This window comes from Abramis brama (genome assembly GCF_963993115.1).
Source record: "Abramis brama genome assembly, chromosome: 8".
NCBI lineage: Eukaryota > Metazoa > Chordata > Actinopteri > Cypriniformes > Leuciscidae > Abramis > Abramis brama.
Window position 1 is genome coordinate 36933938 of NC_139970.1, and position 53163 is coordinate 36987100.

The 53163-nt window shown below is 35.3% G+C and overlaps 2 protein-coding genes and 1 long non-coding RNA gene across 4 annotated transcripts; all 3 read left to right on the forward strand.

The window, feature by feature from the left end:
- The first annotated feature begins 31646 nt into the window (after nt 1-31646).
- LOC311088997 lies at nt 31647-35227 on the forward strand. Its single transcript, XR_014607609.1, has 6 exons — nt 31647-32004; nt 33640-33696; nt 33877-33918; nt 34430-34528; nt 34986-35007; nt 35108-35227. It is a non-coding gene; the product is annotated as an uncharacterized lncRNA (long non-coding RNA).
- Nucleotides 35228-36665: 1438 nt separating this feature from the next.
- Nucleotides 36666-40914, forward strand: LOC311088426 (uncharacterized protein). 2 transcript variants are annotated; one of them, XM_084122504.1, is made up of 6 exons: nt 36666-37263; nt 38894-38950; nt 39131-39172; nt 39684-39782; nt 40240-40261; nt 40362-40914. In XM_084122504.1, coding segments are annotated over exons 1-5 (486 nt in total). In that variant the 5' UTR covers nt 36666-36977; the 3' UTR covers nt 40242-40261; nt 40362-40914. The 2 variants fall into 2 exon arrangements, with proteins under 2 accessions (XP_083978630.1, XP_083978631.1); XM_084122505.1 differs by having other exon boundaries at nt 36707-37263; nt 40240-40272; nt 40362-40499.
- A 1531-nt stretch (nt 40915-42445) lies between these two features.
- Nucleotides 42446-45139, forward strand: LOC311087749 (uncharacterized protein). Its single transcript, XM_084121147.1, has 3 exons — nt 42446-42827; nt 44590-44646; nt 44731-45139. Exons 1-3 carry the CDS (start codon nt 42542-42544, stop codon nt 44970-44972), a joined length of 585 nt encoding a protein of 194 aa, XP_083977273.1. The 5' UTR covers nt 42446-42541; the 3' UTR covers nt 44973-45139.
- The last annotated feature ends 8024 nt before the right edge of the window (nt 45140-53163 follow it).

The following is a 53163-nucleotide window of genomic DNA, read 5'->3' on the forward strand; positions in this document are numbered from 1 at the left end:
TGCATGTTCAGATATTCATACAACAAAATATTCTGGGGGCTGAAAATGATCAAAAATGCTGGTGGGGAAAGAGTTAAATATATGGCCCAGTTACTTGAATTAAGGAGGTGACAGATTAGCCACTGACACATCTTACCCCACTGTTCCCAAGTTAAAGTATTATTTAATTGTGAATGTTTTTTGTGGTTTTTCACACAATGAATGTGTTGACAATTGTTCTGTGATGCAATTCAGTGTTCCCATTCATGTACCCTCAGTCGACCTACATAAGTCCTGCAGTCTCGGTGAGTGGCTGCTTTGTGCCTCACGACAAGCTCTGCAGAAGCTCCAGTTTTTCCACATTTTTTCTTGAATTGATTTATTATTTTGTATGCTAATGTAATGGTTTCAGAACCAAATATTAAATGCTGGACATAGGGATATTTTATTTTCCTTCTTTTATAGCGATGACCAAGGAGAGCAAGTACATAATCACTGCCGAAAAACAAACAAAAAACCCCCATCAGTTAGGCTCTGCCTTGATAATTGGAAACTTGCCCTATTTTTGGCGGAGTTCTATATACTCAAGTGCCTGATCCTGGTACCTCAGCACCAATACACTGTGCATTGGGCATTATTTGGTTTGGTACAGTATCTCTCTGTTGTTCTACAATAATAATAAAATTTAAAAAATCCTTTAATAGTGAGTGTTAAGTAGAACAGTGTCATAGTCAAGTGAAAAATTTGGTGTATTTTAAAGATTTCTCTGATTGATCTTGGATCAATTATGTATGATTAGAAGATATTATGAGATGACATTCAAAATGGATTTTGTCACCTGTGCGTTAAAGTTAAAAGGGCTTGCAGGTTATATTTCATGTAGGCTAATGTGTATTTCTGTCCACATGTATCAGTTTTTCATTGTAATGAGCCTTTCAGCAGTAGTGTGTATATAGAAACAAAAAAATAAAAATGCTATTAGAAGGACTCTGCCTTCTTGCTTAGACTTTTTAATATCTTTGTTGTTGTTTTTAAGTTGCATTCAATTTACTATATGAATGAGCTTTTGTGAACATGTTCAGCAAACAAAAAATCAATAGCTTGGGGTCCTTGATTTTATTTACCTTTGTTTTGTGTGAGTAGGCACAAAACAATGCCTTGCAGACATGTTTTTTTGAACCTTTAGGGATTTCATGAGGGGTCATGCCACTGAGAGTGGATATTATGATTGCTTTCCAGTCCAGGGGTCTAGCCATATGTGAGTCTGTAGCTCTAGATCAATAGCAGATTCATTACAGGGGATGGTTTGGAAAGCTGCTGTGAGCTTTAAAACCAGCTGTTCTGGGACTAGATGACACCCTCAATTCAGTGAGGAAGCCAATGTATAAGTGAAAGTGGCTGTGTTTGTGCTTGTGTCTTCAAAGAAAACACTGAATGGGTGGTCCATCTTAACTTACGGGACAGTTTAATACTCAAGTGCTCCATAAAGATTTACTATTTCTGATTGTAAAGTTAGTATTTATTTACTTATGCAGTAAATCCCCATAGCACTGTTCATGAAACCCTCGTATCCTTGCCAAAGTCTTGATTTGTCCTTTAAAACACATGGGATTTTGAATCATTTGCTATCAGATTCACTGTCAGTTTTCCTCAGCACTGTAAAACTATATAAAATATATTGCATCCTGATTGTCTTCCAGAATGTCATGTACCAACCCATTGTTCGGTTACATGTTATATAAAAAGCCCATTAGTAAATCTCAAATGTGCTTATCTGGAGGCATCAGCAGGATATTAACTTGATTCTTATCACATTTGGGACATGAATGATTTATACAATTTCAGTTATTATTTTTGCAGGGTTGTTGAAAAATGTTATGTTTTAATTATCTCTTAAAATGTGTAAATCATTAATTTATGTCGGGCCAACGTGGGTTTGAAATGGGCTGAAAAATGGCCCCAATATGGGATTGTCTGCGGGTTCCATCATGGCCCCATGCCAATTGGCCAAATGGATTTCAGATTGGACTTGTCAACAGGTGGGACCCAACTGGGCAACATGCACAAGACCCAGTCAAAAATGGTTCTTCAGTGGCGTTCTAAGACCACTTTTTGGAACATTTTAAGGTTATTTTAACACCACACTATCAAAGTGAAATTAATCAATCTCATTTTTCAGCAAGGTTTTGGAACAGAGCCATTTTGATCACCTCAATGAGTTATAACCCTTTTAAATAAAATGCAATAACTCATCATCTTGCTGAATAAGTTGTGGGTGTGGTTGGCAGCTGCACTGTACATGACTGATTCAGTTTTTTTAATACGTTTGATGTGATGGTGTTCTAGCTCTATAAATCGTATGCCTGTGAGGTTAAAGCCTGTACAGAAGGAAAAAGGGTCAAATGACAGAAAAGAGTATCTAAAAGGCTCCAACCACCACAGTTTAGGGTCAGACTACAGCACTGTGAAGTGCATTTGGCTGTCACATTACCACAGAGGGTTACATTTTCCTAAGGAAACATCAGCAACTTTCTAAACGTCATCACTGACCTAGAGAGATTGATGATGTTTGAGCATCTCAGCATGGCTTATCCATCAGTTTCTGACAGCATAGATGACGGATGCTCTTTGTGCCCTAAAATGACATGCAGTCAAGCTGGTCCAAAGACATAGTTGCCTTACTCATCCTTTTTTGCTGGTTTTAAATGCACTATTCTGCATGTTGAAGCTGCTCGCTCTTTGTAAACCAGCCATGTGTTTACTGCCCTTTGTAATGTATTTACCTTGACAGTCCCTCACAGGTCATGCACTAAACAATGTTTTTTTTTTTTGTTTGTTTATTGACGAAAACATCTTTCATGTTCAGCTGACAAAATATTTTGCAGTAAGTTTCGCATTTAATGAGCTCACAGTCTGCTGCATGGTCTAAACATTTTCAGACAAAAAATAAAGAATCCATTTGTTTTTACTTTCTTTTCTGGCCGCCTATTACAATAAGCTAAGACTTCATGAAAGACCGGGCCACAAAAACATATTTGAAATAAATAAGAATACAATATTGACTGGAGACCCATGTGTTCCCGCATAATATTTATATCTTCCTTTTAACAAAATGCCTGTCATTATACCACCTGAATATGAATTGTTTTATTGATTTCAGTTAAGAAGGTATTTTTAAATAGAGTATTTTTATGAACCACCTTTCCTGAGCTATTCATACTAACTGGCAGGAGTGTTTTTCTAATTGGAGCTCTCAGTACTTAGGGCACATTAGAGATTTATTAACATATTTTTCTCCATCTGCTTTAGATTGTCATTTTCTGAAGTGTTATCGTTTCTTAGCCATGTGTCCTCCCACTGGGATTTGTATTTGCTGGTGCTCTTTCACCACAGGGGTAATCTGTGCCATCCAAACAGCATTTTCCTCCTAGATTGGGTGTATTAAGCCTCCGGCATTTCTCTGACATTTGTTAGTAATCATTTTAAAAAGCTCCTGTGGGTATTTGTTTCTATTTACAGATTATGTTACAGTACCAGCCAAAAGTCTGGACACATCTGCTCAGTCTTTTTATAAATATTTTCACCATTTATATAATGACAAATTACCTAAAATTACCTGTCCACACTTTTGACTGGTAATGTTTTTATTTATTTCACTTTTTATTTCATTTTTTATTGCGCAGAATTTACCACATTTCACAGCCTGTTTTTAGTTTTTCTTTTTATTTTTTAGATACTTTTCATTTTCTAGCATAATTTTTTTTACATTGACCTTTTTCAGTGTGTTGAAGGATCTAAGGATTCTCAATAGCAACCGGTGTGTGTTACTTTAAGAGAACAACCATGAATAACCACGCATCTGTGTTGTGTTTTATTTGATTATTATCATTATTATTTGATTTACATCAATTATCATTTTATTATTTCTTTTCAATTGTTGTTTAATCTTATGATTGTGTGGTTGTAAGGGATGTTTGTCTTCACGACTAGGAGATAATAGAATGTTTCCATTTCAAGGGTTCAACATCATTTACATTTAATCAATTAGCAGACGCTTTTATCCAAACAATCAAACCAACAATAGGGCAACAATATGCAGTACACGTACTGTAGCAAGGTTTTTTTTTTTTTTTTTTTTTTAAATAGATATAGAATAGTAAGTGTTAGTATTAATGGGTCAGGTGTTGATGAAAAAAAAATGCATCTTCAGCAGTTTCTTGAAAATGGCTAAAGACTCAGTACTGACGTAGTGAGTTTACTGTAGGTGCAGCACCAGTGGTTGTTCTGTAGGCAAACAACAGGTCCTTGAATTTGATGCAAGTAGCAATTGGCAACCAGAGCAATTTTATGAGGAGAGGCGTGTGACGTGCACTCTCTGAGAAGACTGGAGAAGTTGTGATGAAGTGTTGGGTTGGCTGAGACCACAAGCAGTTCGGTCTTCACAAGGTTGAATTGAAGGTGGTGGTCCTTTATCCTGCAAGAAATGTCTGTCAGGCAGGCTGAGATGCGAGCAGCTACCATCGGATCATCTGGCTGGAATGAGAGGTAGAGTTGTGTGTCATTAGCGTAGCACTGATAGGAAAAGTCATGTTTCTGAATGACAGATCCTAGGGATGACATGTAGATGGATAAGAGAAGTGGTCCAAGAACTGAGCCCTGAGGCACCTCAGGAGCTAGATGTTGCAACTTAGACACCTCACCCCTCCACAACACCCTGAAGGACCTACCTGAGATCATCACAGGACGATGTTATGAAGTAGTAATTTTCCATTGTTTTTCCCTTGGTATAATAACACTTGTTGGATTTGTACTGGTCAGACAAATTCTGAGCACATACACAACCAAGATTATTCAACAAACTCTGCTATTTCTATTATCATCACTTCGTCTCCTGCTTCTGCTCTTCTCTGGCTTTCTCAGTCAAACTCTCAGGCGGATAGAAGATTGTTATTAGAGTTTTTGGGGACAAAACAGATATAGATTTGACATTTCTGACATAGAGATCTGATCTAATAGTGTATACTAATTCTGTGCAATTCTGCTGATATATATATATATTGCTCAATTGATTGCTCAATTGATTTTTAATAAAGTAATATTAAATGTAAAAAAAATCACATAGATTAATTTTTTTTTGGAATATACAGTACATATATATATATATATATATGTACTGTATATTCCAAAAAAAATGTAATCTATGTGATTTTTTTTACATTTAATATTACTTTATTAAAAATCAATTGATTTGAGAATCAATGCTGCTATTTGCTTTAATAGCAGCATGATCATCAGGTGTTGCACACACTTGTAGTTGATGTTGATGTTCTCCATCATGATTTAAAAGGGATCCAAAGAGCATCTTGTGCTTCAATGGAATCAAGAACATCTGACCTTTTGTTCAAAGAAGTTCGCCTACTCTTAATTCTTCAACTACAAAATTCTTCAACTTTGTTTTAAAATTGATCTTGAATCAGAGATTTTCAGTTTAGTCTCGGACATCTGGACGCCACTGCTTTTTCTTTGACTGGTCTGCTGTTGCTTTGCCACATGATCAACTAATGGTACAAATTCAATTTTTGTTTGCACAAAATAATAGCAGCATTTGCTTTCATTCTAATGATCGCAGCACTAACGTCACAGTCTCTTTACTCATTATATTATTACCATAAAACTGCCAAGCCATCCTGTCATTACATGTAATATGTGAAGGAATGTGACCCTCTACCTCAGTCTGTGTTTGGTTGTTCTTTCTGGCCATTAGCCACATGTGCCATCTGTTCATAACAATATAATCACTTCTAGATTAAACCCCCTGCTTCTTCTTCCTGCAGCACACAGACATTTGTCCTTGTTCTGTTTCACTTTCAGGTGTAATGTGTGTGTCGGTTGGAGACACAGTCAGGCATCACCCTTGCTGTGTCCCTCTGACCCCCCCAGAGATATATATATATAGTCAGTCACATGGTTCAATTTTCTGAAATTGAGATTTATACATCATCTGAAAGCTGAATAAATAAGCTTTCCATTGATGTATGGTTTGTTAGGATAGGACAATATGGATAGGACAATATTGGCCGAGAGGGTGCAAAATACGGGGGGGTCTGGGGGGGGCTCGACCCCCCTGATTAACCCATGAGACCCCCTGAAAACCTCAAAAGCAAAATTTGAAGGGGGTCTAAAATTTTACTGACATTTTTTACTAAAAAAAAAACAACACATTACAGACTGTTTGAGCATTCATGCTTACGGTTACCAGATTAAATTTCAAATGCTTTGTAGCCATGCCTAGCCTGGCAAGCCAGACCTACATCAAGATGTTAGGTCTGGCAACTCACCATATCCGAGGGGTGGGATAAACGGCTGTCTTTTAATGTTCTCTCTGCATGCAATAGGACAGCGCTTCAACCAACCAGAGCGTTTTCCCAACAGCGGAGCTAGTTGATAGATTCAACTTTTGCCTTATCTGGCCGGCAAAACTACGAACACATCTTCCTTTTTTTAAGAATGACTTAAGTGCTGTTCTTTGCTCTTTTCTCAAAGAAAAACTTAACTCCAAGTCCTCCAGAGTCGCGGCCAAAGCCGATTCGAAAGACTGTTCTCCAGCAGCCATTCTTTGTTTTCAAGTAGCAGGAACCGTCGCAATTCTGTCATCATTATGTTAAGCCCGCCCCGCCTACTCTATACACGACGTGATTGGCCTGACCCAATTTAGGTTTTTGCAGCTCGAAAGTCAATGGAGAGTTGCTAGACTACCCTGGCTGCAAAATACATTTTGCTGCCGCTAGGGTGCGTCTAGATTTCTAGGCTAAGCCATGCCTTTATTCTTTTAAAACTAGATGTGCTCATCTGAAATTCATGAACAGAGGTCAGGGTTTCTTCATTGTATTATTTGTATGACCCATTTAGAAGGCATGCCAGTAGATGACTTCCATTCAAGTCACTCTCCTGTGTTAATTGGATCTGGAAGTCTGGATTTACAATAACTAGAGGTTCAGTTTTTGTATAAAACTAAATAGGATTTTTTGAATGTGATGTGTGACTTACATGAACAGCTGTAAGAACATATATTGCTTATTATTCCTTAAAAAAAAAAACGGAAATGAGTTTGACAAATTGTTTTCAGCTGGCATCTGATGCAAAACAAATGCATCCACTTGCTCAGAGCCTTATTTTGATGGGAAAAAAATATATTATTTTTTGACTGTGACAATTGCAAGAGATTGTTGTCTTTCATATCTCGTTTAAATCTGTCTTTCTTGGAAAAACAAAGCAACGTCATTTGTGATGCAGTGACCTTTTACGGCATTGATTCTGGCATTTCTGATTTAAATGACAAGCCTATTGTTGTTTTTATTTTTTTTTACCTTTTATTCAGATTCTAGTTATTTTTGCATATGTGTGTCAGTGTGATCCCATTTACCTTGGTTCATGCCTTAATGTGTTGATTAGGCATCTGGCAGGCCTCATTTGTGGTTTTGTGCAGATGCTAACATGAAATGCTGCATAAAATGAACCCTCACTGGTCTAGAGAACATGCGTAAGATCAAAAAGACCCTAATGGAGGATGCATGTGCACTCTTTTGTTTTCTCAAGCCTCTGTTTCATTAATGGAGCTTCTTTCATGTGCTTTCCCATTCACTGCTTCTTCTTTTTTTTTCTCAGAGCGTCGAGAGCTCTCTGTGTTGATTTCCAGTAGAGGCTGAGGAGCTTTTAGTATTCTAGAATTTGAGCCAAAGTTTGAGTGCCCGTTAGATTTATTTGAAGGTATAATGCAGCCAAAAAGGGAGACAAAAATAATTTACTCACCCTCATGTCCAAACCTGTATGGCTTTCTACAGCAGAACACAGAGAGAAATTTCAAAGAATTGTACGGCTACTTCTGGTCATTTTTTCCCTATGCATTTTCAATGAACTGAAGCTTTCAAGCTTCAAAAATGATGCAAAAGCACCATAAAAGTATCATAAAAGTCGTCACGTTTATTTATATAGCGCTTTTTACAATACAGATTGTTTCAAAGCAGCTTTACAGTGATAACAGGAAAATAATGCAACAAAGTTTGTTTCTGCTGTACTGCAGATCGTGAAGAAAATAGTGTCATAGTTTAGCTTAAGTTCAGTGATGGTTCATTTTTGTTGTAAAAAAGTTATTCATGTAGTTTGTTTATATTTATAGTCGCTCTGGAAAAAACAGTGATGTCATCGTCCAGCTCAGTTCAGTTCTTAAAAATGGTGTCAATGCAGGCAGATCAATAATATTGTTGAATATTAAATGTCCCCAACTAAGCAAGCCAAAAGCCAGCAGTGACAGTGGCAAGGAAACAAAACTCCATCAGGTGACAGAATGGAGAAAAAAAAACCTTGGGAGAAACCAGGCTCAGTCGGGGGGCCAGATCTCCTCTGGCCAATGAACGAACAGTGTATGATATGATCCAGGCAGCATTACAGGTCAGAGGTCAGATTGGATCAGAACATTCAGAATATTTATCCAGTTCCATCTGGTTGAAAGTGGTCCTATGCAATATTTTTCAAATCTTCTGGGGCCGGTTGTATAAACTTCAAAATATAGAAAATGCTCTAGATCCTATTCCTTGTAGTTGCATGGAAAAAAAACAACCAGTAAATTTCTCCAATTATGTAATACAGACAGAAGCAAATCATATAGATTGACTTCCGAGTGATCTATTCCGTTAAATGATTAAGTCTATTTCCTTGCACTGATTGAAAGGCTCATCCATTGATGACATCAGTAAATTTAGACTGCATGGAGACTATCTGTGTGATTCAGCATGTCACACCAACCCTCACCCTCTCCCACCACCTCCTCCTCAAACAGGCGGTCAGTCTGTCTTCACATTCACAGTGTGCGTGAGGGGGAGAGTGGGACTTCTATTCAAGGTGTCCACAGAGTATTATATTCTTTAATCTACCTCTGTACCTCAGGGTTGTTTTCTTCGAAGAGGCAGCGCCACCTCAAAGAGATTCAGAAGAGAAGATAAGCGACTGTACACAAATAACAAAACAAATATAATGTAATGTGAAATGAAATGAAATAGTGCATCTGTTACAAGCTGCTCAGAGACAGGTTGAGGATCCAAATGCAGCTGTTTATTAGGGTAATCCAGGCAAAATACAGGCAAACAATCCAGATAACAACAGCGTAGGAAACACGAGCAAACAGGAAAATCCAGAAAACCAGGCAGAAGATCAAAAACCGTGACACAGGAAACCAGCGAGAACGTTCAGAATTGCTGCATGACACTAACAAGACTTTGCAACGAAAGAGTGAAAACACAGGGCTTAAATTGGTAGGACTTAACAAGCAAATGACATAGTTGAACCAAATCACAACATAATGAATCCAGGCAATGGGTTATGGGAATGGAAGTTCATGATGAGATTATGGGCTCTCCAGCTGGCGGATGTGACAGCATCAACACTGTCCACAGTGGATACAGCGTCTCTTTTGCTTCCCTCAAGTACATTGTGTTCTCATTGAAGTCCTAAAGTTTTTTGTAGAGTTATTATACATGTGATATGTGTAGATGTTCTACTCAATAATGTGTATTAGTCTTATTATAAACCTTGTATATTGAATGTTCTTCAGGGCCGTACTGTGATCACTGCATACACTTGAGACATAGCTTTTATCTAATACTGTTACAATGTCTTATGATTTGTCAAATAAAACAAACAAACAAACAAAGCCTCAAAATTGGACTTATTCTCTTATTACTTTTGATTTCTTTCTTTAGATGCATAAATCCTACAACTTCAGTTCTATATTTACGACATTTCATTATCTTAATTTCATTATAGCCTCACAAACGTAAAAAACAAACAAAAAAACAGATATGTTTCAAAAACTAATTATGCTTGTTGTTTCTTTGATTTCACACTCCGCGACCCATTCAAAATGACCCACCTGTTGAGAAACACTGGTGGAAGGTAAATGTTGCTCTGTGTAAACATCAATTTGGAAATCGAAATATAAATTCACATTGCACTAAAAAAATACAAATATAGAGAGGGAACTTTGCCATCTCATTTCAGAAGTCCACCACATGCCACAGCGGTACCTTATACATTCATCTTGTTGCTTCTGGAAGGTACACAGAAACATTCGAAATTCAATCTGTAAAGGTTTTATCGATTTGTTTTGTGTAATAAAGGAACATTATTGCTATTCAAGGGTTGTGTACGTTGTTTGATGCTTGCATTGAAGCCCTAAACTCTCCTGCATGTAAAGGGGATTTAAATAATTTTTATTTTGGGATTTGATGGGAGGCTCTGTTTGCACAGATTCAAGGAACAAAGAAAGTGAATCATTATTAAAGATGTTATTAGTCTGAGATTCAGCAGTAAATCCATTATGTGCCTAACTTGGCAGGGGGAGCTTCATCTAGGGAGATTAATGGCATGCTGTAGGCATAGTGAACGTGTTACACCTCCTTGGCTGTAGATTTCAGAAGCACAAGAATAAATCAATACTGTCCACCCAAAACACTCAGTTTGAAAATGCCCTCTGTCAGACTGGGTTCATCTAATGTTCTGCCTACTGCGTAAAGGAGTCTTCCATCCAATAACGAGACTAACGCACTTTGGAGAAAAGAGTGACTTGCTTTGGTGAAGTGCCAACGTATTAGCGATAAAATCAGCTTTACAATGCCTTGTCTTAGCCGATTATGGTTACAAAACTTAGATGCATGATCTAATTTGCATTTTTTAGTAATGAAAGTGAAATCTCCTGTTGTTCTGTCCCATCTAATTATAACAGGCTCCTATCCATTATTTCCCTACGGCGTAATGCTAGCACTCAGTTACAGTGTAAGACTTATTTACAGTGGTTACAGTGTAAGACTTATTAATTAAGGGAAGGCTCAGGGTTTGACTGGTTCTTATCTGCAGGTATCCCGTTGGTAGATGCATGGCATAGCTATACCATTATAGAGGGAAAAGCATGATTTGTTCATAGGAAGGAAACATAGAAGGCAGAATTTGGGGGATTTTGGACACAGCCAGAGTGATAGAGGGATTGTGGCAGTTATCTGGCATCGCAGAGTGTGTTATAAGCTAACAAAGAGGCTTAATACACATTGTAATGCCTTAAAGAAATATACATTTTGATCTAGACATTATCAAATGTCTTTCTAGAAAACAAAACATTTTTATGACCTTACGTGATTTATCTCACCAAAATTCATCATGTAATATAATCACACCTGGTAACAGGTGCATTATAGATCAAATTAGCACCAATCAACATGGCAAAGCTCAAAACTCACTTTAAAACACCTAAGAGTATTTGTAATAACTATTTACAGCTTTTTATATTAGCTAATAAACCAAAGACTACAGCTCCTTCAGCATTTCTCATATAAGCATTATTTATTCTTATAAAAAATACCCCAAATCACATGAAATATATATAGTTGTAATTGTCTATTTATTAGCTTCATGTTTCATCTGTACAAACATTTCTATCTGTTATCTGTACTGAGACAGAATGCTGAGGTTTACAGGATTTTCGTCATAGAAGGGTGTGAGTTATGACCACTTAGAATTGTGACAGATCAGTAGCAAATCATCTGTCTGGGACTGGGAGTCACCTGACCAGGAACAGAGGCAGAGCTAGTGAGTGCTCATCAGATCCAAAATGACAGTTTTGCATGATTGATGTGTACTCCTGACAGAGAATAAAATTACTGCCACATCATAACATCATAAGCAGAGGTAAATATATAGAGTCCTAAATTCTGCTAATGACTCTATTCTCAAGATGAAATAAGACTGTCTTAGTAATAGCCTGCAGTGGATGTAAACAACAACAACTCGGGCAGCTACAGACCTATCTGGGTTACTGGTTATCTATGCACTTCAGTGTTCTTACATGGTTAATATTATTAGACAATGATGTGTTGCTCTCCATGTCTCTGTCAGACTCACAGCGGTATTGCGTTAAGTGAGAGTGACCAATAGAATGACTCAATGGAATGCAGATTCACTTGATTTCAAAACTTTTCAACATGTAAACAAAGCTTTCAGTCTCGCAAACCATGACAGCAGAACAGAGAGCAAATTTGTCCGTGCGTGATGAAAACTGCACAAGGAAAAACAAATATTTACTTGCACTGCAAATAATCCTTTTTATTTGCAATCTTTTATTGCAATATAGTAATTTTTGCTCTCAAAGCCATTTTGTTTGATTGCATAAAAAAGACTAAAGTTATTTTTATATGAATGAGGCCCATTGTTTGGTGGTAAATACCTTTTATGCGTTTGTTTATCTAAAATAATCCCTTCCGAAGTCTTCTCAACCCCTTGTTATTTTCTCTAAATCCCCAATACCAAGCATCGTCTTTTCAATTAAAACTACTTTCACGGTGGCAAAAAGTAATTTTTTTCAGTAAGGTGACAGTTCAGAAAAACCATGCTGTTATCATTCTTGTATGTTTGATTGCTTCACCCCAAAGTGCATACTGAATTAATTTTTAGACTAGCTCCTGATCAGATGTTTTGTTGAGGTTTGTAGTGTTGTTTTCAAGAGCCTTTGGAACTGTGTATTAATTTCGGTCCATCTGTCATGTTCAATTTTTCATTGTCTTGATGGAGTCTCTGAGGCGTTGTTCGTTTTGAAAAGTGTAGATTACAAATCTAATTGCATCTGCTCTTGGGATTGGCTTACAAGTGAAGTGCTTTGTAGAGTCATTCACTACCTGCGGTTTCAGATGGGCTGTTCAGGGTGCATTAGTTCAGTATACTCTGAATTGGCTTGTGATTGCTGTACTCAAACAGATTAAGGTAGAAAGAAAACTTTGTAGTGTAAAGCTGTGGTTGAGGAAAATATGAGGGAATTCTAAGAATTGATTTTAACATTTACTATTGCACTAAAAAAATTATTGTTCACCCAAAAATGGCCATTTTTATTTATCACCCTCAAGCTGTTCTAATGAGTTTCTTTGTTCTGTTGAACACAAAAGAAAATATTCTGAGGTTGCTGACAATACTATGGAAGTCAATGAGGACCAGAAATTGTCTGGTTACCTACATTCTTTAAAATATCTTATTTTGTGTTCAGCAGAAGACAGAAACTCACAGAGGTTTAGAACAACTTGAGGGTAAGTAAATGATGACAGAATTTTTATTTTTGGGTGAACTTTAACGTTAGTTTTTATTTTTGTATCCCTTTAATGTTAGTAATGAGGTATTTAACTCTGAACATTATGAAGAACGATTATATATGAATATATATTAATACTATGCATATATAGGTGCTCTCCAACATGATTTGGAGTGAGCCTTTAATTATCTTCCTTGAACTATATGGCAGATGCACAAAGAGGTCATAATCCAGGTTCTAAATTATATGCTTTTCAAACTCTTTGTTGACTTTGTGTCTAGATATATAAGGGGGGAGGGGGGGGGGGGGTCAGGGTTATGTGACCTTTTGTATGTAGTACTTAAAACCCTGTTCACGTTTCAGAGTACTATACAACCAATTAAGGATTCTATTTCTGCCAGTTGCTAGAAAATGTTTCAATTATGATGAATAGAGGGAGTTTTATTTAAATGTATCAAATCAAATCATATTGAATCGAATGCACAGGTGCTATTTTTGTCCTTTTTGAGTTTGACAGACACAATGAACTGTTGTTCCACTGAAAATGTAAAAAATTACATTTTATTTTATTATTATTATATTTTTGGGTGAACTAATCATCTATTGAGCTAAAGTCCAACCTTTTTAGACCTAGCATTATTTTTATGGATGGTTTCTGAGCAGAGCCTTCTTTCTTTTCTGTGGTAGTAGAGTGTGAGTGAACAACATCCCTTTGCATCATCTTGATTGTTCTACCGTTCATGACGATCCCCGGTTGAGACAGGCTGTAATAGGTTTAAGTGAGCCAATTTTCAGAGAACAGATGTAATTGGAGCAGTGAAGCTCAGCGGTTAGCGTTTGGCCCTGAGAAGCTGGAAATTCATACAATCAGAGACACTTCGGTAATTTAAATTTAGAAATATCTCCATGATTTTCTGCTCCTTGAGCTAAAGGAAGATGTACTAAATGTCTGAATCATGCTAAAGATGTGTGTCATTATTGTAATGAAAGTCATTGCTATGCACTGTAATAGTCGTATACTGTTAAAAAAACCCTAAAGTTTCCTTGAGATTTTCTGACTCAAGTTATCTGGAGTAGTTATCTGAAAGAGCCTGCTTTTTATTACTTTTTTATCCTTGTATTTGACAAACAAATTCCTTTTGTTTTTCTGAGATACAAAATGTCTATAAACAGCAAAGTCAATGTGCGCATTTACCACTTCAAGTTCAACTTTTTACACCAAAGCTCTCATAGCTCATTTTCATGGTTTATGCTTTCTCTGAGCTACCAAAGGCCATGCCATTATCTAGGTGTTTATTATAGGAATTAATCGATCAATCGATCAATCAATCAATCAATCAATCAATCAATCAATCAATCAATCAACCAGTCAGTCAATCAGTCAGTCAGTCAGTCAGTTCGTAATAATTTTAATTTTCTTGTTTTTTGATTCCTTAGCACAGATGTTTATTCATTTTTTAAGAGGTTTGGGTGTTGAATAATTTGCCTCATTAAAACACTGTCTTTTCATCATTCTTCATGATCCTCTGAGCTAAACATCAGCATAATATGCACATTGTGCTTTAGTGTGTTGGCTGTAGTCACTAGTCACACACACTGTACTTACTCGCTGATTTGTAATCAGGCACAGATTAGAACTCTTGTAATAGAGGTTTGGAAAGGTGACTTGTAATTTCATGGGCCATGAGGCATATATCCATTCCCACTCCATTTGCTTTATGTAAATTTGCTGATAACTGATAAGTTGCGCTGTAACTCAACTGGTACAGCAAGGCACTGGCTATGCCAAGGTCACTGTTTCAATTCCCATGGAATACATATTCTAATAATACCATGTATAGCTTGAATGCACTGCAAGTCACTTTGAATAGAATCATCTAGATGTAAATTTGATAAGGTTAATAATAAGGGAATGAATGTCATGTATTTTTGAAAAAAATTATATATGTGCTACACAATACATTTGAATGTGTCTTTGAGGTTTACATGGCAGAACAATTACTTTGTTATCTGCTTGCACTTGCGCACACTCATACACACATTATAGATTTTATGGGTGGTTGCCAGGGTGTTATGTGCTTGCTAAGGTTTTTAATGCACTATGCTTATGCTATGAAATTTAAATAGGTTTTTAGTGTGTTGCTATTGGGGTTCCATAGGGTTCTGTGGGATATATACATACATACATATACATACACATACATATATATATATATATATATCTATATATATCTATATGTACTGTATATCCTACAAAGCCCATGAAACCCCAATATATATATATATATATATATATATATATATACATAAATGCCTCATAAACAGCTGTAAAAAGACTGATTATTTCATTTGTGTTATTTATATTCAAAATTTAAAGATTTAGGTTAAACTCCTTGTTGCACTGACCCGGCTGAGAGGGGGAGGAAAGAGAAAGAAAGAATGAGTGATTAATTGAGGGAGACGATAAAAAGACAAGAAGGTTGAGAAAGGTTGGAGTTACAGAGAAGGTTATGTCAGTCGTGTGCTTTCCTGCTTTTCTCCGATTGTAGTGATTATTCTGAAGTGTTGTTTTGACTCTTGAGCATTGATTGCCTCCATATAAAACATCTGATCGCCTCTGTGAACAAACCCTGTTAAACATGTTGATCCCCTTGAGTAGCATCACTAGCACTTATGCTATTTTTAGTGCTCTTTGCTTCCATCTCTGCCAATAAATGAGCTAAACTGCAAAAGTGCTCTTGTGGAAAGCTCTGCGCATTGTCTGTGTCCTCATCATCATCTATCCGGTCATAACTTCACAAACACCGCATCACTTCTTCCCATGTACTCTGCAGTCTAAACTCAGGAAATTTTAGATGGCTTTTAAGGATCTATCAGTACAAACACCATTTTCATTTCAGCTTTGCAGTTAAAACTCAAGAAATCTAAAAAAAAAAAAAGAATGACGGCATAATATTCCAGGAGGTGGATGGATGGATCCATAAACTCATTCCAGGTTTCCCTTGGTACACCTCTGAATGATTGCTTTCTCAAGCACTCCATAACTTCCTACAGATGGATCAAGGAGATAAGCAGGTTTTAACCCAGCTTTATCACTGTGCCCATCTCATCCTTGCTCTATTCAGATGTTTGTCAAAGCTTCCTGCTTCCTTCAGGTCCTCTGTCAGTCATGTCCATTAGAGGTTTCCTCTCTTTGTCACTGGCAGTGCAGTTGTAGAGTCTACACCAACTTTTTTTCACCTTGCTTTTGCCTGCATTTACCTATATTTTTATAGCATATAGCATTTTGTGCAATTATTTATTAAAAATGCACCAGAAATGAAAGTTAATGTTATGATTTCCTCGCCCTCATATGGAAGTCAGTTTTCAGGATTCTTTGATTGATAGATGAAAAATATTTTTTTGTCTGAAATATAAATATTTTGTGACATTATACAAGGTCTTTACTGTGACTTTTGATCAATGTAATGTCTCTTTGCCTTTTAAAAAACAACAACATTTGAATGGTAGTGACGATATAACATTTAAAATAAAATCACGTATTTTGATAAAGCTACAATTTCCTTTTTATTTATTTGCATTGAAAAACAGCTTATATTTTGGTCTGCTCCTCCACTTGATTTATAATTTTGATGAATTGAAAATAAATATAATTGAGCTACTTTGACAAGGCAACAGGTACTGCCGTCAGCTAAAAAAGCAGTTGGCTTTCAGGGATTCAGTTTGCCACTTCAGTTAGACTAGACCTTATTAGGTTGTGCAGATGAAAATTTGTTTGTCTACTCTTGAAACACGTTTGGCTCCATGAGTCATTGCTTTGAATCCATTCCGATTAATAATTTAGGAAAAATCAATGCCAAGGGCACCTTAGGCTCATAAGCATTTTCAGGCTTCCTGACCATGACCCCTTTAGATAATGTAATTACACACCAATCGAGAAGATAATTCATGAATTGAATGTCTCTCTACTGTCTCTGTGTGCCCATTAATTAGCCTCGATTTCTAGGTAATTGTCTGGATTCACTGAGACAAAAAAACAAGGGAGGATGATTGAATGAAATGCATGTTTTTGTTTTGTTTTTCAAACCAGATTGGTCTTTACCAGTATTTTTAGAATACATTTGTATGTTAGACTAGCTGTATAGTGCTGTATATCTCTGTGAACCAGAGAAGCGAACTTGTAGACATACATGCTGGCAAAATTGATTTATTGCAACTGCAAGTAGAATATTCTGCCATAAATCTTTGCAAAGCCTATTATAACCGAGATCTGGATGTTTCAAGAACCAACTAAAAGAGGTTGAGCTGGTGCTAAAATATTTGTTGCTCTAGTTACCTGTATTCCTTCACTGCAGAAAATCCTGCAATTAAATCCCATGGGGCCGTGTTACAACGTACATAGACACTACACAGGCCCAGCTGGAAGAAAGATGTGGACTGCCTCAGACTGGCTTCATATGGATAGAGTGGGTCATGCCGCATGCTGAGAAGCATTAATCAGAGCGATCTGAGCTCCCACTGCCCACAGGTAGAAAACGAGAGGTGTCTGCCATGACTAAAAGAGAGAAAGAGAGAGAATGGCTGGTGGCGAATTCTCCCATTAGCTGCATGCTTCCACACATGCAAATCTTCCTAACAGGGTCCTTCCACCGCTTATGAGGAGACAGGAAATATAAATAGCAGGAATCATCGACAACTCACTGATTTTTCATCAGGCTCTAATTTTTCTACAGGAACGCTGTTGGAATGCCCATCAATGCAATCCAAACGTGACAATTATTTACTCGCCCACGTCTTGTGCTGTATTTTCATCTTCAAACTGCTTTCTTTTTCAGCTCCAAAAAGGCATTAAAAACAACCTAAAAATAAATATACGACTTCATCTGACACCATATGCGAGAAACAGATTAACAGTTGCTATTCACTGAAAAATCTCATACAGTGGAAGTCAATATTTTTCAAAACGGTTAGGTTACCAACATTCTTCAAATTATAATAATAATTTAAAAAAAGATCCAAGGCACACTTCAGATTCAAATTATTAAAAAGCCTTTATTCAGCTGGCTAATTCATATTTAAACCTTTTTAAAAAATATTAAGTTTTCTATAGCCAGTTGAATAAAGGCTTTTAAATCATTAGAATTACGAGATATAAACGTGCAATTGTGTGAGAAAAAGTCGAAAAAGTTTCGAATTCTGACATATTTTCTCAGAATTGTGAGATATAAACTCACAATTGCAAGTTATAAAGTCCTCAGAATTGTGACTATAGTGACCTCAATTCATGTTCATTTGTAATTAAAAAAAGCCATTAATGTGAATAACCTGTCACTCATTTGATGATGTAATTTGAGTTAATTGATGATGTCTCTCAGAATGTTCAACCTGAGGAATATAAATGTGCTAATGTGGAACACACACACACACACACACACACACACACACACACACACACACATACATTAATTCCTTTAGCAATAGTGTTCAAATCTGATCCAACCTGTTTGCAGTAAAGTTTCAAGAATGTTGCATAAAGAAATACATATTTTGTGGTAAAATCTTCATTGCATGGTACATTGGAGTTGTTGTTGCTGCCAGTGTGTGACTCTTAAAATTGTTGTTTAATGTATTGACATTTGGAGGAAATCTCATTCCCACATTCTTAATTTCTGTCCAGATGCATTTGCACCTGTTGATATATAATCGTTTAATTGCATGCGTTGTTTTACAGTTTTTTCAATTACTAACAAACTAGGCTGGTTTTTATCAAAATACTTAACACAATTCACAAAACCACACACCCAAACTGCAAAATACCTAATATATCCTGCAAAATGAAGCACTGCAACCAAAACTACAGCATTATTAAAATCAAATGTTTGCACGAAATGGCACATGCTTCATTCATATTACTAGATTTTTGCTATTACTAGAATTCATCTCCCGATTCATGCATTAATTCATCTCCTGATTCACTGAATTAATTTATGCTAATCTAGCAATGCTGCAAACGGCCCCAAAAAATCTGTGCTGAATGCAGTCCTGTCCAGTCTTGCAGGCTTGTTCTGAGTGAATACCGAGCAGAATATCAAAATCAGGGATGCTTTACTGAAATACTATAAACACAACTGTTTAATGAATTGACCTCTGTATCTTTAGAAATGTATTCAAGTATGTTGTAAAAGGAAAACTATTTCCTAGCAGTTGTGCACAGCCATTACCCTGAGACATGCCAGGCCGACAGCAACTTTTTTTTTAGCGCGTTATCAACCCAACTGATATATGGTGGCATCAAAATGATGTTTCTCTCAGGGTGACAATCTTTTCTCGCCAAATACGCTTCATCAGTCTTGTATCTGGTTCATTGTCAGGTCAGCTGCTGAGAAATCTTATAATGTCTGTTTTTGTATTAGGTCATAAGTCATTATACTAATATTTTATTGTATGTTACCTGGGCAGAGATATTTGAAGCAGTGATAAGCGTGTGGCATTTAAGCTGCAAATTCCAGCAATATGTTTGAATATTTCTTCAACTACATATGGATTATTTCCCAGGGGCTATTTTCTCATCCTCATGTCATTCCAAACTGATGACTTTTTCACTTCTGCATAACAAAAAAAGGGGAAAAAAATACTGCACTGGTCATTTTTATTAAATTTAATTTAATGGGGACTGGAGTTTTCATTTGTCAAAAAGGACAAAAAAGCACAAAAGTCATTTTGTGTTCTACAGATGAAAGTATTCATCTATTAAATTTATTTTTATTTCAGTTTTAGTTTTGGTAATTTTAGTCCTTCATCTTAAACTTTCTTCAGTTAATTGGCACATTTTGCCAAATGTTCTCCTTTTTCTCATGTAAGTACTTTAAGTATATTTTTCTTCTGCACATTTATATTTTATTTTATTTAGGCTTTATTTTCAATTAATGAAAGTGGTTTTTATTTTTACTTTTAGTTAACAGTAACGACACTGTTCCAGTGAGAAAGTTGTTTTAAGGGAGTTATTTTCTAAAGGGACAAAAGCGCCAATGGTGGAAGAAACACCCATATTTAGTAACAAAAAGCCTTCACCTTTTTCTTTTTTGGATCTAGTCCATTTCTGAATTCTGCTGCCAGTGCTTGTACAGTACATCATTTTACTGAAATGGGTTTTCTGGATTAGTGACAGCCAGAGCACAAAGACTGCATGGCATGTTTATCTTTTTTGACATGAAAGTATGAACCTTTTTAAAGAAAGCTTAGGAATTTCCCAGAAACACCCAAGAGTCTCTAATCAAATGCTTCAGCCTTCAGAAAAGACTGTAGCGTTGCAGTGAGAATCTTGAAGAGAAGCAATCCGAGTATCTTGAAGATGCTTGTGTTTGTACTTGAAATGATGATTTACACTTATTGTGTGCAGTATTGATTGCCCAACAAATCAGCACTGGCAAACAACACACTCTAGCACTCTAAATGGCAATAACCTTAATATGTGTGTGTGTAGGTGAGGGGTTCTCTCAAAATTAAGAACAAACGTTCTTAACGTTTGTTCTTACGTTAAGAACAAACAGTATTGTTAATAGAATTTTTGTTCAAAGTTAATTGGTCTTTTAAAAATGTTCTCAAAACGTTAGCACAAAAAAACAAAAAAAAAAAAACATTATTTATACATCTTTCATGAAACTTTTTTTTTCTTAAAAAACATTTAGGATGTTACATTTTTAAATGTTACCACTTGTTTTAAAATGTTCAGAGATCATTCAAAATTTGCGTTCCTATAATGTTTGCAAAATTATAAAATTGAATGTTCGCTTAACATTAGCATAACGCTTTGAACGTTCAAACTGACAACATTCAAATATAACATTTTCCATAACTTAATGGGAATGTTAGCAACATTTTATTAGAACATGTTGTTAGGGAAGAAAGAATAGTATGGATACATTTTTGATACCTTCATACTGGAAGACGTGACCCAAACCCCACCAGTAACATGTGCAGCATCCAGCTTAGCTGGTGATGAGAATAATAAGGTGCTTGGAAGCAATATAGCTATAAAGATCAGTTGAAATGGTAAGAAAGCTTCCCTTGAGAATTTGCTTTGCCAGTGTGTGAAATGCAGCTGTCCTTATGCTTGGAGGGTCATAAAATTATGTGTTTCTGTCAAGGCTATCTGGTGGAGAATGATAATATGACAGTTTTGACAGCAGAACTCCATTTCCCATGCAGAAAACTGCTGGCTTAGCACTTTTATTAAGGTCCAATTGAGCTGCTGCGCTGACCAAGATGTCAGGAGGCTGAATGACACAGACGTCCCATAAATGCTGCCCACATTCACTCTATCTCCCACTGAGCGTGAAATAAACCTCTCCACTAAAGCTAAGAGAACCTTTTGTCTATTTCCAAAGCTAACAATTTTGCTGGCAGACAGGTTACACCTCATTTCAAGCCTGCATGGCTCAACAGGGGACCCACCCAATTATGAGCTTGATAGGGCAATCCAATTTCAGTTGACTTGATGACAAATGATTACTCTCTTTTTAAAAAAAACAAACAAACCAAAAAAATAGCTATATTCTTGACATTTTTAATTCCTATTAAAATAGGATCATTGTTCAGTCACCACATTCTTACACTTTTACATAACATTTTTGCAGTAACCAGCAGTGCCTGGGATAATGAGAAGCAATGGGACATTTTGTTGATCGCCTGATTTCTATGTTTGGACAGTTCATGTAATAAATTCAATCTGTTCATCATATAAAGCGATCGAGTCTCTTCAGAAAATTTGGACTAAACCACTAAATTAATATGGATTAGTTTTACAATCTCTTTATGAACGTTCTGAAGCATGAAATTGTCAGTTGCGCAGATCTTTATTTGTGTTCCGAAGATGAACAAAGTCTTATGGGTTTGGAACGACATGAGGGTGAGTAATTAATGACAGAATTAAACATTTTGGGAGAACCATCCCTTTAAGTAAAAAGATAAATTAAAAAATAAAAGTTGAAAAAATGTCCTTCATATTTTCTCTCTTGGTATTATATATTGTAATTAATATTTCCTGTCTTTGCTATCTTCGCCTTTAATAATTGATTCTATTTATTTCATTATAACAGGCCCTGTTTCCTCTAGTAAATCAACTTCTGTTGATAATGCTTTACATAATTGTTTTAGTGCATTGACACTAAATGATTGACTGACAGGTGGAGAGGCGGTCGTTCACTGTTGTTTGAGATGCATCAAGACTCAACTGGAATCAGGCCTATAGCTGGTAACATGAATCATGAAAGGTATTCCAAACTAAAATTTTGACATAATTATATTTATATTATAATATTATACTAACCATAGCTTTGAATTTCATTTGTAAAGATTACAAAAGAGTCAACGTACTAATCTATTATGTATTTTGCAGATTGCGCCATAGATCAGTCCCTGTTGTTGTTATCCTATTATCTGAGCCAACTCAACAGAGGAAGACCTATCTGGGTTAGAACAAGATTGATACAAGTCAAACACTGTGTGTACACAACAAGGCTAAGAACACACAGTGGTTCCAGTGGCGATAGGTATTTATGGGGAGAAATGACCCATTACTGTATCTAATTTGTGGAGAATCGATTCTGGTATCATGCTCCATCATCCACCCACAGCCACTGATGTTTAGACTCAAACCGACCATTCATAGTGTCTGACAGACAGTGGATAGAGCTGACAATGAGGAGAGAGGCTCATATCACTAAAGAAACAAAAAGGGGAAAAGGCCTTGAAAATAAGTCATCTCTGTAGGAAAACTTCAACCATCATCTCCTTTTAATATGCACTCTGCATACTGATGAACCCGTGTAAATAAGGCTGAACATTTGTCAAAGTCCTCAACAATGTTTACAAAGTTTTCTTAGGCTTTAAGGTGACTGATTAGATTAATATGCCAATACAAAAGCTCATTTTGCACTCAATTTGACTTTGTTTGGTCTGAAGAACATGTAATGATCCTGGAAGCCAAGTTAAATTCATTTGAAATAAAGTTCTCATTGCTTCAGACTAAAACCTGAAAGTTTAGAAGGAAGAAAGCATTTAACCAATAAATCTACTTTATTATTATTTTATTTGAAATAGCATACGCCATATTTTTTTGTCAAATGTTTGCTTGAAGATAATTATTGGTATCTTTCAGAATGAATTATGCAATTATCGCTGGAAAAACTAGGATATCAAGTCTTTCATCTCAAGCTATTGAGTTGTTTGCTTGCTCAATCATGTGACTTCCTGTGCTGCTTATCTTGTCAATCAATTTCCAGACCTGCAGTTTACTGTTATTGTGCCTCATGGGACAATGCAACATGTGCATCAATAGAGCATATAGATTTCATCTCAATAATCATTAGGCTTTAAAGAATGTAAATATTCTGGCTTGATTTCAGTATGTAAGACCTGATTAGTTATCAGTGTTCAAGCTGTCAAAAAAGAAACAATTACTTAAACAGAAACAATTTACAACAGCAGTTGGCCATTAAAATATAAACACATCAAGGGTTGGATGGGTTACAAATTACACGCCAGGCTCCATTCCTGCCAGCTAAGGCCTGGAACTGAGATAAGCTCATAGCAGCCACATGAGCAAAAACAGATGAGCGAGTCTGGTCTGATCAATCTCAATTTCCACGTTATACAGATACTAGGGTAAAAATTAGGTGTAAACAGCAAAAATCTACGGATCCTTCCTGTGTTTTGAGTTGATGTTGTCAGTGTAATGATGCCGGAAATTCCTGGCAAAAACTAGCCCCTTAATGTCAAATGAGCATAATTTAAATGCAAATCCACATAAATGTGTTCCTTCTGACTGTCCTTTTATGGCCAGACACATTCTGTCCACTTCCAAATTGAAATTCCCAGCAGGATAATGCTCCATGTCACAGAACACACATCAATGGCGTTGACAGCAACCTGCAGTGTTCTTCATGCCTGCATATTGCACAAAAAATAAAAACCTTGCTAACTGAAAAAAGTCCCTTCAGTGAGTTCCAGGTTATCTACATAATACAGTCATGTCCTGTATAGCCTATCTGTAGTAAATGCAGGTCTTTCTACATAGTTGCTCGCACAATGTCTCTGATCGCTAATAAATATTTTATAGCCAATAAATATATCTTAATAGAATAATCTTCTTCAAGAGACATTGCATATCAACCATCGGAGGTTCAGAAGTGTTCCCTGTAGCCTATTCAGTACACACACACACACACACAACGATGATCCACGGGAATCACTCCTGTATTTAAAATGCGTTGACATTCCTAAAACTTTGCAGTGTATGTGACCTTTATCTCACAGAAACTAGATTTTCATCGCCATGTTCCAAGGTATTTATTTGCTGTTTCGTCCAATAACTTTTCTTTGTTAGGCAGAAAAGATAGATTACCACTTATGTTTTTGCAGCTGCAGCAAACACAAAATAGCCTACTTCAGAAACGTCAGTGCAGGCAAGGTCTCACAGAGCCCGTGTGCCATTCCATTTCCTTTTTCTGCTGGTTCATCTTTTTGTTACGAAACATGAAACACCTGTATACTTGAACTATGTACCGCTGACAAAGCCAGCGTGTAGTCCTTTGTAATAAATCACCTAATAATTGAGCTCAGTGTTTGCTGTCGGGATACAGTAGGCTAGCCTATTTCGTTTTTCTCAAGGATGAATGGGGAATTACTGCCATCTAGTCGCCAGAAAGTTGTAAAGTTGTCATCATTATGTTGGCGTGACAAAAATATCTATCTCATCGATCTATCTATCATCTGTAATGAAATAAAATTTTAAAAAAAAGTTGCTGCCTTCAAGTTTTAAGTAGCCAATCAAAATGGATGTTTAAGCCATTTCAAATTAAATTACATTAAACTGAATTTAAAAATGAGTTGAATCTCGTATAACTAATAAAAAAGTTGAAAATTGCTTAACTTACTTTGATGAGTTAAAGGTGCAATAAAGGGGTAACACTTTAGAATACTGTATCTTACTTACTGCATAACTAATAAGGAATTATTGAAGAACTAATAGGTAATTCTTCATTAACTACTTCTTTACTACTGTTAACTACTAAGGAAGATGTGTTAACTAATCAGTATGTAATATAATTTTATGATTGTGTTAAGTATCAGTTAGTTAATCAATAACTAATGAATTATGTCATATATCCTGAAGAACTACTATTAATTATCTACTAATTAAGGTTCAAGAAAAATAACTTTGAAGTAACTACTAATGAACAGTCATATACAGTAGTTACCGGTACTACAATAATCCAGGTTTTTTTCAGTGGAGTGGTGGATGAAGTACACAAATCAAGAACTTGAGTAAAAGTATGGATACCCCAATAAAATATGACTTCAGTAAAATTATAATTAGGCCTATTCATTTTCAAATTAACCTTAAAAGTACAAATGTAATTAATTTTTAAAGTACTTAAAAAGTAAAAAGCACTGAACAATATTTTTTAGTTTTTTAGACAGTTTTAGTCATTCTAATAAGAAAGATAAGTGGAGAACAGAGACCGGGTGATTACACTTGGAATAGTTTTTATCTGAGTTCCAAGAGTTTTCAGATACGCAAAATGAACACACGGATCGATTAACCGTGACAAAAACAAAATAAAATAAGCTGTATTAAGAAATATCCTTATCTGAAATAAAGGAAGATATCATGTACCCTGAGTCATTGTCATGTATTTCACAAAGGTTAAGATGATTACGTTAATAGTGTTTTTTTTTTTTAACAGTAAGTTTGATTTGAGTGGGAAGTATGTGGTAATTCTTTATTAATTACTAATGGGTTCCCTATGTTTTCACTTCAGAATACTGTTTCAGGTTCTAAGTAATTCCTGAAGAATTATCTAACAATTATTTATTAATTACTAATAGGTTCCCTATATTTTCACATTTAGAATCCTGTTTCAGGTTATAAGTAGGCTAATTCCTGGATAATTATTTGGTAATTCTTTATAATTACTAATGGGTTCCCTATATTTTCACATTTAGAATCCTGTTTCAGGTTATAAGTAGGCTAATTCCTGGATAATTATTTGGTAATTCTTTATAATTACTAATGGGTTCCCTATATTTTCACTTTAGAATACTGTTTCAGGTTCTAAGTAATTCCTGATGAATTATCTAACAATTATTTATTAATTACTAATAAGTTCCCTACATGTTCAGTTTCCCTCAGTCGTTGCCTCAAATACATGAATTTACTCAATGGCATTATGCTGAGCAATACAGACACACAGTACTGTATATACAATATAAAAACTAATCTGAGGTTAGTTAAGGCAAGGCACTTGAGTGGGGTTCCTTTCTGAAGTTTATTTCTTACAGAACACACTCACAAAACCACATAGGCCAAAGCTCTTTAACAATTATATGCATTTGTTAAAATTGTATTTTCTTCTATTAATAATATTAGTAAATAAGGAAGGTCACAACTCAATGCAGTTTTGTATGACTGTTCATTAGTTACTTCTTAGTTATTTTTCTTGAACCTTAATTAGTAGATAATTAATAGTAGTTCTTCAGGAGATATGACATAATTCATTAGTTATTGATTAACTAACTGTTACTTAACACAATCATAAAATTCTATTACATACTGATTAGTTAACACATGTAGTAGTTAACAGTAATAAAGAAGTAGTTAATGAAGAATTACCTATTAGTTCTTCAATAATTCCTTATTAGTTATGCAGTAAGTAAGATACAGTATTCTAAAGTGTTACCACTTAGATTGGTAAAACTTTTAATAGCAGGATAAGTGGCTTATTTTGATAGTTTACTTTGATGAAAAGGGTCATCCTTGCACATTCACATTCTCTGATGTCATGCTCACTTTTCAGAGCAAAAGTTACAAAAATGTTTGAAGCATTGTTTTGTTTTTTAAATGAGAAAATAGTGTCCATAGCAATAATGTTGTGAAAATTGAACAGTATATCACACTTAGTATACTTAGAATAATCATGAAATGTAATTTTGGCCAATTTCAATAATATGACTTCCTTACCTATCAACCCTCATTTAAATAGTACCCGCATTTTGCAAGCCTTAGTCATGCTGCTGTAAAGTGAATAAAAAACACACTATAACTGAAATGTGCAATTTGCTCTAATAGTTCTCTGGATTTTGTGTAGACTGTCAGGTGGTCCCAGTGGATCATTTAACAGGATGTGTTCTGTTGTAGGAAATAGCTCTTTTTGTTCTGCACTGTTGAACATGCTGATCTTCCCAACTAAACGATTCCCTCCTGCTCTTTCCATCTGTTGTTTTGCTTCAAACAACGTAGGGAGGTAGTGGGATTCTAGAAAGAGTTGAAGGAAAGAGCTGCTCTGCCACAGAAACCTACTGTTTAGATGCAAGGAGGTGTCAGCTTCAAAGACCTACAGGTTTCAATCCCAGTTGCTTTTGATGTTGGCATAGAAAGTTTTATAAAAGCAAATCCTATTGAGGATCTCTTTCTGATTGTGCTTAGGCTAACGTAAGATGCTTTAATTTGAATTAGCATGTGAAACTACTCTGAAATCTCTGTAACCTCACAATACTGTGTGCTACATGCTTTTGCTGTAATGATTCCTCAAAATGAAGAAAATCAGTGAAATGCAGAATTATAATACTATGCAAACCTCCAATTACTAAATGTTAAATAAAACATAACTTTTTATGCATTTAAAGGGGTGGTATAATGCCCTTTTTTACAAGATGTAAAATAAGTTTCTGATGTCCCCAGAGTGTATATGTGAAGTTTTAGCTCAAAATACCCCACAGATATTTTTATATAGCATGTTAAAATTGTCACTTTTTTTTAATAAATTTTCTTATATAAATTTTAGGGTTGGTGATGTCACTAGCCCGGGAGGAAGCTTGTGTAGTCCCTACCAGCCGTTTGTTGTAGTCCTTAAAAAACGATGTCTTTAAAAGCAAATATCACCCTTAGTTTTGTATGTTGTTGCACTGCATTTCCGAGCGTTTTCCCTGGTTTCATGTCTCTTGGTTCTTGGATTTTTTGCCTGTTCCGTGGATTACTCTTTTGCCTCTGACCCCTGCCTGTTTTGTTTGTTTGTTTGTTTGTTTGTTTGTTTGTTTGGATGGCCTACCTGTGTTTTGACCTATTGTATATTGGATTACGTGTATTGGATTGTCCCTTAATTAAAGCTGCATTTGGATCTCAACCTTCGTGTCTCGGAGCAGTTCGTAACACAAACAGCAACATTACACACTATCTAAAGTTATAAAAGTGAAATCATAATCAACCACCCCTTTAATCTCACTTTATTGTCCAATGTACTTGCTTCTGACCTTCGATGATTCCGTTAAACCATAAGCAAAAATGACTTTAGACTTTTTTGTTTTTATTGGTAAAGTAAGTGTTAAACTTTTTTCTCCTGCATCCTATTCTTCAGTTATACAGAATGGCAGCAGAGCTGAAAGGTTTGTTTGAGCTGCACCCTCTACTGTACAGACATGAATTTGTATTTCCTTCAGCCCCAGGCTTATTATTTCACTTTTGTTGTGAAAGGGTCTTTTTCTTCCTGAACTGGTTTATTGATTCCAAAGTAGTTCCAGTAATTTGGAAAACGTCTATTATAATTCCTGTGCCAAAAATGGCCCGTCCTACCGAGAACAATGATTTTAGACCAATTGCCCTTACATCAGTGGTGATGAAGTGTTTTGATAAGTGTATGGTGTCAATGTTAAGAGAAAATGTTAATAGTCACTTAGATCCACTTCAATTTGCATATAGGAAAGGAACAGGTGATGCTATCAATAGTTTTTTATGCACTTGGTTTTAAACCATCTGGAGGATTCTGATGCTTATGCATGAGTGCTTTTTATAGATTTTAGTTCATCCTTCAATACTGTTCAACCACGTCTTAATTAAAAAATGAAAGAAGTTAAATGTAAATCCTACAATTATACAGTGGTATCACTTCTTTTTAACAATTAGAACTCAGAGTCAAAGTAAATAATAGTTTATATCTCAAGTAAAATACTCTAGTACTGGCGTTCCTCAGGGCTGTGTTAGCTCACCAGCTCTTTACGCTGTACACTAAAAAGTGCTCAAGTAGGCACCCACAGAACTACATTCTGAAGTACTCAGATGATACAGTAATTTTAAGTCTGCTGAAAAAACAAGACTCCTCTTCTATTTTTATTCTGAGATTATTTCATTTGTTGATTGGTGTGATACAAATTTTCTAATTGTGAATACTAAGAAAACGGAGGAAATCATGTTTGATCCCAAGGGCATTGGAGATCATATGCCCATAGTTGTTCATAATCAAGAAATCACACTGGTGCAATCATACAAGTACTTAGGAGTGCATAGACAAATCTCTTACGTGGGACAAGCATGTTAATTGGGTGTGTGAAAGACTCCAACAGAGATTGTATTTTTTACGAAGACTGGTTTTATGGAGTTAATAGGAAAAGTATGTTCCTTTTTTATCAGTCTGTACTAGAAAGTGTGATCAGATATGGTCTGTCCACTTGGCGGTGATCTTTCTGTAAAATCAAAATCAAAGATACTATATATTGTTCGAACTTCAATGAAAATGATTGGACTGAAAGATATCCTAGTATTCAGACTCTGTGTGAGCAATGCACATTAAATGAGGCAAAAATGATTTTAAGTGACCCATCTCATGTACTCTACCGCTCTTATGAACTCTTACCGTCTGGAAGAAAGTACAGAACTCAAAAACTCTTTTGTACCAGTATCAATTAGACTGCTGAACATGAATTAGTGAAGTCTATTTATTTTTATGTGTATGAGGTGTATGAATATTTTGTGTAATTTTTTAATGTATCAGGTTTTGGCGAAATGCTGGCTATGGAGTCCATTACAAATTTCCCTATCAGGGACAATAAAGTATATTTCATTTCAATACATTTGCCCAAAAATATAACTTTCTGTTATAAAAAACACAACCCCAGCCCAGGTGAAAAAAAGTAACGCAAAAAAAGGTAATGCATTACATTTCTAAAAAAGTAACTAAGTAATGCAATTAGTTACTTTTTAAGGGAGTAACGCAATATTGTAATGCATTTCATAACTTTCCCCAACACTGGTGTTGACGATGTAATAAGTTATGACAACATATGTTTTTACATTGCTTTAACTTATCTAAGTAGCCTATACGTTAAGCAATTTTCAACTGTTTTTATAAGTTAGCCTATACAAGGTTAAAACATTTTTAAGTCAGTTTAACATAATTCAAGTTGAAATGACTTAAACATCCAAATTGATTGTACTTAAAAATTTAGGGCAGCAACTTTTCATTACAGTGTTATAGTGAATTTGTCTGCCAGTTTACCTTGGTATTGGCAATAGGGGACTGCAACCTCATACTGTAAAACCACACTGGATTTTGTCCAATCTTTGCTTTAATGTACAATTGAGAGATTGTATTATCTAAATAACAGGATGTTAACAAGAATTCATTTTTAACAAAGGTGACATTGCCTCAACAAGCCTTCCTAACAGGCTAATGTCCAGTCAGCGGAGCGCTTGTCTCACCTCTTAGATTTAGATCTGCTGAGTCAGCTTTCACTTTCTGTTTTCTCAATCATACATAAAAAAGAAAAAGAAAATTAAGGACCATTTGCACAATGTTTCTTCCCATCTATGAACTACAACACTTGAAACTGTAAACAAGCAAAGCATGTTGTACCTAAACAGCAAACAGCAGTTAATGTAGGCTATGTAAACTAATAAATAAGAGTCAAGGGGCCACTTTTATGATAGCCTAGTTTATGATGCTTTTAGGCTATTGTTAAGTAGAGATTTTAGTCTCTTTAATCTTATTGTCAGTTTCTGTGTTTGTCTGAGTTTGTTTTTTCCTCTCTTTCTAAAACAGAAATGCTGTTTTTGCTGAAGACAGAGGCATCATATAGGCTAAAAATGCTTTGAATGGTTAGTAGACTAATAGTTTTACAAATTCAGTTTTACCTCATGCTAGAAAACTGCCTCATCAGACAAGGTTTGTAAATTAATTAGGTTACATAACAGTGGGTGAGATTAGATAGCCTAATACACAATGTGCTGTTAGATGCAAACAACAAGCATAAATAAGCAACAGTAGGCTAGCCTATAGGTTAAGCAGCTGTCCTTCTTTTGACACGATCTTCGCAGTGACGCGTTAGAATAAATGCAACGCACATATCGAAAACGAACGAATAAAGTCTGTCTCTATACATTAACATTACATTTTAAAGCATAAGGGCGAGCCGGATATCACACAAGCAATGCGCAAACTTTGCTCTAGAGTTATGCTGGCGAAGAAGTCTCAAACCCCAGTCAACTATTCACTACAGAAAGTGAAAGCAAAAACACCTGACGCTGAATTAAAGGTGCATATTCTCTCAGAGACGGTTAGAGCTGAATACAGGTGCTGATAACGATATATAGTATAGCTAGCCTACTGTAACTGTCTTAATTTATTTTCTTACTATTCTTCTTGAGGCCCATTAGGTAAAAAATGAGAAGAGAAAGTAGACTATTTCGCGCTAAACAAGTTGACCCCGCCCGTCTGCTACGTCACAGTCCCATATGGTATTTCTTGTGCACACGTCTATAGGTTGTAGCGTAAACGGTTGTCGAAAATGGATATCCTTTTGAAAAGCAAAATTAAGCTCATCGGTTGGCTTAAATTGGATTGGATCATTATTTTTGCAACATGTTCAAGTGCACGAACTTATAACAACGACAGAGTACGATCATCTTCTTAATTCTATTACGGATCCCAGGGCGGCAGTTATCAAGCTTCTGGACATCATCCATGGAAAGGGTGAAAATGTATGTCGAAATTTTCTGAATTTGCTGAAAAACGATGATGTGAATGAATTTTCTCCTGAACTCAGAGAATGGATCAAAACTGTGGACACTTCAGGTATGTTTTGCATTAAGCACATCTTCGCATATCTCTTAAAAACCTGTGCATAAAGTGGGCCCATTTTAGCTGAAAGGTGTGGAATTGGACAGCAAGTCTTTTTTTATAAGATTGGGTTTGGGAATAACCTACTATAGGCTGTGTTTTCATATAGAGATCATTCGTAAAAAATGTAGGCTACTAAAGGATGTCCGGTTGGTATTTTCATCTTATGAATAAACAGTGTAGGCTAAGTGCAAATTTTCATAGGGTTCTGACATCCAGCCTCAGTAAGAAGTTTTGCCAGCCCAACTTAGAAAATTCGTTATGGTAGCCCACTCATGTGGTCAACTTCAAGTACAAAAAAGTAAATGTAATCAAAAAAGTAGTTTAGCCTATACTTTAAGAATGAACAAAATGGCGTCGATGAGTGTTGTTTAAAAAACAAAACAAAAAACAAAACAGCCTAAAATAAAATTACAATTTATATAAAGCATACGCCCACTTTCAATATGTGCATATTTAATTATTTAATCTGTATTGTATTCCTCTTCAGTTACTCTTTTAAGTAACTGAAGTAAATCTTTTACTCTGTCTTTGATTTTAACTTGCATCACATTGTATAATCAATTGTTTAAAATGTAAGCTATGAATTTGAATGACACTGTCACAATGTGATAAGCAGATAAAGCCATCCATAAAAGTAAAGTCAAAGTTATTTATAGCTTTACAGAAAATCATGATGTTCATAATTTAATTATACATTTATACCTTTTAGCATTTAGCAGATTAGATTTAGCAGATTTAAATGCAGTTTATAATATAAGTATATATTTTTGCCTTAAAACTCACATTGTCTGTGCACTTCCCAAATTCTTTTAACAATGCAAATCGTAGTACACATCTGTATAAATAGATGAAAAACTTTTACTTTCTGATCTCTGTCAAGACCATTATTAATAGCCTTTATAGTCTTTATACACTCTTGTTTTGTCTACACACAAGCATCAGTGCAATTAATCTACAATGCCAAACTTAATTAACCTGCCTTAAAATTCCCTACATTACTATATGTGGGTGAAACGCAGCTTCTAGGTTGTGAAGTGACATCAAGTGTTCCCCTCATATGTTTCACCTTCACTTCAGCTCATTCCATTGTCTTTGGGTTGCCAGGTATTCATTCCAAGGATCAATACACATTAGTAAAAGGATGTATTTTAATTTTTCTTTGTCTACAGATAAAACATTTGTGGTGGCGCTACATTATAGAAACCCGTGACCCTGGCAACACTAGACAAGTTTATTAAAGCTCCTTAAATGCCCTAATTAAACTAAGGACTAATCCTGGCTTGATCTAAGCCCAGTTTGTGAAACCAGGCCATAGCTACTTTATTGAAGCCACAAAAGACAAACCTATTAGGCTATGCCTATAGTGAAAAAATGGCTTCATACATAGGGTGAATTCAGTTAGGCCTTTTAGAGTCATAGCTGGGCGCCGTCAAGTGTCTTCTTTCAGATATAGTTACATTTTCGTGATATTAAACTGTAAAATTCTTCCAAATTATATAGCCTACGCATTGGACTCAATTCTTGTGAACAAACAAACAAATAAATAAATAACAAATCTCAAAATAATATCTTTTTCTAATGTTTCAGTCCAGAAACCCGATAAAGACTGTGAAAAAAGAGAAGCTGCTAACAGGTCAACACAAGGTTAGATTCAATCTTTTTTTTGTTTTTTGTTTTTGTCTCACCCTAAATAGTGTATATGTTGTGTTAAACAGGGCAGATCAATGTACTGTTATGCACTGTATTACTGCCTAGGCTATAGGATGCTTGCATGATTTTTGCCATTTAAAATAACATGGTCTTTCCTTTTTTCTCTCTCTCTAGAGACGGCAAACACTGCGGGACAATCAGGCATCCAAGTAACATGTTAGTGTGGTTTATATATATTTGCAATGGGAAACATAGAGTGCAACAGCCGGTTTCTGGAAGTAAAAACATTTATTTTCTCCATACGGAAATTGATTTTAAAGACAGACCTGTGTGCAAAGAGGTTGTTAATATATGGTATTTGCTTCTGATAAAGCTGCATTATTTCAGCTTATTTTTAAAATAATCGTGTTTCACAGTGGAACTCTTGGTGAAAACTACATTACCCATGATGCTGTAGTGAAAATTATGCCAAACAGAGAGTTGAAAAAAGCAACACACTCCAAAACATGAAGCACTGTGAATAACAATCTCCCTACCCTCTCAAAATACTGAAATGTTTGTATAGGCTACATATGCATATTTTAATCACTATGGGAAATATGAATGAAAAACTACTTCTGGAAACCAGCGACGGTGAAAAAGGGGACGGGCACGGGCACTGTTGCACTCTATTGGATGTATAATGAACAATTGACAGATGAACTGACAGATATTTTTTTGTAAACAGGCAAAATCTCTGCAACTGATGGCGGCCATGTGTTTTCGCCTATCATAACTGGTTCAACTGTAAGCTCCAATGGGATAAATATAAATATGCCGGCAAATTGTAAGTGTAATACATGAGAAACTATTAAAACAGTTTTCGCCTATGTAATGTATAAAATTAGACTCTGTAACAGAGTATATATTAATCTTAAGTAAGCACTCGGAGTTAACTATTTGGGACCAATTTTAAGGAAGATTACATTGCAGTGTCATGTGCAAATCTGGGATACAGATAAATGTTATGTTTTTGGTACTATTGGATTGAGTTTTGTAGAATGTGCCTAGATGAGTTTATTTTATTTATTGTCATGCTCCTGGATTATTCAGACTCAGAATTGTAACTATATTATAACTATATCAGCTGTTTGTTTGACAGCAGACTCAAAGCTAAATACTACCCAAAAGGACTGTCCCATTTTTTAAAATCAGTTCATGGCAGCAATAATAAAACTTGTTTTTTTTTTTTAAACATAATAATAATAATCTCACTATAATCCTATTTTTTTCTAATGTTTCAGAAAGAAGAGAAAACGGTAACAGGTCAATACACGGTTCAGTTCTATCTTTATATTCTTTCCCATTTTGCCTTCGTTTTCGTTTTCCTGTTATTATCTTTATCATTTTATTTTTATATTCACAGATTATCAAAAGTTTCTGAAAGCAAACACCAGTCAGTTGGTTCAAAATGTGAAGAACATTGATCCAATCATTGATGATCTTGACTTGCACAGTGAATCAGTTGCAAATGTGAGAGCGAATCCAACACGCCAGATGAAGATGAGGGAACTGCTGGACTGTGTGAATTGTGAAAGCATTGCCAAGGACCTGGTCAATGCTTTGTTCAAGCATGAAGAATCTCTCATGAAGGAACTGCAATAATAACTGTTGTATTGTTTGGTATTATGTACTTTAAAAAAAAATGTTCTTTCTTAAATGTTTTTAATTGATTGGTGGTGGAGTTTAATTTTTTTTGTATTGAGAACCAATTATATTGTACGGGTAAGAATACATATAACCAAACTGGGCATATAAATTATATATTGCACATAATAAACAGTAGCATAGTTCATATTTCTTTAGTTCGTAAGTTTGTACGTTTTTAAGCTTTGATATCTTTAAATACATTTTAATGGATTAATGTTTTTAAAATGTTTTTCATTCCACTTGACTTTATGATTACAATAAAGATTATAATAATTAAATAAAATATAATGTCTTTTTTTATGACCATCAAATGAGAAACAACTTAACATCACATCAAGCTTTGTTGACATTATTTTTACTGCTTACTAAAGACAACACTTACAGTAATTGCATTCCCAGGATAGTTTTTAACAACTTGCTTAATTGCATGATACAACACACTACCATCCTCTGTGAACTAAAGCAAATGATGTTGTCTCAACAGAACCTTATGCTATTGTTTGTTTTTGAGTTTTAGCTTTAAACTTCATATAAGACACGCATTATAAGTTGGATTTAAAGGAAGATGAGGTCTCTCTTAGGACGACTAATAAACTATATTTAGATATGCTAATTTAGTTGTTAGCACAACATTGAAAATGATGTGAAATTGTGTCAACAATTGTAAGCTATATAGTATATAGTATAGTATATATAGTATATAAAATATATTATTAGCCGTTGTTTAAACCCAATTTTGGGTCAAATACGGACAAACCCAAACATGTGGTTAAAAATGTAATTTACGAATTTAACCCAATGGCTGGGTTTGTCCATAGTTGACCCAAATTTGGGTTGAAACAACCCAGCATTTTTTAGAGTGTATAAACTTTTTCTTTTATACCTTTTCACTATATTTGTTTAATTTAACTATTTGACATAACATCGAACTGTTTAGAACCCATGGCGAAATTATCTTTCAAAATGACGTCATGACAAAAACCCCTCACAGCTTCGTTATCAATACCGTCAAATTTAATATGTAAAATATGTCAAACACAACTGGAGCAGGAACAGAATTCAGCCACTACATAGCTATTACAAAAAGAATGTTAATTTTGGACATGCAATACCGATTTTGAAAATAGAGCAGTAAGATGCCCACTGAGGCCCCCTACCGAACTGCACTGGTCTCATGTCAATAGGCTCTTTAAAATCAAAAAGCTATTACAAAAACACACACTCTGCGTTTTCCTTAAAAACGAAGAAATAGTGCACTTTCCCCACGGTCCCTTACTCGCATCTCCGTCAAGAGCGAGCTTTCCCGGCGAAACTCACATTGCGGCGGCTTTTGAGGGACAGTGCTTATTATATAGAGCGAAAATACGGAAAATTAAGCTTGTGAAACATTGTTAGACTTGCCTTTTTAGCGGCAATAGGGTTTAAAACTACTAATAAACTAACTAACAGAAGGTCGAGACAGCTTCTTTTGAAACGATCTTCACCCATAGAATAAATGCACAGATCGAAAACGAAAGTAAACTCTGTCTCTATGGTATTTCGTACACGTCTGTACAAGGTTGTATAGCGTAAACCTGTTGTCAAAAATGGATAAAGTCCTTTTGAAAAACAAAACTAATCTCATCGGTTGGCTTAAACTGGATTGGATTCTTATTTTGCAACATGTTCAAGTGCACGAACTTATAACAACGACAGAGTACGATCATCTTAATTCTATTACGGATCCCAGGACGGCAGTTATCAAGCTTCTGGACATCATCCATCGAAAGGGTGAAAATGTATGTCGAAATTTTCTGAATTTGCTGAAAAAAGATGATGTGAATGAATTTTCTCCTCAACTCAGAGAATGGATCAAAACTGTGGACACTTCAGGTATGTTTTGCATTAAGCACATCTTCGCATATCTCTTAAAAACCTGTGCATAAAGTGGGCCCATTTTAGCTGAAAGGTGTGGAATTGGACAGCAAGTCTTTTTTTTATAAGATTGGGTTTGGGAATAACCTACTATAGGCTGTGTTTTCATATAGAGATCATTCGTAAAAAATGTAGGCTACTAAAGGATGTCCGGTTGGTATTTTCATCTTATGAATAAACAGTGTAAGTGCAAATTTTCATAGGGTTCTGACATCCAGCCTCAGTAAGAAGTTTTGCCAGCCCAACTTAGAAAATTCGTTATGGTAGCCCACTCATGTGGTCAACTTCAAGTACAAAAAAGTAAATGTAATCAAAAAAGTAGTTTAGCCTATACTTTAAGAATGAACAAATTGGCGTCGATGAGTGTTGTTTAAAAAAAAAAAAAAACCAAAACCAAAACAGCCTAAAATAAAATTACAATTTATATAAAGCATACGCCCACTTTCAATATGTGCATATTTAATTATTTAATCTGTATTGTATTCCTCTTCAGTTACTCTTTTAAGTAACTGAAGTAAATCTTTTACTCTGTCTTTGATTTTAACTTGCATCACATTGTATAATCAATTGTTTAAAATGTAAGCTATGAATTTGAATGACACTGTCACAATGTGATAAGCAGATAAAGCCATCCATAAAAGTCAAAGTTATTTATAGCTTTACAGAAAATCATGATGTTCATAATTTAATTATACATTTATACCTTTTAGCATTTAGCAGATTAGATTTAGCAGATTTAAATGCAGTTTATAATATAAGTATATATTTTTGCCTTAAAACTCACATTGTCTGTGCACTTCCCAAATTCTTTTAACAATGCAAATCGTAGTACACATCTGTATAAATAGATGAAAAACTTTTACTTTCTGATCTCTGTCAAGACCATTATTAATAGCCTTTATAGTCTTTATACACTCTTGTTTTGTCTACACACAAGCATCAGTGCAATTAATCTACAATGCCAAACTTAATTAACCTGCCTTAAAATTCCCTACATTACTATATGTGGGTGAAACGCAGCTTCTAGGTTGTGAAGTGACATCAAGTGTTCCCCTCATATGTTTCACCTTCACTTCAGCTCATTCCATTGTCTTTGGGTTGCCAGGTATTCATTCCAAGGATCAATACACATTAGTAAAAGGATGTATTTTAATTTTTCTTTGTCTACAGATAAAACATTTGTGGTGGCGCTACATTATAGAAACCCGCGACCCTGGCAACACTAGACAAGTTTATTAAAGCTCCTTAAATGCCCTAATTAAACTAAGGACTAATCCTGGCTTGATCTAAGCCCAGTTTGTGAAACCAGGCCATAGCTACTTTATTGAAGCCACAAAAGACAAACCTATTAGGCTATGCCTATAGTGAAAAAATGGCTTCATACATAGGGTGAATTCAGTTAGGCCTTTTAGAGTCATAGCTGGGCGCCGTCAAGTGTCTTCTTTCAGATATAGTTACATTTTCGTGATATTAAACTGTAAAATTCTTCCAAATTATATAGCCTACGCATTGGACTCAATTCTTGTGAACAAACAAACAAATAAATAAATAACAAATCTCAAAATAATATCTTTTTCTAATGTTTCAGTCCAGAAACCCGATAAAGACTGTGAAAAAAGAGAAGCTGCTAACAGGTCAACACAAGGTTAGATTCAATCTTTTTTTTGTTTTTTGTTTTTGTCTCACCCTAAATAGTGTATATGTTGTGTTAAACAGGGCAGATCAATGTACTGTTATGCACTGTATTACTGCCTAGGCTATAGGATGCTTGCATGATTTTTGCCATTTAAAATAACATGGTCTTTCCTTTTTTCTCTCTCTCTAGAGACGGCAAACACTGCGGGACAATCAGGCATCCAAGTAACATGTTAGTGTGGTTTATATATATTTGCAATGGGAAACATAGAGTGCAACAGCCGGTTTCTGGAAGTAAAAACATTTATTTTCTCCATACGGAAATTGATTTTAAAGACAGACCTGTGTGCAAAGAGGTTGTTAATATATGGTATTTGCTTCTGATAAAGCTGCATTATTTCAGCTTATTTTTAAAATAATCGTGTTTCACAGTGGAACTCTTGGTGAAAACTACATTACCCATGATGCTGTAGTGAAAATTATGCCAAACAGAGAGTTGAAAAAAGCAACACACTCCAAAACATGAAGCACTGTGAATAACAATCTCCCTACCCTCTCAAAATACTGAAATGTTTGTATAGGCTACATATGCATATTTTAATCACTATGGGAAATATGAATGAAAAACTACTTCTGGTAACCAGCGACGGTGAAAAAGGGGACGGGCACGGGCACTGTTGCACTCTATTGGATGTATAATGAACAATTGACAGATGAACTGACAGATATTTTTTTGTAAACAGGCAAAATCTCTGCAACTGATGGCGGCCATGTGTTTTCGCCTGTCATAACTGGTTCAACTGTAAGCTCCAGTGGGATAAATATAAATATGCCGGCAAATTGTAAGTGTAATACATGAGAAACTAATAAAACAGTTTTCGCCTATGTAATGTATAAAATTAGACTCTGTAACAGAGTATATATTAATCTTAAGTAAGCACTCGGAGTTAACTATTTGGGACCAATTTTAAGGAAGATTACATTGCAGTGTCATGTGCAAATCTGGGATACAGATAAATGTTATGTTTTTGGTACTATTGGATTGAGTTTTGTAGAATGTGCCTAGATGAGTTTATTTTATTTATTGTCATGCTCCTGGATTATTCAGACTCAGAATTGTAACTATATTATAACTATATCAGCTGTTTGTTTGACAGCAGACTCAAAGCTAAATACTACCCAAAAGGACTGTCCCATTTTTTAAAATCAGTTCATGGCAGCAATAATAAAACTTGTTTTTTTTTTTTAAACATAATAATAATAATCTCACTATAATCCTATTTTTTTCTAATGTTTCAGAAAGAAGAGAAAACGGTAACAGGTCAATACACGGTTCAGTTCTATCTTTATATTCTTTCCCATTTTGCCTTCGTTTTCGTTTTCCTGTTATTATCTTTATCATTTTATTTTTATATTCACAGATTATCAAAAGTTTCTGAAAGCAAACACCAGTCAGTTGGTTCAAAATGTGAAGAACATTGATCCAATCATTGATGATCTTGACTTGCACAGTGAATCAGTTGCAAATGTGAGAGCGAATCCAACACGCCAGATGAAGATGAGGGAACTGCTGGACTGTGTGAATTGTGAAAGCATTGCCAAGGACCTGGTCAATGCTTTGTTCAAGCTTGAAGAATCTCTCATGAAGGAACTGCAATAATAACTGTTGTATTGTTTGGTATTATGTACTTTAAAAAAAATGTTCTTTCTTAAATGTTTTTAATTGATTGGTGGTGGAGTTAAATTTTTTTTGTATTGAGAACCAATTATATTGTACGGGTAAGAATACATATAACCAAACTGGGCATATAAATTATATATTGCACATAATAAACAGTAGCATAGTTCATATTTCTTTAGTTCGTAAGTTTGTACGTTTTTAAGCTTTGATATCTTTAAATACATTTTAATGGATTTTTTAAAATGTTTTTCATTCCACTTGACTTTATGATTACAATAAAGATTATAATAATTAAATAAAATATAATGTCTTTTTTTATGACCATCAAATGAGAAACAACTTAACATCACATCAAGCTTTGTTGACATTATTTTTACTGCTTACTAAAGACAACACTTACAGTAATTGCATTCCCAGGATAGTTTTTAACAACTTGCTTAATTGCATGATACAACACACTACCATCCTCTGTGAACTAAAGCAAATGATGTTGTCTCAACAGAACCTTATGCTATTGTTTGTTTTTGAGTTTTAGCTTTAAACTTCATATAAGACACGCATTATAAGTTGGATTTAAAGGAAGATGAGGTCTCTCTTAGGACGACTAATAAACTATATTTAGATATGCTAATTTAGTTGTTAGCACAACATTGAAAATGATGTGAAATTGTGTCAACAATTGTAAGCTATATAGTATATAAAATATATTATTAGCCGTTGTTTAAACCCAATTTTGGGTCAAATACGGACAAACCCAAACATGTGGTTAAAAATGTAATTTACGAATTTAACCCAATGGCTGGGTTTGTCCATAGTTGACCCACATTTGGGTTGAAACAACCCAGCATTTTTTAGAGTGATATAAACGTTTTATTTTATACCTTTTCACTATATTTGTTTAATTTAACTATTTTACATAACATCGAACAGTTTAGAACCCATGGCGAAATTATCTTTCAAAATGACGTCATGACAAAAAACCCTCACAGCTTCGTTATCAATACCGTCAAATTTAATATGTAAAATATGTCAAACACAACTGGAGCAGGAACAGAATTCAGCCACTACATGGCGATATTGGTTTAGCACGAGTGAAGAGAAGGAAGGAGTTTGAACCGTGGCCTATCCTGTTGGCGTTCAGCAAGCAGGGAAAAATAAAAACAACTGTAGGCCTAATTGTGAAAAAACAAAAAACAAGGTGTACATTTTCAAACCTCTTAGTACAAAAATACAAACTGATCATAGTACTTGTGACACAGCTATATTCTTTCAAAACCTGATCCCATGCTTTCATTCAGTTATACACATTTTCACTCCACATAATTGTTTCAAACATAAGATTATTGTAATATGTAATGAAAACATTTGGTTTAATCATTGAAACACAACAGTATGATCTTCTTTCAATTTGGTACTTTGAACAATCATTTAATAGCAACCAATGCAAGATACATTTGGCGAGAGTTACACTTTCAGTACAATAAAAATGGATGTTTACCTTAAATTACATAACTGACTTTAAAAATGAGTTAAATCTCGTATATTTTATTTAAAAAAAGTTGAAAAACAAAACAGAAATGTATTTACTGAAGACAGGCATCATACACAATAATGTTTTTTAACGAATGGTTTACAAATTTTAGCTCATAGAAAACTGCCTCATTTGACAAGGTTTGTAAATTAAGTTACATAACAGTGGATGAGATTGGCCTATATAATGTGCTGTAAGATGCAAACAAAAAGCAGATAAATAAATAAACTAATAAACTAACTAACAGAAGGTCGAGACAGCTTCTTTTGAAACGATCTTCACCCATATAATAAATGCACAGATCGAAAACGAAAGTAAACTCTGTATCTATGGTATTTCGTACACGTCAGTAGGCTACAAGGTTGTATAGCGTAAACCTGTTGTCAAAAATGGATAAAGTCCTTTTGAAAAACAAAACTAATCTCATCGGTTGGCTTAAACTGGATTGGGTTCTTATTTTGCAACATGTTCAAGTGCACGAACTTATAACAACGACAGAGTACGATCATCTTAATTCTATTACGGATCCCAGGGCGGCAGTTATCAAGCTTCTGGACATCATCCATGGAAAGGGTGAAAATGTTTGTCGAAATTTTCTGAATTTGCTGAAAAATGATGATGTGAATGAATTTTCTCCTCAACTCAGAGAATGGATCAAAACAGTGGACACTTCAGGTATGTTGCTTTGGTGGCTAAATGAAACACATTGTGCACATTCTTTGCCTATTAAAAACCATTAATAGCTATTAAAAAAAGTAAGTGGCCTCTTAGCTTAAAGGCGTGGAACTTGACAGTAACAGTCTTTTTATATGGATTTAGGAATAGCCTACTAGCTGAGTTTTCGTATAGAGATCATTCCTGAAAATGTAGCCTACTTAAAGATGTCCGGTATTTTCATCTTATGAATAAACAAAGTGTATGTGCAATGTTTCACAGGGTTCTCACATCCGGCCTCAGTAAGAAGATTTGCCTGCCCACTTTAGTAAATTCGTTATGGTAGCCCATGTGCTCAACTTCAAGTAGGCCTATAGCTAGGCTACATAAAAAGTTAATGTAGCCTAATCAAAAAAGTAGTTTAGCCGACTTCATGAATGAACAAAATGGCGTCGACGACTTTTGGTGTTAAAAAAAAAGAAAAAGAAAAAAAGCCTAAAATAAAATAAAAATAAAAATTTCTATAAAACATACGCCTTAGACATAGTCCCATACCATGCATGCTTGAGCTGTTTAAACTGAAAGCAACTTGCACTGACATATCTTAATAGCCTATATCAGTGCCATTGTTTTGTCTCAAGATGCACACAATGTTTACCCTGGAAATCCAGAGTTCTGGAAGTAAAACTACATTACCCATGATGCTGTAAAAATTACTCCAATCAGAGTAGAAAAAAGCAACACACTCCAAAATAGCTCTTTATCTCCGCCCACTCCCATGAAGCACTACGAATGATGTAATCTCCCTACCCTCTCAAAATACTGAAATATAGACTATATATACACATTTTGCATACACACACATACACACACACACACACACACACACACACTATATGCAGTAGTTTTATATTTATCCATCGTAATTTGATTATGCTTTTCACAATGCTTCATGTGTTTTTAATTCTTTCCCTCACTAAAAGTTAAGTAGGCTACACAGTCTTGTACCTTTGTCTTTTTGTCCGATTTTCATTTCTTTGCTTAAAATCAAAGTTTGTAGTGTTGTGATTCACCTCATAACCGATTGGCTTGTTTCATGTCTTAACAAAGACTATTTTAAAATCACTATGAGAAAAATGACTGAAAAAATATTACGGACCCAGCGATGCTGAAAAAGGGGACGGGCACTGTTGCACTCTATTGAATGTGTAATGAACAATTGAACTGACAGATATTTTATGTAAACCGACTAGGCAAATGAGTATATATTAATCTTAATTAAGGACTCAAACTATTTGGGACCAATTTTAAGGAAGGTTACATTCTGGTCAAACAATGTCATGTGCAAATCTGAGATACAGAAAAAAATATTTTTTTTGTTACTATTGGATTGAGTTTTGTAGAATATGCCAAGATTAATTTATTTTATTTAGTGTCATGCTCCTGGATTATTCAGACTCAGAATTGTATCTATTACTATAGCCTTTATCAGCCATTTCTTTTACTGCAGACTTATCAAACTTATTTATTATTATAACTTATTTAAAAACGTGATCATTTAAGTTGAGAAAACTTAATTTCTTTAGGTGTTACCAATTGAAGTAATTTTTTTAAGTTGATCCAACTGTTCGCTTTTTACAGTGTTTACTGCAGATTTATCAAAGCTAAATACTGCCCAAAAGGCATAAATTAACTCAATTCATGGCAGCAATAATAATAATAATAATAATAATAAAAACATAAATAGGATTATTGTGAGTTTATTATTTTTCTAATGTTTCAGTCCAGAAACCTGATAGAGACTGCGGAAGAAGAGAAGACGGTAACAGGTCAATACAAGGTTAGATTCAATCTTTATATTTTTATTTGCCTTCATTTTCCATTTCCTGTTATTGTTTTAATTTTTTATTTTTTATATTCTCAGATTATCAAAAGTTTCTGAAAGCAAACACCAGTCAGCTGATTCAAAATGTGAAGAACATTGATCCAATCATTGATGATCTTGACTTGCACAGTGAATCAGTTGCAAATGTGAGAGCGAATCCAACACGCCAGAGTAAGATGAGGGAACTGCTCGACTGTGTGAATTGTGAAAGCATTGCCAAGGACGTGGTCAATGCTTTGTTCAAGCATGAAGGACCTCTCATGAAGGAACTGCAAAAATAAAGGTTGTTTTGTTTGGCTTTATGTACTTAAACAGTTTTTTCCTTAAAAAAAATAATGTTTTTAATAATTGATTGGTGATGGAGTTTTAATTGTTTTTTGTACAAGTTAGAATAAACCAAACTGGGCATATAAATTATATATTGCACATAATAAACAGTGGCAAAGTTTGTATTTCTTAAAGTTTTTAAGCTTAGATATCTTTAAATACATTTAAATGTATTTTTTTAATGTTTTTCATTCTACTTGACCTTTTAATTATAATAAAGATTATAATAATAAAATCAAATATAATGTATTTTTATGACCATCAAATGAGAAACAACACTTTTTAGTTGTGTGTTTAGTTTGTGATTAGTTTTTAACAAATGATTGGTCAATAATTGAACAACTGCATGATGAATACTACCATCCTCTGTGAACTAAAGCAAAGTTTTAAGCAATTTAAACTTTTTTGCTGCCTACCTCTACCATTATATACACGAAGACACACATTACAGTTGCATACATAAAGGTAGATGAGGTAAGTACATTTACTAACAAATTAGATTTAGATACAAATTTACTTGTTGGCGACGTGTCATCTTATAGGCCTACTGTATGTTACAGTGAGACATAAGCTAAAAGATTTGCTAATTTAGTTATTTTAGCACAACATTGAAAATGATGTGAAATTGTGTCAGCAATTGGAATCTATATAGCAACCTGTTATAAAAACATGAAAAATATCAAATATGTTATTAGCCTAAAAATTACACGATATACTTTGTGGTTTTTTTTTTTGTGTGTGTGTGTGGGTTTTTTTTTTACATTTGTTTACTTTTTGCTATTTTACTTATCTGCGAAACTGCTTAGAACCCACGGCGAAATTATCTTTCAAAATGGCGTCATGATTAAAATCCCTCACAGATCGTTATCATTCCCGTCAACTTTAATATGTAGTTATTTGCCCGGTTTCATGCACAGCCGCGTAGAACTGTCAAACACAACTGGAGCAGGAACAGAATTCAGCCACTACATGGCGATATTGGTTTAGCACAACGAGTGAAGAGAATGAAGGAGTTTGAACCGTGGCCTATCCTGTTGGCGTTCAGCATGGCACAGGTAAAAATAAAAACAACTGTAGGCTAATATGAATTACAAACTGTTGTTCACATTATAGAGCATTACATCTTTTTTTATTCGCTTTGGTACTATTTTCCTAAGTAAGGTGTACATTTTCAAACTTAGTAGCCTACAAAAATCCAAACTGATCATAGTACTTGTGACACAGCTAGTCATTCTTTCAAAACCTGATCCCATGCTTTCATTCAGTTATACACATTTTCACTCCACATAATCATTGTTTCAAACACAAGATTATTGTAATATGTAATGAAAACATTTGGTTTAATCACTGAAACACAACAGTATGATCTTCTTTCAATTTAATACTTTTAACAATCAATTCATTTAATAGCAAGCAATGCAAGATACGTTTTAAATCACCCTTGTTGCTAAAATAATTACAGTAACACAGGCTACATTACCTTACATAACATAAAATCCATAATGTTTGTAATAGTATCTATTCAGTAGGGGTGATGAAGTTATGACAGCCATGGGGTTTTGCGCTATAGAACAAAGTTTGCTGCCAATACCGTAAATGTTTTTATTGATGTCCATCTCTGATTAATCTGATGTTACACAGTCATTGAGTATTTCCTCTTCCTTGAACTCTATCCTGCTATATGTTCTCAAATTGCAAATCTTTCTGACCCACTCCAGAAACACACACACACACACACACACACACACACAAACAGGCGCACACATCTTTGTGGGGACTCTCCATAGACTTAATGGTCTTTATACTGTACAAACTGTATATTCTATCTCCTTACACTAACCCTACCCCTAAACCTACCCATCACAGAAAACTTTCTGCATTTTTACATTTTCAAAAAAATATAATTTAGTATGTTTATTAACCCATTTCCCTCATGGGGACCGCTGGCTGGTCCCCACAATGGAGGTGATCTCAGGTTTTACCATCCTTGTGGGGACATTTGGTTCCCACAATGTAATATAAACCAAAACACACACACACACACACACACACACACAAACACACACTTGTTTTATGTGGACTGTCTATAGACATAATGATTTACTGTATACTGTACAAACTGTAGATTTGATCCCTTTACAGTAACCCGACCTCTCACAGAAAACTTTCAATTTAAAAAAAGAAATAAAAAAACATCACTTAGTATGATTTATAAGCTGTTCCCTCATGGGGACCAAACATCTCCCCATAAGGAGTTCGGATATTGCCATCGTTTGGGGACATTTTGTCTCCATAGTTTACCAGGCACACACATTTTGAACTTAGTGGTTTTAATCTAAGATACATTTCTTATAATGTAAAAATAATTTATTACATTTGGTAATCAGTATCGGAAATTGCAAACAAAGTAGAAACTATATCTATAGAATCTGTATCTATATATAGATGTACCAAATTATTCATTCATTAACAATTAAGATTAGTGGGATTAAATAATAGAGAAATGTATTAAACTGAACAAAAAGAGATAAAAATCAAAAGTTTGATAGGAATGGCATCATGAAAGACAGTTACTGTGAATTAAACATTTATATAGATAAAACTCTTATTTTGTGTAGTGAAAAGGATACTTTGTGATTTTGTGTATTGTAATAACACAATTGAAAACATGCTGAAATGTTGAAAAAAGTTCACTTTTGATGATCTGTTGTGATTAGTACTATGAGTTTTGAAAATCTACATCTTGCTTGTGAAAATAGTACCAAAGCGAAAAAAACAAAAAACAAAACTGTATTATAGTTTTGTTTACAGTCATGTATTCGGGTTTTGGAGGCATTCAAAGTTTTGCTTTTATAAACATTTGTAAGTGTTGTTTATGTTCTCTCCTCCATTAGAGTTGTGGGAAATTTGAAGTGCTCAGAAGTGCACAAAAAGATCCTTGTCACGCATTATCTTTAACAACAGTGGTTGCACTTAGAGCTCTAGATTAGAACCAGACTGTGAGTCTATGACCTTTTTGTGCGCTAACATCCAAGACTTTGTATATTGTATATATTTTGTATATTTTTGTTTCATCTTATTTTAAATAAATCTGCCCTATGTATGTTTCACAAATCAGATGTCAAATTTATGGTACATTTTAAAACAAAAGCATGTTAAATTATCGGAATAAAAACACCATGAAATCAAGATTGACTATTCTTATTTTTTATGGAATATTGCAATATTTATTATAAATCATCATATTGTTCATCATTATTAAAAAAAAATCCATAATCAAAATAACTTCTTATAAGCAACATCTCTTCTCTTCACTGATGATGTCTTTACTGGTGTGAGGGCGGGGCAAACTGTCACTCACATGAGATCGACCAATAGCAACTATTTTTATCTATCTATATGTGTGCGTGTATATATATATATAACATGTAAGAGTATCAAATTATTACATCAGAGTTCTGTGTTCCAAATCTCTCACTAATAAAAAACTCAGTTTACTGGATTTTGGAGTGCCTTGAGCCATTTTGATTTACCACACTTGCAACTGTCCAAGTCACTTGAGTATATGAAGTGTGGCTTTTTTCTGACTGAAGTGTCCTCACTGCATAGGGTAATTGTTATTCCTCCTCTTGCCTGCCTGTCTGATGTTCTCAGGCCAGTCTGATGCCGCAGCCGTAAGCAGCTCACGCATCTCGCAGCAGACAGTGTAGTGGTAAACCGGGTCAGAGATTTATCCTCGCTAAATGACTGATGTGAACCCACAAGAGTTCTTATTGCACTTAAACAGCTTATACCAGCATGCATTTCTGGTCTAGATTGGTTTATGCTGGTTTGAAGTTTCCTAGTCAAGAGTAGATTGGAACAGATTGTGAACAGATGAATGCTGTCTGGAAAGAACAAATTCAGAATCAGATATAGACTTTAAGTGAGAGAATGAGTGGCCTACCAGTGCAGGGTAGGACAAGATACCATGTTTTAATGTTGGCATGAAATGGAAGTTGCAATAGTTTTTTCTTTTCTATTGTGACATATCCAAGTGAAACGCTTTTCAAATGAGGAAAAAATGTAGAGCGGGATTTGAATTTATCCATCTGGAATAGATAGGATGATTGGGATTTGCTATTGGTCGATCTCATTAGAGTGACAGGTTGTCCCACCTTCACGCCAGTAAACACGTCACCAGAGAACAGAAGAGATGTCATTGTAAAAGCAAGGGGAAGTTATTTTAATTAAAATTACAAGGACACATGAATTGGTTTTAAAATAATGATGTGCATGGAGAAATCATTCATAAATACTGCAATATTCCATAAAAAATTAGGAATTGTCAATTTTGGTTTCATGCGGACTTTAAATGTAAATTCTACTTAATAGCATTTTTAACATTCTGGGCCCTATCTTGCACCCAGCGCAATTGACTTTGTACACTGACGCATGTATCATTCCTATTTTGCACCCGCGCAAAGCGCGCTTTTCCCTCCACAGAAGCACGTCGCTAAACTAGGGAATGAACTTGCGCTCCCTGGGCGGTTCAGCGCAAAAAAGGAGGCGTGTTCCGGCGCAAACGTTCCTTCATGCTATTTTGCAGGTTTAGAAAACAATTGCGCCACTAACCAGGAAAAAATAGTTTAAAGTCAGTGGCGCGTTGCGCATGTTATTCATATGCTATTTTAAGGGCGCATGCTTGGCCATAATCAATGTAGCGTGTGCACAACGCGCATACACTTTGATTCTCTCATCTACACAGAAGCAGCAGTTTTCATTTTTGCAAATCATACATTATTATGATAGATAGATAGATAGATAGATAGATAGACAATTTATTATAAAAGCATACATCTAGCTTACACATTTACCCAAATTATCATACGCCTTTTTAACCGAAGTTAATTTGGGTGGGTTTCTCCATCCCCAACGTCCCTGACGAGAGCGTTGCTCTCCTTGGCTGTGAACCGCTCCTGGCAAATCCGCCGTTATAATAGGAATCCGCTTTAGAACAAAGCGCGTCTGCTCTTAAAGGGAATGTGAGATGACGCTCTGATTGGTTTATTTCACGTTACGCCCAAACCACACCTATGAATAATGAAGCTACTTCAGACCAACCCATTTTAGATTTGCGCCTGGCGCAAGAGTCATTTATCCCGCTGGGAAAATAGCAACAGCGCCAAGACCCGCCCACAAAGTTACTTGCGCTTTGCGCTTTGACACTTGCGTTTCAGATCGTTAAAATAGGGCACAGAGTCAGTTCAGGGTTATACATGATTTATAAAATAAGTGGAATTTGACACTGCAGAAATGATAACCAGGGGCCTCATTTATGAAACATAGGACGTGCGTACGCACAGAAATATTCGGATTTATAAAACCGTGCGCACGCACATCCTACGCAGTTTTCCCTTAATAAATCACAATCAATTTTAAATGTAGCTTCATGTCACGCCCATAGTTGCCCATAAATAGTCTGTGAAACGGCCACAAGTTAATATTCATCGATTGCGAAATCATGGCAAACACAGAGAGGAAAACCAAGAAACGTAACTTCACTCAATGTGAAGTAGAAATTATCGTTGGCGAGGTGGAAAAGAGGAGTAAAATGTTGTTTGGAGGGCACAGTGTGGGCATTACTAATGCCAAAAAGGCACTTGAGTGGCAAAAGGTTGCAGACGCCGTTAATGCTGCAGCCTCACAACCTCGGACCGTGGCCGAAATAAAAAAGAAATGGTCGGACATCAAAGTCGATGGAAAAAAGCGTCTAGCGCTCCATCGCCAGAGTGTGTCTGCCACGGGTGGGGGAAAGGGGAAAGCTACAGATGTGTTATGAGGATTAATTGCATAACATGCCAATATTATTGCAGAACATATTTCACTTTTCTTTTTGCAAATGTGTTAATTTGCATTTCTGTTGTAATCTTAGTTTGATTTTGTTTGTTTTACACTGCAGATCGATCAAACGGGTGTTTGTGTAGGCTGTTAATTGTAAGACTTGCTTTGTAAAGTCTTCATGTTATTTATGAGAGGCAGTATTGCCATTTCTTTTACACAACAGTCTACAGTTTCACACACTTTCACGTGTTTCTTCCATCTGCTGACGGTGTCGCCATTTCTCATTTCACCCGTTTTTATGCGTACGCCTGGCTCAGAGTTTGCGTGAAGGACCGAACATTTTCCCGTCAAGTTTGCTTTTTATAAATACCAATTATTGCGTAGAGAGCGGCGTACGCCGCCTTTTGTGCGTACGCAATGTTTATAAATGAGGCTCCAGAACAGGCATGCCACTTGACAGTCATGGTTTTGTGTTGATTTATAAAAATTAATACAATGACTACAATGATGTTCAATTGGGTTCAGTGTTCTTTTTTTCGACCTCAACGTTGTTCAAAATGTCTTTTTTTGTTGTTGTGTTCCACAGAAGAAAGTAAGTCATACAGGTTTAGATTGACATGAGGGGGTAAACTGGTTCAGCCACATGACACTTACAGTTTAACAATGTTTCATGGAGTGAAGAATGTGAGTGGGTCCTCTCAAACTAGATACTTTAGTGTGTGATTATTGGAAATCACAGGCTTATTTAAAGGCCTGGCTGACACACATCATTTGCAGTATGAGCACAAAGCTTCCCAGAACTCTGTGGTCCTCTAAATAGCCGAGTTGAGCTTAGAAGCATTCCGAAATAGTTTTTGCTTTCTACAAGCTAGCTATATTAGACACATGGGGGATCACAGTGTCAAATGTCGGTTACTTCCTTCTCTATTCTTCTGACTTCCATAGCTCCCCTTGGGCACATTAGTAAACAGCGCTGAGACACTTTCAATATGGGTTAACCTGAAGCTTTTAATAGTAAAAGAGTTTCAAATGACTATGTGAACAACCTCTCAGGCCTGAAATGTCTTCACATTTTGTAAACGATTATATATATATATATATATATATATATATATATATGTACACACACACATATATATATATACTGAAGACTGTAATGGCTGCTGAAAATTTCACTTTGCCAAATTACATTTTAAGATACATTAAAATGTGTGTATACAGTGAGGAAAATAAGTATTTGAACACCCTGCTATTTTGCAAGTTCTCCCACTTAGAAATCATGGAGGGGTCTGAAATTGTCATCATAGGTGCATGTCCACTGTGAGAGACATAATCTAAAAAAAAAAATCCAGAAATCACAATGTATGATTTTTTAACTATTTATTTGTATGATACAGCTGCAAATAAGTATTTGAACACCTGAGAAAATCAATGTTAATATTTGGTACAGTAGCCTTTGTTTGCAATTACAGAGGTCAAACGTTTCCTGTAGTTTTTCACCAGGTTTGCACACACTGCAGGAGGGATTTTGGCCCACTCCTCCACACAGATCTTCTCTAGATCAGTCAGGTTTCTGGGCTGTCGCTGAGAAACACGGAGTTTGAGCTCCCTCCAAAGATTCTCTATTGGGTTTAGGTCTGGAGACTGGCTAGGCCACGCCAGAACCTTGATATGCTTCTTACAGAGCCACTCCTTGGTTATCCTGGCTGTGTGCTTCGGGTCATTGTCATGTTGGAAGACCCAGCCTCGACCCATCTTCAATGCTCTAACTGAGGGAAGGAGGTTGTTCCCCAAAATCTCGCAATACATGGCCCCAGTCATCCTCTCCTTAATACAGTGCAGTCGCCCTGTCCCATGTGCAGAAAAACACCCCCAAAGCATGATGCTACCACCCCCATGCTTCACAGTAGGGATGGTGTTCTTGGGATGGTACTCATCATTCTTCTTCCTCCAAACATGTTTAGTGGAATTATGACCAAAAAGTTCTATTTTGGTCTCATCTGACCACATGACTTTCTCCCATGACTCCTCTGGATCATCCAAATGGTCATTGGCAAACTTAAGACGGGCCTTGACATGTGCTGGTTTAAGCAGGGGAACCTTCCGTGCCATGCATGATTTCAAACCATGACGTCTTAGTGTATTACCAACAGTAATGGAAACGGTGGTCCCAGCTCTTTTCAGGTCATTGACCAGCTCCTCCCGTGTAGTTCTGGGCTGATTTCTCACCTTTCTTAGGATCATTGACACCCCACGAGGTGAGATCTTGCATGGAGCCCCAGTCCGAGGGAGATTGACAGTCATGTTTAGCTTCTTCCATTT

Coding starts and splice junctions, on each gene's coding strand:
- LOC311087749 (XM_084121147.1), top strand. CDS start 42,542: ATGGATAAAGTCCTTTTGAAAAACAAAACTAATCTCATCGGTTGGCTT. Junction 42,828..44,589: donor CAAAACAGTGGACACTTCAG/GTATGTTGCTTT, acceptor CTAATGTTTCAG/TCCAGAAACCTGATAGAGAC. Junction 44,647..44,730: donor CGGTAACAGGTCAATACAAG/GTTAGATTCAAT, acceptor TTATATTCTCAG/ATTATCAAAAGTTTCTGAAA.
- LOC311088426 (XM_084122504.1), top strand. CDS start 36,978: ATGGATAAAGTCCTTTTGAAAAACAAAACTAATCTCATCGGTTGGCTT. Junction 37,264..38,893: donor CAAAACTGTGGACACTTCAG/GTATGTTTTGCA, acceptor CTAATGTTTCAG/TCCAGAAACCCGATAAAGAC. Junction 39,173..39,683: donor ATCAGGCATCCAAGTAACAT/GTTAGTGTGGTT, acceptor TTTTGTAAACAG/GCAAAATCTCTGCAACTGAT.